We start from the raw sequence: 72,089 nt of genomic DNA on the forward strand, positions 1-72,089 counted from the left end.
GAGTTAGATTCATAAAAAAATACTTATTAATACAAGCAATTTTTACATATATCATAAAGCATAAGCACACTATATTACATATATTACACCACACGAATACAACTATCTTATTCCGACTCGCTTGTTTCTTCTTCTTTGGTTTTGGTTCGTTTTGCCAAGTTTCTAGGGATATATGATGTTCCCCTAATACGAGCCTTCGTTTTTCACATTGGTTTAGAAAAACCTGGTGGTTTAGAGGTTCCCGGGTCATTGTTACAACTTAAGGACTTCGTGGGTTGACCATACATATAAAGTTCATCGGGGTTGGTATTAGATTTCTCTATTTTTATACCCTTTCCCTTATTATTTTCTTTTGCCTTTTTAAATTCAGTTGGGGTAATTTCTATAACATCATTGGAATTCTCGTCGGAATCCGATTCATCGGAGAATTAGTAATCCTCCCAATATTTTGCTTCCTTGGCGGAAACACCATTGACCATAATTAACCTTGGTCGGTTGGTTGAGGATTTTCTTTTACTTAACCGTTTTATTATTTCCCCCACCGGTTCTATTTCTTCATCCGGTTCCGATTCTTCTTCCGGTTCCGATTCTTCTTCCGGTTCCGACCCTTCTTCCGGTTCCGACTCTTCTTCCGGTTCCTCTTCGGAAACTTGTGAATCAGTCCACGAATCATTCCAATTTACATTTGACTCTTCATTATTATTAGGTGAGTCAATGGGACTTGTTCTAGAGGTAGACATCTATCACATAATATCAAACGCGTTAAGTGATTAATATATCACATAATATTCACATGTTAAAAATATATAGTTTCCAACAAAATTTGTTAAGCAATCATTTTTCAAGTAAACACGGTCGAAGTCCAGACTCACTAATGCATCCTAACAAACTCGATAAGACACACTAATGCAAAATTCTGGTTCTCTAAGACCAACGCTCTGATACCAACTGAAATGTCCCGTTCTTATTGATTAAAAACGTTCCATATTAATTGATTTCGTTGCGAGGTTTTGACCTCTATATGAGACGTTTTTCAAAGACTGCATTCATTTTAAAACAAACCATAACCTTTATTTCATCAATAAAGGTTTAAAAAGCTTTATGTAGATTATCAAATAATGATAATCTAAAATATTCTGTTTACACACGACCATTACATAATGGTTTACAATACAAATATGTTACATCGAAATCAGTTTCTTGAATGCAGTTTTTACACAATATCATACAAATATGGACTCCAAATCTTGTCCTTATTTTAGTATGCAACAGCGGAAGCTCTTAATATTCACCTGAGAATAAACATGCTTTAAACGTCAACAAAAATGTTGGTGAGTTATAGGTTTAACCTATATATATCAAATCGTAACGATAGACCACAAGATTTCATATTTCAATACACATCCCATACATAGAGATAAAAATCGTTCATATGGTGAACACCTGGTAACCGACATTACCAAGATGCATATATAAGAATATCCCCATCATTCCGGGACACCCTTCGGATATGATATAAATTCCGAAGTACTAAAGCATCTGGTACTTTGGATGGGATTTGTTAGGCCCAATAGATCTATCTTTAGGATTCGCGTCAATTAGGGTGTCTGTTCCCTAATTCTTAGATTACCAGACTTAATAAAAAGGGGCATATTCGATTTCGATAATTCAACCATAGAATGTAGTTTCACGTACTTGTATCTATTTTGTAAATCATTTATAAAACCTGCATGTATTCTCATCCCAAAAATATTAGATTTTAAAAGTGGGACTATAACTCACTTTCACAGATTTTTACTTCGTCGGGAAGTAAGACTTGGCCACTGGTTGATTCACGAACCTATAACAATATATACATATATATCAAAGTATGTTCAAAATATATTTACAACATTTTTAATATATTTTGATGTTTTAAGTTTATTAAGTCAGCTGTCCTCGTTAGTAACCTACAACTAGTTGTCCACAGTTAGATGTACAGAAATAAATTGATAAATATTATCTTGAATCAATTCACGACCCAGTGTATACGTATCTCAGTATTGATCACAACTCAAACTATATATATTTTGGAATCAACCTCAACCCTGTATAGCTAACTCCAACATTCACATATAGAGTGTCTATAGTTGTTCCGAAATATATATAGATGTGTCGACATGATAGGTCGAAACATTGTATATGTGTCTATGGTATCTCAAGATTACATAATATACAATACAAGTTGATTAAGTTATGGTTGGAATAGATTTGTTACCAATTTTCACGTAGTTAAAATGAGAAAAATTATCCAATCTTGTTTTACCCATAACTTCTTCATTTTAAATCCGTTTTGAGTGAATCAAATTGCTATGGTTTCATATTGAACTCTATTTTATGAATCTAAACAGAAAAAGTATAGGTTTATAGTCGGAAAAATAAGTTACAAGTCGTTTTTGTAAAGGTAGTCATTTCAGTCGAAAGAACGACGTCTAGATGACCATTTTAGAAAACATACTTCCACTTTGAGTTTAACCATAATTTTTGGATATAGTTTCATGTTCATAATAAAAATCATTTTCTCATAATAACAACTTTTAAATCAAAGTTTATCATGGTTTTTAATTAACTAACCCAAAACATCCCGCGGTGTTACTACGACGGCGTAAATTCGATTTTACGGTGTTTTTCGTGTTTCCAGGTTTTAAATCATTAAGTTAGCATATCATATAGATATAGAACATGTGTTTAGTTGATTTTAAAAGTCAAGTTAGAAGGATTAACTTTTATTTGCGAACAAGTTTAGAATTAACTAAACTATGTTCTAGTGATTACAAGTTTAAACCTTCGAAAAAGATAGCTTTATATGTATGAATCGAATGATGTTATGAACATCATTACTACCTTAAGTTCCTTGGATAAACCTACTGGAAAAGTGAAAAATGGATCTAGCTTCAACGGATCCTTGGATGGCTCGAAGTTCTTGAAGCAGAATCATGACACGAAAACAAGTTCAAGTAAGATCATCACTTGAAATAAGATTGTTATAGTTATAGAAATTGAACCAAAGTTTGAATATGATTATTACCTTGTATTAGGATGATAACCTACTGTAAGAAACAAAGATTTCTTGAGGTTGGATGATCACCTTAGAAGATTGGAAGTGAGCTAGCAAACTTGAAAGTATTCTTGATTTTATGTAACTAGAACTTGTAGAATATATGAAGAACACTTAGAACTTGAAGATAGAACTTGAGAGAGATCAATTAGATGAAGAAAATTGAAGAATGAAAGTGTTTGTAGGTGTTTTTGGTCGTTGGTGTATGGATTAGATATAATGGATATGTAATTTTGTTTTCATGTAAATAAGTCATGAATGATTACTCATATTTTTGTAATTTTATGAGATATTTCATGCTAGTTGCCAAATGATGGTTCCCACATGTGTTAGGTGACTCACATGGGCTGCTAAGAGCTGATCATTGGAGTATATATACCAATAGTACATACATCTAAAAGCTGTGTATTGTACGAGTACGAATACGGGTGCATACGAGTAGATTGTTGATGAAACTGAACGAGGATGTAATTGTAAGAATTTTTGTTAAGTAGAAGTATTTTGATAAGTGTATTGAAGTCTTTCAAAAGTGTATAAATACATATTAAAACACTACATGTATATACATTTTAACTGAGTCGTTAAGTCATCGTTAGTCGTTACATGTAAATGTTGTTTTGAAACCTTAAGGTTAACGATCTTGTTAAATGTTGTTAACCCAATGTTTATAATATCAAATGAGATTTTAAATTATTATATTATCATGATATTATCATGTATGAATATCTCTTAATATGATATATATACATTAAATGTCTTTACAACGATAATCGTTACATATATGTCTCGTTTAAAAATTATTAAGTTAGTAGTCTTGTTTTTACATATGTAGTTCATTGTTAATATACTTAATGATATGTTTACTTATCATAATATCATGTTAACTATATATATATCCATATATATGTCATCATATAGTTTTTACAAGTTTTAACGTTCGTGAATCACCGGTCAACTTGGGTGGTCAATTGTCTATATGAAACATATTTCAATTAATCAAGTCTTAACAAGTTTGATTGCTTAACATGTTGGAAACATTTAATCATGTAAAAATCAATATGAATTAATATATATAAACATGGCAAAGTTCGGGTCACTACACCTAGCGCGTAAGCCCTGGCAGGAGTACGCCACTTTCAGCATAAATTTCAGATCACAAGTAACAGAACGTATCAACATCTGACACGTGTCCCCGAATAATCCGGTGGATCTGACACTATAAACAGACCCCTTGGATCGTCATTTTACACAGTTCAGACATTCTGAGAAATTTGAGAGCAAAGACTTCACCTCTCTCTCTCTAACACTTGCTCTTACTAGAAGTCATCCGGCTATCACTTTTACGCTCTACGGACGACAGATTGATTAAGCCACCCCACAAGTTTCTACATTTGTGAACCGAGTCTGCAGGGATTATTTTCCAAGAGCAAACATCAATCGACAACACTCGCCCACCTAAAGCTAGATTACTTCTAGTATTGTGTTGGCATACTAAGCCTTACCTCATCAGGAAATAGGTGTTAACAATTTTAAACAAGGATTGAGGGGTTGTTTGTGTGGTAACTGTCGGCCAATAAGAAAAGAAACAGGCAATAATCATTTCATTTCATCTTTATTAATAATCAATTGGGTATCAAATAAGTTGGGGTTTCTTTGTTGTAGGCTGTAAATAGAAAGAGGAAGTAACGGTAGCAGTAGTTCATAGAAACAGAAAAAAAAATATAAACAACATCGTGTTGGGACTAGTAAACGAGCAGAATAACAGTGGTTCTTGGGTTATTCAAACGGAAATATGGAAATGGGTTTGGTGTTTGTTCGATGGCTGTAGCAGATGGGTCACGAAGGTTACTCAAGGTGATGGTGTTTGGTTAATCATGATTAGAAAAGAAACAAAAGAAGTAAGCAAACGGGTTTGCAAGGTGATCGTGTGGTTTGGTTTTCGAAAGTTTACGATGGTAGTGTGTGGCTTGGTGGTGGTTTAAAAATCAAACAGAAACATACCTATGTGGAAACGAATTAAAGGTTGATGATGGGTTGTGCTTTATTCCTTTCGAACGGCTGCAACAGTAGCTGATAGTGGTTTAAGGTGGTTCCTACAAAGACAGAAAAGGAAGAGAATAGCTGGCTGTTGGGATGCGTCTGAATGAGAAACAGAAGAAACAGAAACAATTAGAAGTAGATAATAGGTGGTGGTGAGTCGTGGTATACCGTAGTAGTGTTGATTGAGTGGCGACTGCGGCAGTAGTTTTCTAAAGGGTTTCGATGGTTCTTGAGTGAGTTTAATCGATGCTATCATAGCTGTAATAGTGGTGACCCGATTGGTGTGGTGGTGTGTTGCAGAGAAGTACTAGTAACACAAGGGTGATCATGGGTGGGTTCGAATGGTGATTGGTACGAGTCGAATAAACAATAATGGTGTTTGGGTTTGTGTTGTTATCGAACAGAAACACACAAGTTTAGTAGTAGGTTACAGATAGTTGTAACAAGGAAACAGAAACTAACGATGCAATTTTGGTGGTGATTTAATCGAATATGGAGTGGGTTTTGAGAGTGGTAACAATGATGGCTATGGTTGTTCACGATGGTTAGTTCATGGTTGAAGTGGCGGTTGTAATTTTGATTGTGGTGTGACTGTGGTAGTTCATCAGAGAAGTGGTGAAGATAGTTGTGGGTTTCTTTGGTCACACAACCGCGAGAAGAAAGAAAGAAAAAAAAATTAACGACGGGTTTGGTGGCTCATGGTTGAGTAGTGATGAGACAAGGAAGAAGGGTGGTAACAGATGTGGTGTTTGTGAATTGATTTCTCTGCATAAATCTATATGCACATAACATGTATATGATGATATATAATGAGTACTAATAATTAACATATATATCAAGGAAAACGTGTAAGCACAGTAATCTAATCATAATATCATATTCGAATAGTGAAGCAGCCATACACTATACATTATTCTACCGACACTTTTCCCACGAAGTGCGATATCGTGTCTATTGCTAAACAGTTAATGTATAAAAGTGTTCCTAAAAATCCCAAATTTTTAGATTAAATATATTTAGTTATTTCACTCATTAACTGTTTGAAACCTGATCAAAAAGGTTCAATAATTATTTATTTTCTGTTCCAATTTATATGTACGGAGTACTAAAATTTAAACTAAAAAGATAAAAATATTTTTGAAAAATCTACAATCTTCGTAAACAATTTACAGTCCAACTTTTATTTCAATCCTTTATGAACATGTACAATATCTATATTAAAACTAACAAAACATCAACCAAGTGTTACCGACCTTTACCAATTAAGCTCGAAGTCAATTATTTTTAATATATTCTCTTTCTATACGCAAACAGTTTTAAATAGCAAGTTTAACTACATAAATAAATATATTATATATTTTTAACAATTACATTTAATATAATTTTATATATTTATAAGTAGTATACATATTTAAATTTATTTTTATAATAATAGTTTTCATTACATCGCATATTATTTTACATATTTATTTTCAACAATAAATTCATATATTAATTCAAATAATATTTCAAATTATATATATATATATATATATATATATATATATATATATATATATATATATATATATATATATATATATATATATATATATATATATATATATATATATCTATTTACAATTAGTTGTTCGTGAATCGTTGGGAACAGTCGAATGTCAATTGAATATATGAAACAGTTCAAAATTTTTGAAACTCAACATTACAGACTTTGCTTATCGTGTCAGAATTATGAAATCGTATCGTGAGTTTGGTTCAAAATTAGTCGAAATTTTTTCGGGTCACTACAGTACCTACCCGTTAAAGAAATTCCGTCCCGAAATTTGAGTGAGATCGTCATGGCTAACAATAAAAATGTTTTCATGACGAATATGAGTTAGAGTTTTATCATTATTGATTAATATAGATAAAACGATTCGATCATGTGAAGCGTACAAGTGAAGCTATCACAAAAGAGTGAAAAGTTTCGTCTTAACTTTTGACGTAGTCATGGTGGATTTTCGGAATTCAAGGAATTTAAGGAAATCTTCTAATCAGAAAGAAAATGTAATATCATGATTAATTAGTAAACTGTTGGAATCATGGTAAGGATAGAACTATCAAGAAAATAATCCCTTGATATGTTTAGAGGTTAAGTAGAATGAAAGAGTTATGTAACATGGCACATGATGAGGGTAAGATCTGTGAACCATCATCACGTTCCATTAGAAATTCAGCATGACTTACTGTAATATAGCCACGTTGGCCTGACCTCATTATATTATACTAACTCATGCTTCAATTCCCAACACTTCTCCAGAAACCATTCATAATTCAAACTCGAATTTTAAAGAAATTTAGAAACTAAAATAGTTTCCTTTATGACGTAACACGGATAGCACGAAGAGATAGATAATTTCGAACAAAGATATTTATGAAGGTATCTTCAGAAATATCTAAGATATTTATAACAAAAGATACGATGATATCTTAGAATTTAGAATTAAGATCAGAAGATGATGAAGAAATTCATCCGCAAGGATTTAGAGTAAGGAGCAAGGTATTCGCTAAAGATTTCATCAGCTTTTTCAAAACTCAAAAAACTTATTCATAGGCTAAAGCGCTTTTCAGAAATTTAGAATTGAAGTTTTGTAAATCCAGGAGATAGAATATATATATATATATATATATATATATATATATATATATATATATATATATATATATATATATATATATATATATATATATATATATATATATATATATATATATATATATATATAGATATATATATATATATATATATAATTGTTGTCGTAGAATCGCTGAGGAATTTGAGATTATCGATTGATGCCTCTCAGTACTCGGTATGGTTATTATCATTACAAGATGCCGATAAGTTCATGATAAGACTCCAATAGATAAATATAGTGATTTGTCGAAGAGATATAAACTAAGGAGCAACGAGGTTGCTGGTACATCTGCTGGTAATATGGTGAAATATAAAAGGTTCCCCGATAACAATGAAAGAGCACGCATATATATCAAGGTGTTAATAAGGTTGTTTCGAACAAAAAGTCGAAGTTGACTTGCTGGAGCTGTGACAAAATTGGCTAATTTGGAAAGAGATTGAAAAATTATTTTCGGTAATAATAACGCTAAAGGAATTAGCACAGCTACGCGTTAAACGTTTACTCAGTTTCCGAGAGTTTTCAGGTGCATAACTATACGCATCAGTCTTTTCTTCCGTAGATGAAGTGCGGTTGGTTCATCCTCTGGATTGAAGTGTTTTTAAGAATTATGAAAGGTTTGAATGCAGATTGTAATCGTCGAGATACAATTGAGGTTTAAGATGAAATCAAGTGGCAAACTTGAAGAAATATTTAGTTTCATATGTTATAATCAATATTTTAATTCATTTTAATTGTCCAATGTTATTAGTCCACAGTCGATAGTCCACAGTTAACAGTCCAATAATTCATATATAGTTTAATATATAATATTCGAATTAATTAATACGTATCGTGACCCGTGTACACGTCTCAGACTCGATCACAACTCAAAGTATATATATTATTGTAGAATCAACCTCAACCCTGTATAGCGAACTCTAGCATTACAGCATATAGAGTGTCTATGGTGATTCCCAATAATATATATAGATGCGTCTATATGATATGTCAAAACCTTGTATACGTCTCCCGATATTTAAAGTGCGTAAAATAAGTAACAGAAATTAAATGACGATAAATTAAATTGCGAGAATATAAATTACGATAAATAAATTGCGATAAATAAAATGTAATCAGTTAGCTAGGAACAGTTAGCTAGGAACAGTTAGCGTGGATTCTTAACAAATTTTCTCATAGTTAATTTGTTTGTTTCTAACAAATTTTATTTTTGTCCAATGTTTTCTTCATTATACCACTTGTTGGATTCTGATAAGTCAAAATCCAAATATAAAATTGAATGAAAATGGTTATTCTGCGATGAACGGATTCGTATCTTTGTAGATGTAAGTAGGATAGTAATTGAATGTTGAATCAGATTTGAAGAATGTACAGTGTAGCTTATTATTGTGAAATCTAAATATTTCTCGGGTATTACCTACCCGTTAAAATATTTTCACCATTACCAGTTTGTACAAAGGAATTTTTCAATTACATTCTTTACTAAAATATATATACATATACATTTTCTTCATGTGTAATCATGGATTTAATGAATTAATATGATATTAAACTCATTTGATTTACCGTTAGAACAAGAATATATAATCTCTAAAACATTAGAGATTACATAATCGCCATGTAGAACGAAGATAAATGATGTAGAACGATACGTAGTACGATGATTATACTCGAGGTACAGAATGAGATGTTGAGGCATGGATTGTTGATGGTACTGGTGCTGTTACTGATGGTACTGTTGGTGCTGGTGATGTTGTTGAATCTGGTAAACTTTGCACCATATTTTCCAAAGCTATAACTTGGGCGCGAAGCTCGTTGACTTCTGATATTACTCCAGGATGATTGTCGGTTCGGATTAGCGAATGAATAAGATCTAGAATCTGAGATAGTATATAATCGTGACGAGATACTCTGGAAATGAGGGTGAAAATGGTGTTTCGGATAGGTTCTCCGGTAAGTGCTTCAGGTTCATCGCCAAGAGGTGAATTTGGTTGATGGAAAGGATCGCCCTCTTCTCGTCTCCATTGATTAAGTCGATTACGAACCCATCCCTAACTCATCCAGAATTGATGATGGCTGATTGGTTGATTCATTTCGATCACACTGCTTTCAGAGCTCGAGTGGAATTCCATGTCGGAATAGATGTCGGAATAACTGTCGGAATAGCTATCGGAATATGAGGGACTCGAACTGGTTAAGGGATTCATCTCGTACGATCAGATGAAAGATTTTCGATATAAAATAGATTATAGGATGTAGATTAGTACCCTGCAATACACAATTTACATATGCATATATAATACTAAAATCCCATAAGTTACGGAAAAATCTACGGAAGCTGTCAGGAATGGTCTATAGTAACAGATACGTTAAGATATGAATTTTTTTTTTCTATACACTATCGATGCACTAAATGCAGTAAGACGTGTCTAGACTGAAGATGATAAGCAAGTGATTCCCTAAGAATGATAAGCAGGTAATTTTCGACACGAAATGATAAGCAAAACTTTTGACATGCAGACACGGTCGAAGTCCAGACTCACTAATGCATCCTAACAACTATCAGTTAGATACACTAATGCAAGACCTGGTTCGCTAAGACCACCGCTATGATATCACATATCATACCCCGTCCTAATCCATCTGGACGAAGTCACCAACATCTGGTCCCATTGCGATGATCGACTCCAAATGATGTCTTTTAAAATGAGCAAATGCACAGGGGATGATTTCTTTCATACCTGAGAATAAACATGCTTTCAAGTGTCAACCAAAAGGTTGGTGAGTTCATAGGTTTATCATAAAACAATAAAATTCATCATTTTGATAGACTACAAGATTTAAATCCTGCATGGTACAAATGGGCCCGAATTCTATACCCACCTGTAATGTACATGCGATATCTTTTAAATACAATACGCCTTTCTCATGTACGAAATTATCTTTCATAAATCTTAGTATCCGTACACATATCTTGTGCACAAGAATAACATACACATAACCTGTGTATAAAATTATTCTCTCGATACATAACATTCACTTTTCATTGCTTTCATAGCTTAGCTTCGTAACCGACCTTAACATATAATGCGCATAATAATATCCCCAAAACAGAACATCTCGTCTGTATAATAATCATATAAACTTCGAAGTACTAAACACTGAAATGTCCCGTTCTTATTGATTAAAAACGTTCCATATTAATTGATTTCGTTGCGAGGTTTTGACCTCTATATGAGACGTTTTTCAAAGACTGCATTCATTTTTAAAACAAACCATAACCTTTATTTCATAGATAAAGGTTTTAAAAAGCTTTACGTAGATTATCAAATAATGATAATCTAAAATATCCTGTTTACACACGACCATTACATAATGGTTTACAATACAAATATGTTACAACAAAATAAGTTTCTTGAATGCAGTTTTTACACAATATCATACAAGCATGGACTCCAAATCTCGTCCTTATTTAAGTATGCGACAGCGGAAGCTCTTAATAATCACCTGAGAATAAACATGCTTAAAACGTCAACAAAAATGTTGGTGAGTTATAGGTTTAACCTATATATATCAAATCATAATAATAGACCACAAGGTTTCATATTTCAATACACATCCCATACATAGAGATAAAAATCATTCATATGGTGAACACCTGGTAACCGACATTAACAAGATGCATATATAAGAATATCCCCATCATTCCGGGACACCCTTCGGATATGATATAAATTTCGAAGTACTAAAGCATCCGGTACTTTGGATGGGGTTTGTTAGGCCCAATAGATCTATCTTTAGGATTCGCGTCAATTAGGGTGTCTGTTCCCTAATTCTTAGATTACCAGACTTAATAAAAAGGGGCATATTCGATTTCGATAATTCAACCATAGAATGTAGTTTCACGTACTTGTGTCTATTTTGTAAATCATTTATAAAACCTGCATGTATTCTCATCCCAAAAATATTAGATTTTAAAAGTGGGACTATAACTCACTTTCACAGATTTTTACTTCGTCGGGAAGTAAGACTTGGCTACTGGTTGATTCACGAACCTATAACAATATATACATATATATCAAAGTATGTTCAAAATATATTTACAACACTTTTAATATATTTTGATGTTTTAAGTTTATTAAGTCAGATGTCCTCGTTAGTAACCTACAACTAGTTGTCCACAGTTAGATGTACAGAAATAAATCGATAAATATTATCTTGAATCAATCCACGACCCAGTGTATACGTATCTCAGTATTGATCACAACTCAAACTATATATATTTTGGAATCAACCTCAACCCTGTATAGCTAACTCCAACATTCACATATAGAGTGTCTATGGTTGTTCCGAAATATATATAGATGTGTCGACATGATAGGTCGAAACATTGTATACGTGTCTATGGTATCTCAAGATTACATAATATACAATACAAGTTGATTAAGTTATGGTTGGAATAGATTTGTTACCAATTTTCACGTAGCTAAAATGAGAAAAATTATCCAATCTTGTTTTACCCATAACTTCTTCATTTTAAATCCGTTTTGAGTGAATCAAATTGCTATGGTTTCATATTGAACTCTATTTTATGAATCTAAACAGAAAAAGTATAGGTTTATAGTCGGAAAAATAAGTTACAAGTCGTTTTTGTAAAGGTAGTCATTTCAGTCGAAAGAACGACGTCTAGATGACCATTTTAGAAAACATACTTCCACTTTGAGTTTAACCATAATTTTTGGATATAGTTTCATGTTCATAATAAAAATCATTTTCTCAGAATAACAACTTTTAAATCAAAGTTTATCATAGTTTTTAATTAACTAACCCAAAACAGCCCGCGGTGTTACTACGACGGCGTAAATCCGGTTTTACGGTGTTTTTCGTGTTTCCAGGTTTTAAATCATTAAGTTAGCATATCATATAGATATAGAACATGTGTTTAGTTGATTTTAAAAGTCAAGTTAGAAGGATTAACTTTTGTTTGCGAACAAGTTTAGAATTTACTAAACTATGTTCTAGTGATTACAAGTTTAAACCTTCGAATAAGATAGCTTTATATGTATGAATCGAATGATGTTATGAACATCATTACTACCTTAAGTTCCTTGGATAAACCTACTGGAAAAGAGAAAAATGGATCTAGCTTCAATGGATCCTTGGATGGCTCGAAGTTCTTGAAGCAGAATCATGACACGAAAACAAGTTCAAGTAAGATCATCACTTGAAATAAGATTGTTATAGTTATAGAAATTGAACCAAAGTTTGAATATGATTATTACCTTGTATTAGAATGATAACCTACTGTAAGAAACAAAGATTTCTTGAGGTTGGATGATCACCTTACAAGATTGGAAGTGAGCTAGCAAACTTGAAAGTATTCTTGATTTTATGAAACTAAAACTTTTGGAATTTATGAAGAACACTTAGAACTTGAAGATAGAACTTGAGAGAGATCAATTAGATGAAGAAAATTGAAGAATGAAAGTGTTTGTAGGTGTTTTTGGTCGTTGGTGTATGGATTAGATATAAAGGATATGTAATTTTGTTTTCATGTAAATAAGTCATGAATGATTACTCATATTTTTGTAATTTTATGAGATATTTCATGCTAGTTGCCAAATGATGGTTCCCACATGTGTTAGGTGACTCACATGGGCTGCTAAGAGCTGATCATTGGAGTGTATATACCAATAGTACATACATCTAAAAGCTGTGTATTGTACGAGTACGAATACGGGTGCATACGAGTAGAATTGTTGATGAAACTGAACGAGGATGTAATTGTAAGCATTTTTGTTAAGTAGAAGTATTTTGATAAGTGTATTGAAGTCTTTCAAAAGTGTATAAATACATATTAAAACACTACATGTATATACATTTTAACTGAGTCGTTAAATCATCGTTAGTCGTTACATGTAAGTGTTGTTTTGAAACCTTTAGGTTAACGATCTTGTTAAATGTTGTTAACCCAATGTTTATAATATCAAATGAGATTTTAAATTATTATATTATCATGATATTATCATGTATGAATATCTCTTAATATGATATATATACATTAAATGTCTTTACAACGATAATCGTTACATATATGTCTCGTTTAAAAATCATTAAGATAGTAGTCTTGTTTTTACATATGTAGTTCATTGTTAATATACTTAATGATATGTTTACTTATCATAGTATCATGTTAACTATATATATATATATATCCATATATATGTCATCATATAGTTTTTACAAGTTTTAACGTTCGTGAATCACCGGTCAACTTGGGTGGTCAATTGTCTATATGAAACATATTTCAATTAATCAAGTCTTAACAAGTTTGATTTCTTAACATGTTGGAAACATTTAATCATGTAAATATCAATCTCAATTAATATATATAAACCTGGAAAAGTTCGGGTCACTACAGTACCTACCCGTTAAATAAATTTCGTCCCGAAATTTTAAGCTGTTGAAGGTGTTGACGAATCTTCTGGAAATAGATGCGGGTATTTCTTCTTCATCTGATCTTCACGCTCCCAGGTGAACTCAGGTCCTCTACGAGCATTCCATCGAACCTTAACAATTGGTATCTTGTTTTGCTTAAGTCTTTTAACCTCACGATCCATTATTTCGACGGGTTCTTCGATGAATTGAAGTTTTTCGTTGATTTGGATTTCATCTAACGGAATAGTGACATCTTCTTTAGCAAAATATTTCTTCAAATTCGAGACGTGGAAAGTGTTATGTACAGCCGCGAGTTGTTGAGGTAACTCAAGTCGGTAAGCTACTGGTCCGACACGATCAATAATCTTGAATGGTCCAATATACCTTGGATTTAATTTCCCTCGTTTACTAAATCGAACAACGCCTTTCCAAGGTGCAACTTTAAGCATGACCATCTCTCCAATTTCAAATTCTATATCTTTTCTTTTAATGTCAGCGTAGCTCTTTTGTCGACTTTGGGCGGTTTTCAACCGTTGTTGAATTTGGATGATCTTCTCGGTAGTTTCTTGTATAATCTCCGGACCCGTAATCTGTCTATCCCCCACTTCACTCCAACAAATCGGAGACCTGCACTTTCTACCAAAAAGTGCTTCAAACGGCGCCATCTCAATGCTTGAATGGTAGCTGTTGTTGTAGGAAAATTCTGCTAACGGTAGATGTCGATCCCAACTGTTTCCGAAATCAATAACACATGCTCGTAGCATGTCTTCAAGCGTTTGTATCGTCCTTTCGCTCTGCCCATCAGTTTGTGGATGATAGGCAGTACTCATGTCTAGACGAGTTCCTAATGCTTGCTGTAATGTCTGCCAGAATCTTGAAATAAATCTGCCATCCCTATCAGAGATAATAGAGATTGGTATTCCATGTCTGGAGACGACTTCCTTCAAATACAGTCGTGCTAACTTCTCCATCTTGTCATCTTCTCTTATTGGCAGGAAGTATGCTGATTTGGTGAGACGATCAACTATTACCCAAATAGTATCAAAACCACTTGCAGTCCTTGGCAATTTAGTGATGAAATCCATGATAATGTTTTCCCATTTCCATTCCGGGATTTCGGGTTGTTGAAGTAGACCTGATGGTTTCTGAAGCTCAGTTTTGACCTTAGAACACGTCAAACATTCTCCTACGTATTTAGCAACATCGGCTTTCATACCCGGCCACCAAAAATATTTCCTGAGATCCTTGTACATCTTCCCCGTTCCAGGATGTATTGAGTATCTAGTTTTATGAGCTTCTCTAAGTACCATTTCTCTCATATCTCCAAATTTTGGTACCCAAATCCTTTCAGCCCTATACCGGGTTCCGTCTTCCCGAATATTAAGATGCTTCTCCGATCCTTTGGGTATTTCATCCTTTAAATTTTCCTCTTTTAAAACTCCTTGTTGCGCCTCCTTTATTTGAGTAGTAAGGTTATTATGAATCATTATATTCATAGATTTTACTCGAATGGGTTCTCTGTCCTTCCTGCTCAAGGCATCGGCTACCACATTTGCCTTCCCCGGGTGGTAACGAATCTCAAAGTCGTAATCATTCAACAATTCAATCCACCTACGCTGCCTCATATTCAGTTGTTTCTGATTAAATATGTGTTGAAGACTTTTGTGGTCGGTATATATAATACTTTTGACCCCATATAAGTAGTGCCTCCAAGTCTTTAATGCAAAAACAACCGCGCCTAATTCCAAATCATGCGTCGTATAATTTTGTTCGTGAATCTTCAATTGTCTAGACGCATAAGCAATCACCTTCGTTCGTTGCATTAATACACAACCGAGACCTTGCTTTGATGCGTCACAATAAATCACAAAATCATCATTCCCTTCAGGCAATGACAATATAGGTGCCGTAGTTAGCTTTTTCTTCAATAACTGAAACGCTTTCTCTTGTTCATCATTCCATTCAAATTTCTTCCCTTTATGCGTTAATGCAGTCAAGGGTTTTGCTATTCTGGAAAAGTCTTGGATGAACCTTCTGTAGTACCCAGCTAGTCCTAAAAACTGGCGTATGTGTTTCGGAGTTTTCGGGGTTTCCCACTTTTCAACAGTTTCTATCTTTGCCGGATCCACCTTAATACCTTCTTTGTTCACTATGTGACCGAGGAATTGAACTTCTTCCAACCAAAATGCACACTTTGAAAACTTAGCGTACAATTCTTCCTTCCTCAATACTTCTAACACCTTTCTCAAATGTTCACCGTGTTCTTAGTCATTCTTTGAGTAAATAAGTATGTCATCAATGAAAACAATGACAAACTTGTCAAGGTATGGTCCACACACTCGATTCATAAGGTCCATGAACACAGCTGGTGCATTAGTTAAACCAAACGGCATGACCATAAACTCGTAATGACCGTAACGTGTTCTGAAAGCAGTCTTTGGAATATCATCTTCTTTCACCCGCATTTGATGATACCCGGAACGTAAGTCAATCTTTGAATAAACAGACGAGCCTTGTAGTTGATCAAATAAGTCATCGATTCTCGGTAGTGGGTAGCGGTTCTTGATGGTAAGTTTGTTCAACTCTCGGTAGTCGATACACAACCTGAATGTACCATCTTTCTTCTTGACAAACAAAACTGGAGCTCCCCACGGTGATGTGCTTGGTCGAATGAAACCACGCTCTAAAAGTTCTTGTAATTGGCTTTGCAGTTCTTTCATCTCGCTGGGTGCGAGTCTGTAAGGAGCACGAGCTATTGGTGCAGCTCCTGGTACAAGATCTATTTGAAATTCAACGGATCGATGTGGGGGTAATCCCGGTAATTCTTTCAGAAATACATCGGGAAATTCTTTTACAATGGGAACATCATTGATGCTCTTTTCTTCAGTTTGTACTTTCTCGACGTGTGCTAGAACAGCATAGCAACCTTTTCTTATTAGTTTTTGTGCCTTCAAATTACTAATAAGATGTAGCTTCGTGTTGCCCTTTTCTCCGTACACCATTAAGGGTTTTCCTTTTTCTCGTATAATGTGAATTGCATTTTTGTAACAGACGATCTCTGCTTTCACTTCTTTCAACCAGTCCATACCGATTATCACATCAAAACTCCCTAACTCTACTGGTATCAAATCAATCTTAAATGTTTCGCTAACCAGTTTAATTTCTCGATTCCGACATATATTATCTGCTGAAATTAATTTACCATTTGCTAATTCGAGTAAAAATTTACTATCCAAAGGCGTCAATGGGCAACTTAATTTAGCACAAAAATCTCTACTCATATAGCTTCTATCCGCACCCGAATCAAATAAAACGTAAGCAGATTTATTGTCAATAAGAAACGTACCCGTAACAAGCTCCGGGTCTTCCTGTGCCTCTGCCGCATTAATATTGAAAACTCTTCCGCGGCCTTGTCCATTCGTGTTCTCCTGGTTCGGGCAATTTCTAATAATGTGGCCCGGTTTTCCACATTTATAACAAACTACATTGGCATAGCTTGCTCCGACACTACTTGCTCCGCCATTACTCGTTCCGACACCATTTGTTCCTTTCGTTCTATTAACCCCTGGTCCGTAGACCTCACACTTCGCCGCGCTATGACCATTTCTTTTACACTTGTTGCAAAATTTGGTGCAGAACCCCGAGTGATACTTTTCACACCTTTGGCATAGCTGCTTCTGATTGTTGTTGTTGTTGTTGCGGTTATTATTGTTGTTGGAATGATTGTTGTAGTTGCTGTTGTTGTTGTTGTTGTTGTTGTTGTTGTTGGGCCGTTTGTTGTAGTTGCGATTGATGTTGCGATTGTTGGGATAATTGTTGCGATTGCTGTTGTTGTTGTATTGGTGATTCTTATCACCATTTTCCTCCCACTTTCTTTTGACTTGCTTCACATTGGCCTCTTCAGCAGTATGTTCTTTAATTCTTTCTTCAATCTGGTTCACTAGTTTGTGAGCCATTCTACATGCATGTTGTATGGAGGCGGGCTCGTGTGAACTTATATCTTCTTGGATTCTTTCCGGTAATCCTTTCACAAACGCGTCGATCTTCTCTTCCTCATCTTCGAATGCTCCCGGACACAATAGGCACAATTCTGTGAATCGTCTTTCGTACGTGGTAATATCAAATCCTTGGGTTCGTAACCCTCTAAGTTCTGTCTTGAGCTTATTGACCTCGGTTCTGGGACGGTACTTCTCGTTCATCAAGTGCTTGAATGCTGACCACGGTAGTGCGTACGCATCGTCTTGTCCCACTTGCTCTAGATATGTATTCCACCATGTTAACGCAGAACCTGTGAAGGTATGCGTAGCGTACTTCACTTTGTCCTCTTCAGTACACTTACTTATGGCAAACACCGATTCGACCTTCTCGGTCCACCGTTTCAATCCGATCGGTCCTTCGGTTCCATCAAATTCCAAAGGTTTGCAGGCAGTGAATTCTTTGTAGGAGCATCCTACACGATTTCCTGTACTGCTAGATCCAAGGTTATTGTTGGTATGTAGCGCAGCCTGTACTGCGGCTATGTTTGAAGCAAGAAAGGCACGAAATTCCTCTTGGCTCATATTCAAGGTGTGTCGAGTAGTCGGTGCCATTTCCTTCAAAATAGTCAAATGAACAAGTTAATCATACAGAATATTAAGAGTAGTCAATAGTATTTCGTAGCATAATATGAACTCATTTATAAAAGCTTTTTCTTCATATTAGCGTTTTATAAGTTTAAATTCGGGTAGTACCTACCCGTTAAGTTCATACTTAGTAGCTAATATACAATTCAACTACTACAATTCTATATGAAAAACTGATTATAATAATATTTCGCGTTCAAACTTTTACACAATATTTTACAAACTTACAATACCGCTTATTTTACATATAGCATGAAATATAGCACACAATAAATTTGATACAAGATGGTTGTGAAGATAATTCTAGCTAGTACACAAGTCGTTCAGCAAAGGCAATAAAGACACGTAATTCATACGTCCAGAAACAAGTCATGCATTCTGGTTTTACTAGGATTACTTCCCATCCTTGGTCTTGTGGAACATAACCGTTATGGCCGTTGATAAGACAGCGTGTTGTAACGTCGTCAAAGGGACGAGGGTTACGTAATGTCCAACAGTCCCGTAACAATCTAAAAACCTCATTTCTTACCCCAATTACCGACTCCGTCACTTTTGGAAACGTTTTGTTTAATAGTTGTAGCCCGATGTTCTTGTTCTCACTTTGGTGAGAAGCGAACATTACTAATCCGTAAGCATAACATGCTTCTTTATGTTGCATGTTAGCCGCTTTTTCTAAATCACGAAGTCCAATATTCGGATATATTGAGTCAAAATAATTTCTTAACCCGTTGCGTAAAATAGCATTTGGGTTCCCCGCAATATATGCGTCAAAGTAAACACATCGTAACTTATGGGTTTCCCAATGTGATATCCCCCATCTTTCAAACGAAAGTCTCTTATAAACCAAGACATTCTTGGAACGTTCTTCGAATGTCTTACAAACTGATCTCGCCTTAAATAGTTGTGCCGAGGAATTCTTGCCGACTCTAGACAAGATTTCATCAATCATGTCTCCGGGTAGGTCTCTTAAAATATTGGGTTGTCTATCCATTTTGTGTTTTTAAACTGTAAAATAGACAAGAGTTAGATTCATAAAAAAAATACTTATTAATACAAATAATTTTTACATATATCATAAAGCATAAGAACACTATATTACATATATTACACCACACGAATACAACTATCTTATTCCGACTCGCTCGTTTCTTCTTCTTCGGTTTTGGTTCGTTTTGCCAAGTTTCTAGGGATATATGATGTTCCCCTAATACGAGTCGTCGTTGTCCACATTGGTTTAGAAAAACCTGGTGGTTTAGAGGTTCCCGGGTCATTGTTACAACTTAAGGACTTCGGGGGTTGACGATACATATAAAGTTCATCGGGGTTAGAATTAGATTTCTCTATTTTTATGCCCTTTCCCTTATTATTTTCTTTTGCCTTTTTAAATTCAGTTGGGGTAATTTCTATAACATCATCGGAATTCTCGTCGGAATCCGATTCATCGGAGAATTGGTAATCCTCCCAATATTTTGCTTCCTTGGTGGAAACACCATTGACCATAATTAACCTTGGTCGGTTGGTTGAGGATTCTCTTTTACTTAACCGTTTTATTATTTCCCCCACCGGTTCTATTTCTTCTTCCGGTTCCGATTCTTCTTCCGGTTCTGATTCTTCTTCCGGTTCCGACTCTTCTTCCGGTTCCTCTTCGGGAACTTGTGAATCAGTCCACGAATCATTCCAATTTAGATTTGACTCTTCATTATTATTAGGTGAGTCAATGGGACTTGTTCTAGAGGTAGACATCTATCACATAATATCAAACACGTTAAGAGATTAATATATCACATAATATTCATATGTTAAAAATATATAGTTTCCAACAAAAATGTTAAGCAATCATTTTTAAAGAAAATACGGTCGAAGTCCAGACTCACTAATGCATCCTAACAAACTCGATAAGACACACTAATACAAATTTTCTGGTTCTCTAAGACCAACGCTCGGATACCAACTGAAATGTCCCGTTCTTATTGATTAAAAACGTTCCATATTAATTGATTTCGTTGCGAGGTTTTGACCTCTATATGAGACATTTTTCAAAGACTGCATTCATTTTTAAAACAAACCATAACCTTTATTTCATAGATAAAGGTTTTAAAAAGCTTTACGTAGATTATCAAATAATGATAATCTAAAATATCCTGTTTACACACGACCATTACATAATGGTTTACAATACAAATATGTTACAACAAAATAAGTTTCTTGAATGCAGTTTTTACACAATATCATACAAGCATGGACTCCAAATCTCGTCCTTATTTAAGTATGCGACAGCGGAAGCTCTTAATAATCACCTGAGAATAAACATGCTTAAAACGTCAACAAAAATGTTGGTGAGTTATAGGTTTAACCTATATATATCAAATCATAATAATAGACCACAAGGTTTCATATTTCAATACACATCCCATACATAGAGATAAAAATCATTCATATGGTGAACACCTGGTAACCGACATTAACAAGATGCATATATAAGAATATCCCCATCATTCCGGGACACCCTTCGGATATGATATAAATTTCGAAGTACTAAAGCATCCGGTACTTTGGATGGGGTTTGTTAGGCCCAATAGATCTATCTTTAGGATTCGCGTCAATTAGGGTGTCTGTTCCCTAATTCTTAGATTACAAGACTTAATAAAAAGGGGCATATTCGATTTCGATAATTCAACCATAGAATGTAGTTTCACGTACTTGTGTCTATTTTGTAAATCATTTATAAAACCTGCATGTATTCTCATCCCAAAAATATTAGATTTTAAAAGTGGGACTATAACTCACTTTCACAGATTTTTACTTCGTCGGGAAGTAAGACTTGGCCACTGGTTGATTCACGAACCTATAACAATATATACATATATATCAAAGTATGTTCAAAATATATTTACAACACTTTTAATATATTTTGATGTTTTAAGTTTATTAAGTCAGCTGTCCTCGTTAGTAACCTACAACTAGTTGTCCACAGTTAGATGTACAGAAATAAATCGATAAATATTATCTTGAATCAATCCACGACCCAGTGTATACGTATCTCAGTATTGATCACAACTCAAACTATATATATTTTGGAATCAACCTCAACCCTGTATAGCTAACTCCAACATTCACATATAGAGTGTCTATGGTTGTTCCGAAATATATATAGATGTGTCGACATGATAGGTCGAAACATTGTATACGTGTCTATGGTATCTCAAGATTACATAATATACAATACAAGTTGATTAAGTTATGGTTGGAATAGATTTGTTACCAATTTTCACGTAGCTAAAATGAGAAAAATTATCCAATCTTGTTTTACCCATAACTTCTTCATTTTAAATCCGTTTTAAGTGAATCAAATTGCTATGGTTTCATATTGAACTCTATTTTATGAATCTAAACAGAAAAAGTATAGGTTTATAGTCGGAAAAATAAGTTACAAGTCGTTTTTGTAAAGGTAGTCATTTTAGTCGAAAGAACGACATCTAGATGACCATTTTAGAAAACATACTTCCACTTTGAGTTTAACCATAATTTTTGGATATAGTTTCATGTTCATAATAAAAATCATTTTCTCAGAATAACAACTTTTAAATCAAAGTTTATCATAGTTTTTAATTAACTAACCCAAAACAGCCCGCGGTGTTACTACGACGGCGTAAATCCGGTTTTACGGTGTTTTTCGTGTTTCCAGGTTTTAAATCATTAAGTTAGCATATCATATAGATATAGAACATGTGTTTAGTTGATTTTAAAAGTCAAGTTAGAAGGATTAACTTTTGTTTGCGAACAAGTTTAGAATTTACTAAACTATGTTCTAGTGATTACAAGTTTAAACCTTCGAATAAGATAGCTTTATATGTATGAATCGAATGATGTTATGAACATCATTACTACCTTAAGTTCCTTGGATAAACCTACTGGAAAAGATAAAAATGGATCTAGCTTCAATGGATCCTTGGATGGCTCGAAGTTCTTGAAGCAGAATCATGACACGAAAACAAGTTCAAGTAAGATCATCACTTGAAATAAGATTGTTATAGTTATAGAAATTGAACTAAAGTTTGAATATGATTATTACCTTGTATTAGAATGATAACCTACTGTAAGAAACAAAGATTTCTTGAGGTTGGATGATCACCTTACAAGATTGGAAGTGAGCTAGCAAACTTGAAAGTATTCTTGATTTTATGAAACTAGAACTTTTGGAATTTATGAAGAACACTTAGAACTTGAAGATAGAACTTGAGAGAGATCAATTAGATGAAGAAAATTGAAGAATGAAAGTGTTTGTAGGTGTTTTTGGTCGTTGGTGTATGGATTAGATATAAAGGATATGTAATTTTGTTTTCATGTAAATAAGTCATGAATGATTACTCATATTTTTGTAATTTTATGAGATATTTCATGCTAGTTGCCAAATGATGGTTCCCACATGTGTTAGGTGACTCACATGGGCTGCTAAGAGCTGATCATTGGAGTGTATATACCAATAGTACATACATCTAAAAGCTGTGTATTGTACGAGTACGAATACGGGTGCATACGAGTAGAATTGTTGATGAAACTGAACGAGGATGTAATTGTAAGCATTTTTGTTAAGTAGAAGTATTTTGATAAGTGTATTGAAGTCTTTCAAAAGTGTATAAATACATATTAAAACACTACATGTATATACATTTTAACTGAGTCGTTAAATCATCGTTAGTCGTTACATGTAAGTGTTGTTTTGAAACCTTTAGGTTAACGATCTTGTTAAATGTTGTTAACCCAATGTTTATAATATCAAATGAGATTTTAAATTATTATATTATCATGATATTATCATGTATGAATATCTCTTAATATGATATATATATATACATTAAATGTCTTTACAACGATAATCGTTACATATATGTCTCGTTTAAAAATCATTAAGTTAGTAGTCTTGTTTTTACATATGTAGTTCATTGTTAATATACTTAATGATATGTTTACTTATCATAGTATCATGTTAACTATATATATATATATCCATATATATGTCATCATATAGTTTTTACAAGTTTTAACGTTCGTGAATCACCGGTCAACTTGGGTGGTCAATTGTCTATATGAAACATATTTCAATTAATCAAGTCTTAACAAGTTTGATTTCTTAACATGTTGGAAACATTTAATCATGTAAATATCAATCTCAATTAATATATATAAACATGGAAAAGTTCGGGTCACTACAAACACCACGCCCACTAGCCCTTCCGTCTAGTGAACATTCTGGGTGGGGGTGTTAAACCCGATAGCTACCTTTAGGGTTCGCGTCAATTAGGCATGCACTAATTCTCAAAATTAGTGATGTTACCTAATTCTTAGGTTACCAAGCAATAATAATCAGGGGAAAAAATATTCATATCAATTGTGGCAATTATCACGTCCACATAATTCAATGGTGGCAATTATCACGTCCACATAATTCATTCGAGGAATGTTTTGCTTGTGTTTATCTCGTCAAACATTTATAAAAGCATTTCATTTATTCGCAGTTCAAAATGTATTCCAAAAGCATTTAATAAAGCAGATATAAAAGTAGCGCATGTATTCTCAATCACAAAAATGTAAAAAGTAAAAGGGAATCAAATGAACTAACCATACTGTATTTTGTAGTAAAAATACATATGAAGATATTTAACAACTGAACAATGCAGGGTTGGCCTCGGATTCACGAACCTATATCATTCATATATATATATATATATATATATATATATATATATATATATATATATATATATATATATATATATATATATATATATATATATATTAACACATATCACATTTAATCAACTAAGTTTATTTATTTATTTTTATATATAATGTATTAAGATTAATATCTTTATATATTACATTAATAATATATTATAAATATGATGTATAATTTAATTAAGGTTATAATAATATATTAGTTAATATATATTAAAGACATGTTAGTACGTAATATTAGTATACTTGTAATATATTTTTATAAAAAAATCATTTGCTTGTTAAAATAATAATTATAATTGTACTAAAATAATATTAGTAAAGATAAAGTAATAATAATAATTTGATTTAATAATGACAATAATAATAATATTGATAGTAATAATAACTATAAAAATGTTAATTTTACTACTAATGGTAATAATGATAATAATTTTAATAATAATAATAATAATAATAAAAATAATAAAAATTCTACCTCAAAGAAGAAGTAGCCCTTAAAAAATGCCCAAGTCCGGGTTTGATCCCGCGACGTCCCGCTAACCCAATACCCCTTTTAACCATTCCTCTAACCGTTTTATTTCTATTTTATAACCCAGACAAAAATATATAACCCGTTTTTATTTTCTTCTTCTTCTAAAACAAACCCATCTATCATATTAACGCCATCGTATATAATCTTCATCATCATCTAGTTTCGATATCTTCATCATAAAATAATCGCTAAATACGTTTTCATAACCACATAAAATCATGATAATACCATTATCTACATCCTCATACATCATAAACATCATTCCACCAAAGTATCATTTTATTTATTATTATTATATTATCATCTTCAACACAATCACAGTATTCATCCACCATAATTTTCATATATGTATCGGTTTCCAATTTCATTATTTTAGTCTTTTCGGCCCAATTAGAAACTTGTAGCCCAGCTGTAAAACACAAACCAGATCATGGCCCAACAACATAAAGAGCATACAGCCCTATCATGGTTTCGTTTCCTGTACACATCAACGACCTAATCAATTTTTTTTATAGCGTATATCATTATCATTCTTTTATCTAATCATCACGACATCATCATCTTATTATTATCTAGATTTAATCTAACACCATCTAACTATCATCATCATCGGTAATCATTTAACCCGTTCACTATCTCATCTTATTCATTTCTTCCTTCACTATCAATATACTCGTATACCCTAAGTTCTATACATCATTTTCTTCTCGTACAAGGACATGAGTAACAATCATGTTACCACTTTATACGGATCATTTAATGTCTACATTAAATTAATTGTGCAGCATAATAATCTAAAAGGAATGTTCACGATTCACGATCCAAATTGATTGTATCACAAAGGTATGCCAACTTGCATTATTTTAAACAAGGATTGTGGGGTTGTTTGTGTGGTAACTGTCGGCCAATAAGAAAAGAAACAGGAAATAATCATTTCATTTCATCTTTATTAATAATCAATTGGGTATCAAATAAGTTGGGGTTTCTTTGTTGTAGGCTGTAAATAGAAAGAGGAAGTAACGGCGGCAGTAGTTCATAGAAACAGAAGAAAAAAAAAATATAAACAACATGGTGTTGGGACTAGTAAACGAGCAGAATAACAGTGGTTCTTGGGTTATTCAAACGGAAATAAGGAAATGGGTTTGGTGTTGGTTCGATGGCTGTAGCAGATGGGTCACGAAGGTTACTCAAGGTGATGGTGTTTGGTTAATCATGATTAGAAAAGAAACAAAAGAAGTAAGCAAACGGGTTTGCAAGGTGATCGTGTGGTTTGGTTTTTGAAAGTTTACGATGGTAGTGTGTGGCTTGGTGGTGGTTTACGAATCAAACAAAAACATACCTATGTGGAAACGAATTGAAGGTTGATGATGGGTTGTGTTTTATTCCTTTCGAACGGCTGCAACAGTAGCTTATAGTGGTTTAAGGTGGTTCGTACAAAGACAGAAAAAGAAGAGAATAGCAGGCTGTTGGGATGCGTTTGAATCAGAAACAGAAGAAACAAAAACAATTAGAAGTAGATAATAGGTGGTGGTGAGTCGTGGTATACCGTAGTGGTGTTGATTGAGTGGCGACTGCAGCAGTAGTTTTCTAAAGGGTTTCGATGGTTCTTGAGTGAGTTTAATCGAATGCTATCATAGCTGTAATAGTGGTGACCCGTTTGGTGGTGGTGGTGTGTTGTAGAGAAGTACTAGTAACACAAGGGTGATCATGGGTGGGTTCGAATGGTGATGGGTACGGGTCGAATAAACAATAATGGTGTTTGGGTTTGTGTTGTTATCGAACAGAAACACACAAGTTTAGTAGTAGGTTACAGATGGTTGTAACAAGGAAACAGAAACTAACGATGCAATTTTGGTGGTGATTTAATCGAATATGGAGTGGGTTTTGAGAGTGGTAACGATGATGGCTATGGTTGTTCACGATGGTTAGTTCATGGTTGAAGTGGCGGTTGTAATTTTGATTGTGGTGTGACTGTGGTGGTTCATCAGAGAAGTGGTGAAGATAGTTGTGGGTTTCTTTGATCACACAACCGCGAGAAGAAAGAAAGAAAAAAAATTAACGACGGGTTTGGTGGCTCATGGTTAAGTAGTGATGAGACAAGGAAGAAGGGTGGTAACAGATGTGGTGTTTGTGAATTGATTTCTCTGCATAAATCTATATGCACATAACATGTATATGATGATATATAATGAGTACTAATAATTAACATATAAATCAAGGAAAACGTGTAAGCACAGTAATCTAATTATAATATCATATTCGAATAGTGAAGCAGCCATACACTATACATTATTCTACCGACATTTTTCCCATGAAGTGCTATATCGTGTCTATTGCTAAACAGTTAACGTATAAAAGTGTTCCTAAAAATCTCAAATTTTTAGATTAAATATATTTAATTATTTCGCTCATTAACTGTTTGAAACCTGATCAAAAAGGTTCAATAATTATTTATTTTCTGTTCCAATTTATATGTACGGAGTACTAAAATTTAAACTAAAAAGATAAAAATATTTTTGACAAATCTACAATCTTCGTAATCAATTTACAGTCCAACTTTTATTTCAATCCTTCATGAACATGTACAATATCTATATTAAAACTAACAAAACATCAACCAAGTGTTACCGACGTTTACCCGTTAAGCTCGAAGTCAATTATTTTTAATATATTCTCTTTCTATATGCAAACAGTTTTAAATAGCAAGTTTAACTACATAAATAAATATATTATATATTTTTAACAATTACATTTAATATAATTTTATATATTTATAAGTAGTATACATATTTAAATTTATTTTTATAATAATTGTTTTCATTACATCGCATATTATTTTACATATTTATTTTCAACAATAAATTCATATATTAATTCAAATAATATTTCAAATTATTATTATTATTATATATATACATATATATACATACATATATATACATATATATATATATACATATATATATATATATATACATATATATATATATATATATATATATATATATATATATATATATATATATATATATATATATATACATATATATCTATTTACAATTAGTTGTTCGTGAATCGTTGGGAACAGTCGAAGGTCAATTGAATATATGAAACAGTTCAAAATTTTTGAAACTCAACATTACACACTTTGCTTATCGTGTCAGAATTATGAAATCGTATCGTGAGTTTGGTTCAAAATTAGTCGAAATTTTTCCGGGTCACTACAGCTGTTACACCATCTCATGTTACCCCATCCGAGTTCAAGACACAACAAAATCTCCTGATGTCATTGATGACTAAGATTACTAATCTTGATAATCAAGTTGTTGAGGATAAGAAGGCGAGTGCTGATAAGATTGAGTTGTTGAATGAGGATAATGAGAAGTTGTGGAGACGTTTGAATCATCAGAAGGAGAAGATGGAGAAGATGAATAAACAGCTTGTGGAAGTTAAGAGTGAAAGTGAAGCTAAACTAAAAGCAATGGACGATAAGATCAAACAACTCACATCTGTGAAAACAAAGTTGATTACCGATGGAAAGGAACAAGTTGATTCTGATTTGGGAAGTGATGAAGAGCTTGATGCTGAAGCTGGAGGACCCTCTTTTGAATATCCGTTAGTCATACCTATTCGAAGTTTCAATGAATATGGTGAGGTGTTTACTGCTGAATATTATATGAATTATTCAAATATTTTTAATGATGCAGAAAAGGGGGATCTTCCACCAAGTGATTTTCAAGAGGAACAGCTTGCTGCTCTGGCATACGACGGTGATTATCATACAGAGGATGCAGTTGCAGTTGAAGCTGAAAACAAAGCTCCACAAGAAGAGCCAAGTGATGAAATCCCTCCCGAATCAATCCAAAACATCGATTTAAGTGATTTTGATAATTTGTTTAAAGATGAAAAGAGTCAAGGTTCTGTTGATAAGAAAGATGAGTTGAAAGAGAATGTGATTGTTGATTCCGAAGATGAACTTGAAACAGAATCGGCGAATGAGGAAGAAGAAGAACTTGAGATTGTGATACCTTCACTCAGGCCACACTCAAATCCATCACTCAATACTCTAAGTGATTTCTTTTATTTGAGTTGTGAGGAGAAAACAAAGAACTTAATTGAACTTGAAAAGGCGAAGAAGGTGTACAATCAAAAAGTGAAAGAAGTTGATAGTTTATTGGAGAGAAACGAGAGAATCCGATATCGGAAACTGCTCGATCAGAAAGAAAAGAATGAGATTAAAAAGAAGAAGAAGAAGAAGATCCGAGCCTAACAAGCCAAGGCCGAGGGATGGAATGAAATTAAGAAATGGTTTGAACGTGATAGGGTTAAGGTAGGTAGGAACGTTGAAGAAGACGAGAGTCGTCAAAGTTGGTGGAAACAGAACGTTGTGAACCCTGACCAGATCAGTAAGCCAGAACTCGAGCCGAAGTTTGTTAGTTTCCATGAAAAAGGAAAGAGAACCAATGCCAAGGGTAAGATTTTAAGCTGGGGTTACTTTAAGGGGATAGATAGTTTTGCTATCAAAAGGGAAGGTGGAGTAGACTACATGGCCAGACCTAGTAACTTCAAAACTCTACCTTACTTCGAGATAATACAACTTGCTAAGCTGAAGATGTTGAACTCTTAAGATAGTGATCTGTCAAAGTGGTTTAAGGCTAGAATTTAAAACAGGTAAGTGGGTATCTTCAAATCAACTGCTGCCAGGTTCTCCATGCATCCAACAAAGAAAAATTCAAAGGGTGAACCGGTGCGTGTTATCAAGTTCGGCCCAACAAAGTATATGAAACAGTCTCCCTTGATGCCCTTACCCAAGGATATCTGCAAAAACTTCAGATGGTGGTTCTTTGATGAGTTGTCGGAGGAAGCAGTGTTTCTTACTGCTGTTGAGAAAGAAGATGGGAATATTCAGTTTGACAATGTGAGAATTTTTGATCCAATGTGGTTGAGAAACTTGTCAAGATTTAATGTGAATGCTCTTCACCGCCATCATATAACCTTCATAGATGAGAAACGGGAGGAAGCAATGAGATATCAGTGTGTCATTGATGTCTACCATGCCTACCTTACCAAAGAAAGTGATGCTCAAAGCTCGAATCAAGTTTAATCCAACATTTGTCTGATGCTCAACGTTTGTTTATTTTGAGTTTGTATGTTTTACTATGTGTGAGCGAGAGAATTTGGGACTGTAATCTTGTTTAAACTGTTGGTACTTATGAACTTTTATGCTTTTATGGACGTTTACTTATTGTAATAAATGTGCTAGGTCCTAGAGGGAGTTGTTGGTGCATTTTGCATAAGTCCCTAGACATCTACCCCACGTCCATGGCAGGTACTTCGGTTTGTGGGTTACCATGATCACTCGTTGTTATCTTATCTATGTTTATATGCAATTACATGTACTGCAGAAACAAGATATGGAAGTTTGACTATCTTAGACTCAGTTAGACGCACGAGTGAATCCTCACTCGTACGGCTGACAGGCTCATATGCACGAGTGTGCTGAGCTGAGTCACAAACCTAATTTGTTGATAATTACACGAGTGAGTGATCAACCGTACGACTAAGTGTGTCCACTCATACGAGTGATGACTGACATGCGCGGTTGACTTACCAGCAGGGGTATATATTGTGTTTATGTTCTTCATTTTAGGTTAAGCCTTTCATTACACACAATCTCTCAGATCTGGTAACCTGTCCGATTCTCTCTCTGTGCTTCAAGCCTAAATCCATGTAAAAGGTGAATAATAGCTCTAGGTGTTGATCTAATCACACAATCATTGTTGTGGTTTGACTAAATCAATCCCAAAAAGCATTTTCATATTCACTAGAGGGTTTGATTCACTATTCCGCCTTTGTGTGAGTTAAATCTGTTGATTTCGAAGTTCCTAGTCATATTCCATAATCCCGAAGGAAGAACCACGGAGAAGGTCAGCTAGGCTCAAGAACAAATCAACATAAACTCAGAAGCTGCCCACTCAAACTCCCGTTCATGTACCTTATTCCGAAAGGCTATAGGAAGAATCGTCCAAGCTTAAAACCTACAAACTTGATGGTAGATTCTTGGACACCATGTCCAAAGTTCCCAATTAGAAAAGATACATCTGAAGACTTCTCTCTACAAAGAAGAGGATACCAGATTCCAACAAAATTCCACTGAGTGAAGAATGCTTGACATTACTCAGAAACTCTCTACACAAAAGCTAGGAGACACGGGTCGATTCATTTTTCCATGTTCAATCTACCAGTCTGGAACCATTCATGCGCCAGCAGATTTAGGAGCAAGTATCAACCTAATCCCCTACTCTCTCTACAAGAGATTAGATTTACGAGACTTATCACCAACTAAAATGACAATCAACTTGCCGATCGCACAATTCGATATCCTAAGGGCATAGTTGAGAACGTCTTGGTGAAAGTCGACAAATTCTTGTATCCTACGGATTTCGTAGTGATGGACATTAAGGAAGACCTACACACACCTATAGTGTTACGAAGACCTTTCATGAATACGGCTAGGACTGTCATTGATGTGTACAATCAAACCATGATCTTGCGATCACATAGGGAGAGTGTTACCTTCAAAATTGACCGACCTACCGATCATTCTGGACAGGCAGAGATGTTTGCTATTTCCACCACCAGCCAATGATATCGAAATGGGTATCGAATCACAGTATGCTGACGAACCAGAAATGGAAGAGGAGGATCCCAGCGAAGAAATAGAGGAAGAAAAAGAATCTGAGGAGGAAGAGGAAATGGGAGATGTAAAAGAAACTGCGATGATACCCTATCTAAGCGTGGAACATCACGAAGAATTAATGAGGCTAGAGACGGAGGATCACAGTTTAATTATTTGCTTCATGAAGAAAATTGATAAGGCAGAAATTAAAAATATAGAAATTGACCCTGCAAGTGTTGAAATGAAGAACCAGAATACTGAAGAAGCCCGTTCATCAGATGAATCCACAGAAGAATACTATACCGATGATGACGAGGAAGGGCAACACGAAGACATTATAGATGATTCATATTCTCTACCCGAATCAGATCAGGAGGAGCCAGACTCTTCTTCCGATCGGATTCCGGTCATATCTACTCGCACCAACATGATAACATTCATCAATGACACCGATGAATTTGAAGATATTCTCGAAGCCATCCGTAAATCAACAATTGATTTCACACTATGCTTAATAGAATGGATCATGGCTATCAAATACAAATACAACCTCTATCTACAGAGAAAATACGATAATGTTGAAATCTTAGAAGGGCGCATTCAAGACTTTATCAATACTCTTCACGATCATATCTATCACGAAGAAAGGCAACGAGAGCACGATTCAGTGGTTCACACTATTCTCGAGACAAGATTTTGTCGAGATCAGAAAATCATTTACACTAAGGTTTACAACGCTTTAGCTGGATCTGCACTTTCGTTCTCAACAAATCAACGAGCACTACTGACTCTCATCCGGAAGCATATGGATCTTTCCACCGGACGCCCGACTTATCACTCTGATTTACAAATGATCGAAGATATTCACAGCCTCTTCGCTCTCTTAGAAAGAGATAATTTCGAAAGCACAACAGAAAGGCTAGTGATTTATGTAACAATTGATTACCACGCTGATCTGATTATCAAAGAGTTGCAAGACGTAGTAGCACAAGAAGGGAGACGCAACAATCCATTTTTACACCTTGAACCTGACCAAGTCAACATTGCCACTTACGTTACGAAGCAGATAACACGTATCTTCCACGAATCCATGGATCCTAGTTTCACGTTCAAAGCGGGATGTCGGAAGATATACTCAAATATGGTGATATTAATGCTTGGGTCAGGGCTGCATTTCACTTCTTTTCAGCTTCGCCTCTTGACAAATTTGTGCAAAGCTACAGACTCCTACTGTGGAGAACACCGTTCAGAAGATTTTGAGATACTGAAGATACAATTTCTGACATTATTTGAAGACCTCCGAAATGAGCACCCTATCAGAGAGATAATCATCACCAGCACTGCCTCAATGATTGACGTTCATGGGTCAATCAGCAGAGCCGTGGATCATATTCTCATCGGATTTCAAGATTTGTCACGAGCAAAAACCACACACTACCTATCTTTTAGAAGATCTTCAAGAGAAGTACCAGATCTGCTACCACTTTTGGTCCGTCACTTTCTCAGGATTTATCCACCAAGACTCACATTCCCTCGAGAAGACCACGATTACAACTACTAGAGGAGAATGTCTGTTTTTTAGGCATCATTACGGTCGAGCCAACGACCTTAAATAAAAGCGCTTCTCGGGAGGCAACCCGTTCAATAAAGTAGAGTAGAAGAATAAAGGATGACAAATGAGCCGATCAATAAAGGACGTAAGTTCCAAGATTGCTAAAAAGACATGTCTTCATCCGCTAGGGGTACTCCTTTCTTTCCGTTACTAGCTCAAATTTCAATTATGCCACATCCTAGCGTATCACTAAGTGTGGGATTCCAACCCAAATAAGCACTAGACAAATATTCACAAATCTTTAACTATAACTACTAAATGTGAGATACACTAGGAACATTCGGGAAATGTTCGTCTAAGTGTGGGATGTTGGTATAATCTTTTTATGCTATATTTAATTAACCTATTACAAAGATTCCAAGCTCTTAAGCCAAATTTCAAATTTTTAACAAGAGAAAACCTTGACAAAAAAGTATTTCGAAAACCTAAAACGTTTGAAAATAAAACTAAGGCTTAAGTAAGAAATCTTGTTGGGACGAACCGAATCTCTAACAGAGCATTGCATGACTAGGCAGTATTGACTTAAATTGATTATAGTGAGGCACCCAAATAAGACCAGCATTCATCTTTAATGCTTCGCTATTTTCCGTTGAGAGTGCCGATGTCTGTACTCAGAATCAGAACTTGCTCTAGATCTGCATTTCCAATTGACGAAATGTGATCCGTGTATAATCAGAAGAGCTAGCCATTTGTCAAAATAAGCCTTCCACACCACCACCACTTCTACCACACCAACTCATCCACATCATCTTTACTATCACTCAAAAAATCCAGAAAATGAGATTCCTTTCGAAAACTCAATGTTATAAACCTCTCAAGTATCATGGCAAAGGTCTTGAAAAAAAATTTCGGCAGAAAGTTTCTCGAGATAAAATCTCCAAAAAAAAAAAAATTATGTATTTTCAAAGTTCTGGAAAAAGGAGCATAATTTATAAAGAGAAACGCCGAAGAAGAACTCGACCATAAACGCTTATCACTCCAAAGGAAAAAAGTTCAAGAGTGCTTCTAAAAAAGTATCAGCACTCCTATCTATCTTATGTTTTCCAAAATTCCGAATAAAAGTCTTTAAAAAGACTAGATTCTCACCCCCTTAAAACAACTTCAGAATTTCTTTCCATCATTCCAAATTGACAAATGACCTAGAAGCTATGGTTGATACCGTCTTCACATTTGTACAAGGATTTGAGTCTTTATCAAGCCTATGACAATAGGTGCAACATGACTGGCTATGAGTGAATTCATTTCTTAAATCTATAGGGAACCTTAAACACTTGTGTGATTTGAGTGACCTGTGAAAGCCAGCCTAAGTCATGTAACCTCCTCACATGCTTGCAGAGATAGTTTCAACCCTAACATAGATAACTCACCTTATTTTCGGTCTTATAATAAAAAGCATACCGCTTAGACTATTAAAAAGGAAACTACGAAAAGATATCTTAAAGTAAAAATGAGAAGTTTGCTTTAGGACAAGCAAAGTCTAAGTGTTGGATATTTCATTTCGCCTAAAAAGTCAGGTTTTTACCCCGGTAGTGAGGCCCAAAAAACAATAAAGTTTCAAGCTTTATCGCCAAAATGCCCACTTTGTTGGTTAAAATTGAAGATCTAGTGATTACGAAGACGTTGTAAAAAGAATCAAGAGAATCGGAGCTAAAACGAAGATTCTAGAGCAAAAACGGTGAAAGTAAAGAAACCAAGCTACGATCAAGGAAATCAAGTTACGATCCAGTGAATTCAGCAAACAAGGGAAGGCCAAACGGCTTGCCAAATGGCCTACCACTATGGAAAACGGTTTGCCACACGGCCCAAGCAAACGGTCATCAGAAATGGGCCACCTTGCAAACGGATTGCCAAATGGCCTGCCAAACGGCCTGCCAGCTGTTTGCAGGCAAAAATCAAGTCTATTTAAAGGGTCTTTGTCATCCATTTTTACACACACTTTAATTCACTTCTTTCTCTCTCTTTCTACAATATTAGTCATACTTTCAAGGTCTTCGACTCCGTGCGGGAAACCTAGTACCCGGAGAAGAACGCCGAATATTGTATTAGGAGTGGTCTGAGTTTGAACACTTTTGTATTCGGAACTCGTTTAATCTATTGGTACTTCTATCCTTTGTCTTTATATAATGTTTTTCATTATTATGCTTTGTGATATTATTGCCATGATTAGCGAGTAGTTATCTTTAGTGTATGCTATGATATAGTCAGTTATAATGCTAAAATAATGTTATGGTTTGCGTATGTTGTCGAGATGTTTTCTGATTATGCTTTAACTCAATCGCTTTTTCAACTAATACAACGTAGTTATCGGTTCTGTTATTGGGAAGTCGCGAACCCCGATTCAGAGTACACTATCTGTGTCACCCATTGGTAAGAGAAGTCTATCGGATACAACATAAGTTTGACTGAGGCACGCGGGTTGTATAAGTCCACCGAGCCTTGGATTCTGACTGAGGACTCTTTCGTAGTAAAACATCTGACTTGACCTCTGGTACATTATCGGTCCTAGACCATGCTAGTGTAGTCATCAACCATATAAACTTCGTACGTATACGCTGAAGCACAACGGTTGTTGTAAGCTGTGCCTCTGCTAAGTAAGGCCATGGAACCCGGTCAGTATTGATTAGTACACTGCACTATAACGCGGTCTCGAGCATTGCACCCCGCTTGAGGGATTCTTAGTTAATTAAGGAATTGTTTGTTTAAACACATAAAGGATTGGACCGATAGGATAACCGAACGTGTTCATGGAAGTCAAACCCGACTTGGCCATGGTGTTCTTTATGGTTGAACTCTTTTAAGGGCCTAACTATCTTTTAAACCCAATCATTAACGAAAGTATCAAAACACATCACGTCTCTCGGATATGGCAAACCCTGTATTCTATTATGCTTAAGAAATTTTAGACCTTTGTGGAATGTTAATACGTCACCCAACCGAGTCGCTCAATTGGATGACGGGTCTGAACGTGTATGCCTGTAGTCAGACTGCATGGGCGTCGGGGGTAAGGGATGTTGCTGTCTATTCAGAATCTTCAAGCCTAACGCATTACCCAGTGACATGTCTTCTGACAGAGGCATTTAGGACTAGTGTTATGACTACAAGGTCACTACCTATTCATGAGCTAGCATTCCATAATCTCGGCAAAGTAACTGATTAAATCATAGTATGCACTTGTCTTAGCCTTATCTGAATTACAAATTTTATCGCATTTACTTTACTTTATCTTATAAATTAGAAAACCCAAAATTATGTAACAAACCACTATTCCTTTACTTTAGGATTATCTTAAGCCTTACTTATAGGTTCGATTCTCCTGATATCTCAAAAATACGACTCTATGTCATACTTCCCTTACTCATAATAAGTAGTAGTATGATTTAGGCCACGCTAAATATAAATTTAAAACAATCGCTCTCTCTTGATAAGCCAATTCTGACGCCTTGCGACCTAATGACACCGCATAAACAAATCCGTCCATTTCGGCCATATCAGCATGCTCAACCTCACCATGAAAATGATTGTGGATGGTTAGAGCGCGGATCGAGAAACTCAAATCTTTAAATAAATATATATTTATAGCTTACTGATAACACTTCTTTCTATTTATCTAGAAAGGTTCAATTCAATGCCAAACCCTTCTAAAATGTCTATCAATAGTTTAGAATTAGATAATATTAGCAGCATTTATTGGACCTACCTGAATCACATCAGCATGCCACAAATTCTTAAGATCCATTAGATATTTGGTGTTCCCAAGTCAATCTAACTCACTTCTGGAGATGTATAGTGTAGAGAAAAATTTATCAATTGTGGCATTCGGTTTAAAAAAATATTAATCTTAAGTAACAAAAATTACAGACGAAGAACATAAGAAACGATATGTAAGTATCTGAAATCAAAATGAGAAACAAAGGATTTTCAGAAAATATGATCGAATTAAAAGTTACACTCATGAATAAAAATACACGGTTAGAAAATACAGTATTGAAAAAACTGCACAATAAATAAAGGAAAATAAACATACCTTCAGCCTCTACATACTTAGAGAAGCCCGAACCCAATGGAAAAATTCCTTCACAATAGAAGCTGGCCGGTCGCAAAACTGAATGCCTACGTATAACAGATGAGGAGGCATCTAAAATTGTAGATGCAACCTCAAACCAAAACAAATGAGGCAAAATATGCCCCAGATCACACCATTCAAACCAATGAAACATGCTCGTATAAAAAATTAGTATGTATCTATATACCTCCAACATATTAAAAATTGGATAATTCAGTTTATTATAATTACATCTAGATTATAAAGAAAAACATTTTTACAAAACCCACCCTACTTTTCACATAATTAACTACCTAATTATTAATTGAATGGTAGTGTGTTACAACATATCATGATTTAGTTTCCAAATAATCTTCTTGGGTTGAATTGTAGTTGTAACGTAAATTAAACTTGAACAAAAAAGTACATACCTTCATTTGTTTCATTCCAAAGGCATTGACTTTCCAAGTCTGCAAATCAAAATTAGTCATTCATCTTTGAAATCTTTTCATAACAAAAATCTGAGGTAGTTCAAAATCATTTTAATACACCATCCATTACAACTTTGAAACTGACTTTTACAGCTGAATTCTGCCTGAAACTTGACCAGTTTAAGATTATTGACTTTCTGCTTCTATAAAATTTTATAGAAGTGTACTTCCAGCTTACACAAAACATCATAGTACTTCAAAGTTTGTTTTAAAAACCATGTAAATAACTGTAATTAAGCAATATAAAGACACAAGATTCATGTATAAATTTTCAATTTATTGGCTACTTAGAGATTGTCATATAGCAGCACTAATGAACCAAACCACTATGATACAATTATAGTGATTCGACCTCCAGTTAAAAGTGGCAGAGCGGACTCAATAGCAACAACCATAGATACATAAACTTAACATATCGACAATATCGCCAAAATATATGAGTCCATCCTGAATAAGAATTAAAAAATAAAGAAACATGAACGACGTAAGATGAATATAAATATTAACACTAAAACACTCTGATATTACATAACCAATTTCAAATTATTCTCTAATGTACTTCCTGCTTAAATATAATAGAACAATTAACATTTCAAAAGCTTAAAGAATCGAATTTTTTTAACAAATTAAGAGAAAACCCACAATTTTGGTAACAAATATTGCTGTTTACAATGAATTTGAATTTTGGTTTCATACACAACTGGTTTTCGAAAACAGTTCTTGTTAGGTATTTTTTACATGATCATACCAAATTATTCATATTCATAACATGTGTACACTAAATAATTAAGAAATCAGAAGACCTTTAAGAAAACCTATTTACTGGAGTAAGCAATTAAAACTAAAATAAAGATTAATCAAAAAACATATTAACCTAATTATATCACAAATTTGATTATATGTATCGATATAACCTAATGATTGATTAAATATGAAACAACATTTTGAAATAAGTTGTGATTACCTGATTGCATAGATGTTAAGTTTAATTGAAAAACCGTAATCTTCACTATATCGTCTGATTTCGCTAAAGGATTTGACATTAATCTTCTTCAAATCTTTTGTTTATGTTGAATGATTCATCACCTATTTTCATAAACTATCGGTATTAACAATCAACACCTTAACTCCATCGAAATACCCCTCATCTACATTCAATCTTCATATCCACTATAGCATAATCCGGGGAGAAACTTAGGGTTTTTTTTAAACTTCAAATTCGTGAATGAAGAAGATTATGGGGAACCTCTATTTTTATTGTTTATTCCCGTACATGAGATGGCTATATGTGTGGTTGTGATTAAATTGATTGTAATGAATGGAGGGCTAAGATTTAACTTGAACTTTTTTGATGACATTTTTATTTTTGTGTTTCTTATAGAATACAGTGTAGATAGTGTAGATGTAGAAGTGTAGATGTAGATGTAGAAGTGTAGATTAGTATTAATGTTAATGTTAATGTTAATGTTAATGTTAATATTAGGGGGATGATTTTCACACACACTTTTTTGATATTCACATACCAATTTAACGTTAATTGTTGGTTTCTAGAGTGATTTAAGGATAGGTGGGCCAATCTAATTGACTATTGACTTAAACAATTGATGATAATTACTAATAATTAAAATTTATGTTAAGCTAAATTTATGATGCTACTTCAGATTAACTTCAATATACTTTTTTTTTTCTTTTATTCAACTCTATTACATACGATCGGGTAACACCATGAACATATTTATAAGAATAAATGTTTTCTTTTTTTTATTACTTTAAATTTAAATGTTTTTCTTTTGAAACCTTTCCCTTAACTCACTATACACTTTTAACTTTTACTAAAATTTACACCTTTATTATATATATTGCAAACATTAATATTCTTTTATATACATTGTAAGCTCTATATACAAAGTATAATACTTTTTTTTTGTAAATTATTATTCCATCTACCTTTTTAGATTGGCCTAACATGTTAAAATTAGTTTATTTACGCTATTCTAATTTGATTTGTATCAAATTAACTATTTGTTTCTATAAGTAGATGACTTTCTCTTGTAGATGATGGTCTTTCAATTAATGTCTTAGACATCACAAGTAAAAAAATAACAGTATGTAGGACGACGTCGCGTTAACGTCATGCAGACGTCATCATGGTATTGTTCATGAATATTGCATTATAATTATATTATATTATATTATAATTATAATTATATTATATTATAATTATATCAATAGAGTATATGATTTTACTATTTACCACTTTTTTTTACACTAAAAGGGTATTTTAGTAACTTCATCCCACCCTTAATAAGCCTTTTCTGCCCTCTTCAACGTCATTCTCCAGCACTCTCTAAACTCTTCACCCCCATTCTCCAGGTCTGTCATTCAATGCCATTCTCCATCTCATCTCAGCTTTCTCGCTCACATCTACACTATTATTCCTCCAGAGATGTGCCCTAAAATGTGATCGTCAAAGATTTCGATGCATGAGGTGACCGCTGCTACCGTCTCCTCCTCCACTGTCGCCGCTGCTGTTACCACTAATAATATTCACCGTCATCCGCCACACTTTCTTTCGGCTCCTGTTTTTGTGAAATTGATAAAGTAATATTTTTTTTCACTTTTATTTCGGGATTTATTGTTGGTTTTGATTTCAGGAACCTAAATCGTATTATTATTAGGGTTTTTCTTTGTTTAAAATATTAGAAAAAATTACATCAATGAAATTGGTATATCTATCTTCAAATTCACTAATTGTAGTGATTCTTTTGTTGTTGTTGTTGTTTACAGTTGATTTGTGACGAAAATGACCTCACCGTCACCATTTAGGCACGTAAGATCGCAGGTATAAATGTAACTAAGTGAAATTTATTGTGACTTGTTTTTTACGCTGTTTAGCTGTAGTTTCCATTAAAGATGGATTCTTGACATAAATTTATTGTATAAAAAGTGTTATATTGGCACTGCTGACAGCTTCAGGTGTTTAAAGATGTAAATTTTTTATGTATTGAATAATAAATATAATAAATAAAAATAATGTCATAACATTCTTTTAGTTGTTTTCAATATTCATGATTCTTTTAGCGTACACCACATTATGGTTATCTTGGGTAACTGTGTCTATATAGTGAACTGTCATAGCTCTCTGGCCTCCTATTCCAAGCTGTCATAGTGGTTACATTTGCCCCAGGCTACTAGTATAACTTATTTTTAGTGTTCTTTATCACAAAAATGCTTATTGGTAGAATTGATAGCGAGGTGTTATTTACGCTGAAGCATGTTTGTAGTTTTTTTTTTTTTGTATTCATCAAAGCAATTGTGTAACTCTGGGCAACATCTGATAACTTGACTTACTGATAAAAACGGTTACCGATGTTAGTGTGAAAACCCTTTTTCTTTTATTCAAGGTGTTGTTTTAGGATGAAGGATATTATAGTTTGTTGAGGTTCTAAATGTAAAGAAAAATAGAACATAGATTTCTCACGACGTTTCTAAATTCAAAAATATTCATCGTTTCTGCTGTTTCTTATAGTCGTTAGTGTTTCATCAATTGTGTTTTTGTTAGCGCTCTTCGTAAGTTGCTGTGGTTTTTGTTAAACGTTATTGTGTTTAGATTTTCAGGAGTGTGTTGCGCTTTGCTATTGTGGCTTACTTCTTTACCTGCCATTAACGACATTGTGCAGTAAGTTTATTTTTTGTAACCAACAATGATCATCTGTTATTTGTTTGATTGGTATGAGTTGTACCAACGTATTTGTTAAAACTCGAAATATGTCTGTTTATTTTGGTAGAGCTTATTTGATACACCATTAAAAATGTAAAATTTAGTCTAATATTTTTGACAACATACACAAATGGCCAAGATTATTGATATGATACATTAAATTGTGTTTGTTAATTTGTTTTGTTTGTTTCACTAATCTTAAACAAATGATGCATAACTTAGAACCATGGTTTCTAAACAGGTGAAGTATATGTTGTTTTGCCATTTCTGAATGTTATAGTGTATAAATTGATATATTGATGAATAGAACATGCTTTTTGATATGTACAGTTAATATTGGTGAAGCAGTGGGTGGTCTAAAAGCACTTTCTTCATCTGAGAAGACTGTAAGCCATCTCTATGAGAACTATTGTTACATTTTGATTTGTAACACAAATTACTTACTTATCGAAGGTTTGAATGTGTTTTTGGTTCCTGTGCTTTTTAGTTAATATTGTTAGTTTGTTTATTGTTGCTGATCAAACCAATATCATTTACTATGGGATAGATCTTGGATTTGAGTGCTTGATTTGTGGAAAAGAGTGAACCGAATGTTTTATCTCCAATAACTGTGCAAACTCCGATTTGAAATCTGGATTTCAAGGGCGTAAAAAAATCGATAGGATTAACCTTATTCAATCGGAATCGAATAAGTTAATATCTTAAAGGAAAGGTTAGCTCCGATATCGACCGGAATCTTTATCGGAGTTAGATTTGCAGCTGTAGAATGTTACAGTATGAAATTTGGGCAGAGTAACATTATTGCATCCAGTGTTGTGTAATGAATGATCTTGTTCTGGTATTTATAGGTGTTATGAGGGAATGATGACATGACACATGTCTCTTTCATGGTTATAACAAACTTCACTGATTTCAAGGGCTAACGCGGCACATGTCCCTTTTATTGGAGTAACAAACAGATCCTAACAAACTTTCCTAGATTCGTGGGCTGATGTGGCGTGCAGCCCGTCTGTGTGTTTGTTCCGGGATAGTGTGTTTGTTCTGGGACGGTATGCCTATTTCGGGACTTGACACATCTTGGAGAAATATGGCTTATTCCGAGATGTGTAATGAATCTGTCTATAGCGTGACGGATGAATGTCTCGCTTTTGTTTAGGCAAAAGAACTTTTCCTGATGTTTATTTCAAGTGCCTCTTCACGGTACTCTCTTGACCGGGCAAGAATGTAACCGGTTCATACACGTCCTTGTGAAGATTGTCAGGTGCCCGACGTACCTGGTTCGTTAGGCCCTTATGTGACCATATGGCTCATATCCACTTAATGCTTGTACCCGACTAGGTGGTGTCGGTAGTCTGTACACTTGTACGGTAGGATGGGTTTTATGCACACAAATAACCTTCTGGTCGGGTTACTCAAGTGGAGCCGGGAAAGTTTTTTGCCTGGGACCGATCACGTCGGTTATGTTCCATACGGAACTTTGTTAATAGTGTGTCGTTTTGATACAGGTCACTATGCATATCATCAAGTCCCCCCAGTTTGATGATGGTAGCCGGAAGGTTACCTTTATGAAACTCGAAAATGAACCCACGTTGCTGATTGGACGTGCATTAAATGCTTGGCAGTTTGAAAGGATTTTTTCTGCAGACACACCCCCTTTGGTGTTTTTTCCATTTTTCAACTTTTTAGAACGGTGTTCGTGGAACAGCTTTTTGCAATTTTAATCATTACTTTTAGAGATCCATCTTTTAATCTTGGCCGTTGGATCGATTTCTTTGAAACCTATAAATAGCCACCTTTCTCACTTTTTACAATTGTCGTATCTTCAAAAGCTTCTTCTTCTAAAAACCAACAGTTTTTCACGAAAAAGGTACCCTTTTTTCTCCTTTCTTCTTTTTACTTTTTCCTGTCAGTTTGTAATTTTTTATTTACGTATATATGGCGGACCAGTCTTCCACATCTACCAGAGTAGACATCGCTGAATCATCTTCTAGGCCCTTTGTAAATATCGACGATATAATGAGTCGAGTGTGCGATGAATACCTTGATGAATTAGTAAATAAGTACCCCTTTTTGACCAATTACGTCTTAAGACTTCCTGATGCCACCCATCGGGCATATAAGCCCCCATTGGTCATGGTTACGATGTACAGTGCAACCATCACGGTGGGAAACTTCCGGTTGCCCTATTCAGAATTTATGTATCAATTCTTTACACACTACAAGATAGCGCTTGCCCAGTTACATCCTCACACTTACTAGAAGTTGGTAAGGTGGGAGATGTATCTGAATTATTACCATATACTCCCAACAGTTTGCATATTTCAATATTGCTTTACCGTGTCGAGTTCTGAGATTGGTTGGTTCTCCATCAAGCGAAGGGGATTTTTTAATTTTACCGGTGACATGGATACGTATTTAAAGGAATGACGAGAGTCATTCTTTTTTGTTGGGTAATAAGAGTTGCCAAAATGATTTTTCGGTCTGTGTGAGTGGGCAAATAAGGTAAAGAAGGGAGCCAATAAGGTCCCAAAATTGAACGATGCCGAGAAGGCGTGCTTACTAGCCATTCAAAACTTTAGATTTCCCCAACGACCTTACCCGGAGGCCATGCTTGTACTGGGGGAGTGAGCCACCAATGGCCGAACGCAAGTGACAAACCTGTCATTCGTTATGGTGGAGAAGGTGGAGACTGATCTTTAGCCAATGCTTACTTGTTTGTTAGTTGTTCGTATACTAATCATGCTTGTTTGTTTGTATCAGTGATGGAGTTCAGTACTGCAATGGCGTTCGGCGATCTTGATGAAATTCAGTTTGATAGTATGCCGGTGAATTCGGAAGGTGAACTGGATATTCCTCCACAAGACCTGGAGCAGAATACCGGGGATGGGGACGGTTTGATCCTCCCTCCTTTGACTGTTACTAAAGAGCAGTCGGTCGTCATGAGGAAGATTAAGGAGCTTCCTATGCTGTGGTTGAAGAAGGCCAAAGGTAATTTACACGTTTCGTCATGCTTGTCTTACTTGTATTATGACATGTATTTTGTACTTAACTTTCGCATTTTTGCAGGAATTGCCGAGTCTTCTGTTGGTAGTGGGACTTCCATGATGGAGTCCATACAGTTAGATGGTGATGATGAGGAGGGTATCCAGTATACGCTAGAGAGTTTCGATGATGTCCATTTTAATGTCCCTATCGAGGACGGCATCATTCGGGCTTTCTCCCAGCTAGAAATTGAATATGATAGTTGTAGGAATGCCCTGGAGAAGGGATCCTCCTCCACTATTTTGCAAACTATTTCTGCCCTCTCTCATGATGAGGCAAAGGTTGCGCGTGCCCGAGCAATTGTGATGTTGAACCCCTTCTTTCTGGACAGCTTTGCCCGGGATAAGGAGGTGGGTAAAGCCCGGGATGCTGTTAAGGACCTGGAGATCCGATTGAAGGATGCCGAGGAGAAGCTTGCGCAGGTGGTGGCAGAGAAGGACAAAGAAATATCTTCCGCCACCCAGATGAAGGATGTTTCTTGGGCTGAGTGCAACCGCTTGCAGGCTGCCCTGCCTTCTTTGTTGAAGAAGGCCATTAATTCCAATACTGAGAAGGCGCCTTTTGATTTCTACTTGAAGAGCTTTGGGGTGGCAAATTTTACTCAGGCAGTGCGGTTGATGCAAAAGCATCATGTTGGAGGAGTAGTCCCCTTGCACCCGGATATTGCCGGGAAGGTGGTCCTGAGTGCCATGCAGGAGTTGCAGGCTGCCGAGAAGGCGTTGGCGGAAATTCGGTTTGGTAGTTTTGAGGAGCTTTGTGCCGCTGAGGGCACAACCGTGGAGCAACTATTGGATTTTCAGTTTTAGCTTATTTGTACTGCACTTTTGTTGCATATATTTTAACATATCCTGTAATGAAAACTTGTGTAACTAATGAAATTTCAGTTTCATTTTATTTCATCGCGTAATGGTTTTACTTTTAATCGAACTAGTTCGTGTCTTCATATGTAGGTCTAGACTACATTTGTATTAGTTTTGACGTGTACACTGTGCAGTCACAAATGTTTATGCCATCTACTCATTGGCCATTTATCAGTATAAACTTGTACCGACGAGGGCTAGACAATCACCTCTTAAGGGGGTACAAATAACTTGCATGGGACTTACGTAGATGTCGGAATCCGTCTGCCTCTAGATGGTTATTTTCATGTGGACAACGTTTTTAATAACATGAATTATTGTAAACATAAAAGCTTTTATTCATCTTAAAAAGAAAGACATACATAGTTTCTTATTTGAAAAGAAAAATATAAATATCAAGATAACCTTGGCTGAAGTGATCATTTTCAACCAGGGTGTCCATCTAAACTTCAGTGTGATGTCTAGCCACTTTTATTTCCCTTAGCCGGCATCTCATCTCGGTTGGAGCTTTCACAACTTTCTGGCCTGGAGCGTTTGAGTGTCGGGCTTAAGGGTTAGTATATTTTAATGTGAAATGAGAAATTTCTCTCCTCATTCTCATTGGTGAAACTGACCGGCACTGCATTGCCCTATTGCATAGTTAGTAGCGAGTTTGTTCCTGAGTAAGTGTGCCAGTAGCGTTCTGTAATTCAGCCTTTTAAGAACTGACACACGCACTTCTTCCAGGATGCGTGACGTTCCTTTTGTGTCAGTGTACTGCCTTGCTTGTGTGTTCTTTGCTTCTAAGAAGGGTTGTCGGTTAGAGTTGACTGCTGCCACACCTTGTCGGGTTGAAAATTTAATCAGACCGTGAGCGGTGGAAACTATTGCATCAAACTTCTTAAAAAACCTTCTTCCCAGTATCACATTCGTGGCGGTCATAGAGTTAATGACGTAAAAGTCAATGATTTGGCTGAGTAGGTAAGCCTGAGTGCCTACCATGACTATTGCCTTGAGTTTGTACATGGGTTGTTTAGTAGACCCCGTGAACCCGGAGATAATAGCCTTGGATTGTCGCATTTTTCTGCCGACATATTTTGGGAGTTGGGAGAGACAATGGGCGTATAGAACATCGACTTCACTTCCTGTGTCGGTATACATTTTCGTGACACAAAAACCATCTATTAGCCCATCTGTCACTACCGGTTCCTCCCGAGAGTCCCGTGCCGGTAGCTTTGGGAAAGTGATTGTGATGTCCACCTTGTAGTTTGCCTTCTCTCGCTTTTCCCATCTTCCTTTTGCCAGCTAAACATTTTATTTGGATCAACTTTCTTGAATTTTCGACCTTGTAGCAAATGATTGAGTTCACCCGCTTTGACTTTGGCAATGATGTCACGTATTAATGCTTTGCAATCAGTGTCATGGCCATTGTCTTCGTGGAATTCACAGTACTTGTCTGACTTTTGGCCATCCCTTTTTTCCATTGGTGTCAGACTGTCGATTAAAGACCCCTTATCATATGGCCTTCGGCTGCCCTTGTCATACTTGTGACTAACATGGCTTTTGTCGTGGTTGTTATGGCTTTGACGATGGCTGTCACTTCGACTGCCTCCGTCATGACGGTTTCAGCTTTCGCTTTGCCTTTCATCATCTTGTTTCTTCTCGTCTCGGTGATACTCGGCTTACCTTTCTCGCCCAGAATGCTGATACTGTCTTGCTACCATCACGGTGTTTGCAAAAGTGTTCGGTATGTTCCACCGGAGTTCAGCCACGAGTGACGGGAGTGCTTCTTTGTCCAGGCATGTTATGAACCCAGAAATCTGCTGCGTCTCCGGGAGTCCTGGGATTTTTTTTGCACTCCAGCATGTATCTTGTGATGAAGTTTTCGATTTTCTCTCCCCGGTACATTAATATTTCATGAGCATACAGGTGTGTGAGCGTGTGTCGGCAAAGATTTTGATATTGCATGAGCAACTTCTCCCGCAAGTCTGCGAAGCATGTGATGCCATTAGGTGGCAGCTTGGCGAACCATTCTCTGGCAGCAGACTGTAGGACAGTAGATGGCATGCCACCTCATCACTCTAATTTTGGGTTTTCATGGCGCCCTCAAAGATTTGCAAGAAATTATCCGGGTCGGTTGTGCCGCTGTAAACCCCCAAAGTGACCGTATGATGATGTTGTCAGGAATAATACAACCGTCAATTCTTTCACAAAGCTTTTGGCTAGTAGCCAATATCTCAACCGGTCGTTTTGCTTTGTTGCCAGTTATCAGAGCAAACAAGTTCTCTAGTGTGGTGCCTTGAACGGTAGGTTGCGATAGAGAATGTTTGTACGCTGGTGGTGCAGCCTGCAACAAGGAGCTCGGTAAGCCATGCGTTGGCGGCAGCCTTTGCAACATCGTCGCTTCCTGCACTGATGTTCATCAAGGAACTAGCCTGCAAGATGTCAGAGCTTTACAGCTGTTGTCTTCCTGCTAAATTGTCATCGTTGCCCAACATGGCCTTCAATTTCTCGATTACCTACTTTTCGACATCAGCTGAGATCATCTTGGTGATCATTTCGGTCTCTTCATGGGATGACCCTATTCCACTTGAACTGTCAGTTTTGGGACCGGAGATACTCAGATTCAATCTTCTGCCACCAGTTGGTGATTTCTCCCGCGTGTCCTCGTCACCGCCAGAACATTCATCTCGTCATCGGAGGTTTCGCCGGAGTGAATGTGAGCGATGGATTGTTTCTGGCGTTGTGAGGGTTCCACCGCTGGTGAGTTGTCTTTGTTCATAGTTGGTTGAACGACGTTAGACGTTCCTTTCTTGCTTTCCATTTCACTGCCTGGTTTCACTGGATTGTTCGTACCTTTAGGTGGCTCCCTTTGATCAAACAAATATCATTTACTATAGGATAGATCTTGGATTTGAGTGCTTGATTTGTTGAAAAAAGTGAACCGGATGTTGTATCTCCAATAACTGTGCAAACCACGATTTGAAATCTAGATTTCAAGGGCGTAAAAGATCGATAGGATTAACCCTATTCATTCAGAATTGAATAAGTTAATATCTTAAAGGAAATGTTAGCTCCGATATCGACCGAAATCTTTATTGGAGTTAGATTTGCAGCTGGAGAATGTTACTGTATGAAATTTGGGCAGAGTAACATTATTGCATCCAGTGTTGTGTAATGAATGATCTTGTTCGTGTATTTATAGGTGTTATGAGGGAATGATGACATGGCAGATGTCCCTTTCATGGTTATAACAAACTTCACTGCTTTAGAGGGCTGACGTGGCACCCGTCCCTGTCATAAGAGTAACAAAAAGATCCTAACAAACTTTCCTAGATTGTGGGTTGACGTGGCGTGCAGCCCGTCTGTGTATTTGTTTCGGGATAGTGTGTTTGTTCCGAGACGGTATGCCTGTTTCGGGACTTGACACATCTTGGAGAGATATGGCTTATTTCGAGAGAGTGTAATGAATCTGTCTATAGCGTGACGGATGAATGTCTCACTTTTCTTTAGGCAAAAGAACTTTGCCTGATATTTATTTCAAGTGCCTCTTCACGGTACTCTCTTGATCGGGCAAGATTGTAACCGGTTCATAGAAGTCCTTGTGAAGATTGTCGGGTTCCCGACGTACCTGGTTCGTTAGGCCCTTATATGACTGATCAAACCAAAATCGTCTGGTGTAGTTAGATTTCGGGTTTGAGTGCTTGATTTGAGAAAAAGAGTGAGTCGAATGTTTTAACTCCAATAACTGTGCAAACCCCGATTTGGAATCTGGATTCCAAGGGCGTAAAACCATCGATCGAATTAACCTTATTCGATCGGAATCAAATAAGTTAATATCTTAGAGTGAAGATTAGCTTCGACGATGATTGGAGCATTGATCGGAATAACGACTGGAGTAATGCTACCGTAGTTGATTTGGGCAGAGTAACCTTAATGCATCCAGTGTTATTTAACAAACGATCTTGTTTATGTATTTATAGATGTTAGGAGGGAATGATGACGTGGCACATGTCCCTTTCATGATTGTAACGAACTTTGAAAATCCCGAGGGATGATGGGGCACATATCCTTTTCATGGGAATAATCAAGCAGATCCTAACGAACTTTCCTAGATTCGTGGGCTGACGTGGCATGAAACTTACTTGAATGCTTGTACCGGGATGAGGCATCTGTTTCGGGATAGTGCACTTTCTCCGGGACGGCGTGCTTGTCCCGGGAGCGTATCGTTATGCCGAGTTGAAATTCCAAACCGAGAAGTTGTGACGGTACCAGCAGCATGTCGGTTCCGTCTAAGGTATCACAGAGCTCTCAGTCTAATCCAGGATGGACCATGTCGGGTAAGTTATCTTCACGGTTATAGTTGTCTTGGCTGGCTATACGATGCCGGTTACGTGTGTGTCATCCGGGCTCTCAATCTAGCCATTCGTCCGGCATGGTAAAGTTGCTGAGATGACGTCGGATGGATGTTGAGAAGGGTTCGTGTTCCGGGACAGACCATGTCGGGTAAGATCCTAGTCGAGATGCTTGCTTGTATTGAGACGAATCAGTATGTGTATCATTAAGTCCCCCCAGTTTGGGAATGCCAGCCGTAATGGCTGCGTTGTTAAACTTAAGAAATTGTGCCAAGCGCCTGAGTGGACGTGCATTAAATGCGTATGTCTCCTGAAAAGACGTTTTCTGCAACTGTGTCTTTTTTAATGACTATAAACATTTTCCAAGAGACAACTGTATGCCACTTTCATTATTGCTTCTTGCTTCCTTCGTGGCTATAAATAGCTGCGATTATCACCTGAGATTTTCACCTTTTGTACTTCCAACTATGCTACACCTATCTTTGACGCCGCTTCACTTTATAAATTCTCAGCTTTCAGAAATTGCCTTTCTTTGTTATGAATAACCCCTTTGCTTGGTTAATCATTGATGTTGTTGTTATTGTTGATGCCCAAAAGATGACGCTGCCATTGTTTGCTGAGGCATATTACTCACAATATTGGTAAGTGTCTGTGTTTCTCCTTTTCTTTTCTCTCTTCTTGTTCGCCCTTCTTACAGTCGTTTTGTTCTGTTTCAGGCTTCGGTGTGGATCTGAAGATTTGTTTTGAATCTTTGAATTTTTTCGAATGCATTCCGCCTTCAACTACGTATAGATTGGAAATTACTGAACGCCGATGGTCGTTCGATGTATCTCTTATCATCCCATTTGTCCCCGCGTTGTTGGATCTCCTAGACTCAAAGAATACTATTCATTTGCGCTCGGATAATTATGTGCTATGCACATCTCTTGCGAACGAACGTTGTTATTTGTGCTTCCGGTTGATTTCGAAACTCGAATTACGGCCTGTGGGGCTAACGGACATATGTTTTTCTTGCGAGCATCCTAATACCATCCGGGCCATGTTGATGATTGCTCGTTGAGAGCTTTTGATTTCTTTCAACATACGCGCCCAATTTTACTTTCTTTGAGGGGAAACTTAACGGATCATATACAAGGGTTTCCTTTTGTTTGCATAGGATTCGATGTTATTTTTGTGCTAAAACCATAGGTTGTTAGGGTTTTTCAGCTCTTATACATGTTGCTTTTGTGTTTAGTAATGAAATAAACTGTGTTTGTCTTCTGTCTTGAAATAAGCTTCTACACGGGATGACAAATATGCTGCTTTTATTTCTGTCGTTGTCTTTGTACTGACATACTTTGTTTCGTAATTTTTGTAACTGTAGTTGTGGAATCATCCGTGAATCCCCTTGACTTTCATTCGTGTGCTCAAAATGAAAACCCGTCATATTATGCTCATGCTTTCTATGTCGTCGGGTGATTCTTGTTAGTTTAATCTTGAAGATTTGGCCAAGGGCTAATTTGAATTTACCGGGAGGGACGAGTTTGTCTGACTGTTTTCCAAGTTCGATGTTAGCTATGATGTCGACAAAGATATCGTCTCTAAGGGGTATATCCCGGATACGTTGGGATCTATTTCTGCCCTTCCCGTTGATAAGGCGTGCGTTGCTCGGGTTCTAGCTCTTGCGGCCTGTACTACTTCTTTCCTGGTCGGTCTTAACCGGGAAAAGCATCCTGTCATGACCCAGGATTCTATGGCTCGGGATCTGTAAGTGAATTTGGAGGCTGCTTTTGGGGAGCCTGATCGGTTAAGGTCTGACCTCTCATCTTCCTAAAAAGGTGTGTGGTCTCGCCGTCTATGATGGGACCATTTGGTTCTTATTTGAAGTGTTTTTGTGCGGCCAGCGCGTCTGATACATTTCACCTTGTATGGAAGCATCATTTGGGATCCGACCTTGCTCTTAATCCAGAAACAGCGGATAAGGTAAAGGTGAATGCCTTGCAGGAGATTTCCACGACACAGGCAGCGATGAATAACATCCGATTAAATGATTCAAGAGTTTGTGTGCCGAAGAGAGTATGACGATCAACCAATTGTTAAAATATAAGTTCTAGGTTGTTTTGTTGGTCATTTGTATTGTATCCAAGGTATGTATCTCGGATACCGATTTTTGTTATGATTACGCCATTTTGGCTGTGTAACCATGTGGATATTTACGTGATTATCATACTTTCTTGTTGAACTAGTTCATTTCTTCGTATGTATGTCTATAATACATTTGTGTTAGATTTGGCGTGTACAACGTGCAGTCACGGGTGTTTATTCCATCTACTCACTGGCCGTTTATCAGTATAAACTTGTACCGACGAGGGCTAGACAATCACCTCTTAAGGTGGTACAAAATAACTTGCATGGGACTTATGTGGATGCCGGAATCCGTCTGCCGCTAGCCGGTTATTACCATGTGAATATCATTGTAAATAACAAAATGACTAAGTTATTGTAAACGGTAAAATTCTTTAATTCATTCCTTAAAAAGGAAAAACATACATAGATTCTTTATTAAAAAAGAAAAGACATAAACGTCAAGATAACCATGGGTTGAAGTGATCAATTTCAATCACGGTATCTATCTAAATCTCAGTTGTGTCACTTAGCCACTTTTGTTTCCTTCAATTGTTGTCTTGTCTCGGTTGGAGCTCTCTGTAGTGACCCGAACTTTTCCATGTTTATATATATATTAAATGAAATTGTTATTTACATGATTAAGTATTTCCAACATGTTAAACAATCAAACTTGTTAAGACTTGATTAATTGAAATAGGTTTCATATAGACAATTGACCACCCAAGTTGACCGGTGATTCACGAACGTTAAAACTTGTAAAAACTATATGATGACATATATATGGTTATATATATAGTTAACATGATATTATGATAAGTAAACATATCATTAAGTATATTAATAATGAACTACATATGTAAAAACAAGACTACTAACTTAATGATTTTTGAAACGAGACATATATGTAACGATTATCGTTGTAATGACATTTAATGTATATATATCATATTAAGAGATATTCGTACATCATAATATCATGATAATATAATAATTTAAAATCTAATTTGATATTATAAACATTGGGTTAACAACATTTAACAAGATCGTTAACCTAAAGGTTTCAAAACAACACTTACATGTAACGACTAACGATGACTTAACGACTCAGTTAAAATGTATATACATGTAGTGTTTTAATATGTATTCATACACTTTTGAAAGACTTCAAGAATACTTCTACTTAACAAAAATGCTTACAATTACATCCTCGTTCAGTTTCATCAACAATTCTACTCGTATGCACCCGTATTCGTACTCGTACAATACACAGCTTTTAGATGTATGTACTATTGGTATATACACTCCAATGATCAGCTCTTAGCAGCCCATGTGAGTCACCTAACATATGTGGGGACCATCATTTGGCAACTAGCATGAAATATCTCATAAAATTACAAAAATATGAGTAATCATTCATGACTTATTTACATGAAAACAAAATTACATATCCTTTATATCTAATCCATACACCAATGACCAAAAACACCTACAAACACTTTCATTCTTCAATTTTCTTCATCTAATTGATCTCTCTCAAGTTCTATCTTCAAGTTCTAAGTGTTCTTCATAAATTCTACAAGTTCTAGTTTAATAAAATCAAGAATACTTCCAAGTTTGCTAGCTTACTTCCAATCTTGTAGAGTGATCATCCAACCTCAAGAAATCTTTCTTATTTACAGTAATATATCTTTCTAATACAAGGTAATACTCATATTCAAACTTTGATTCAATTTCTATAACTATAACAATCTTATTTCGAGTGAAAATCTTACTTGAACTGTTTTCTTGTCATGATTCTGCTTCAAGAACTTTCAATCCATCCAAGGATCCTTTGAAGCTAGATCCATTTTTCTCATTTCCAGTAGCTTTATCCAGAAAACTTGAGGTAGTAATGATGTTCATAACATCATTCGATTCATACATATAAAGCTATCTTATTCGAAGGTTTAAACTTGTAATCACTAGAACATAGTTTAGTTAATTCTAAACTTGTTCGCAAACAAAAGTTAATCCTTCTAACTTGACTTTTAAAATCAACTAAACACATGTTCTATATCTATATGATATTCTAACTTAATGATTTAAAACCTGGAAACACGAAAAACACCGTAAAACCGGATTTACACCGTCGTAGTAACACCGCGGGCTGTTTTGGGTTAGTTAATTAAAAACTATGATAAACTTTGATTTAAAAGTTGTTCTTCTGGAAAAATGATTTTTCTTATGAACATGAAACTATATCCAAAAATCATGGTTAAACTCAAAGTGGAAGTATGTTTTTCAAAATGGTCATCAAGACGTCGTTCTTTCGACTGAAATGACTATCTCTTACAAAAATGACTTGTAACTTATATTTCCGACTATAAACCTATACTTTTTCTGTTTAGATTCATAAAATAGATTTCAATATGAAACCATAGCAATTTGATTCACTCAAAACGGATTTAAAACGAAGAAGTTATGGGTAAAAAAGATTGGATAATTTTTCTTGTTGCAGCTACGTGAAAATTGGTAACAAATCTATATTAATCATATCCTATCTAACTTATATTGTATTATACATGTATTCTAATATATTATGTAATCTTGGGATACCATAGACACGTATGCAAATGTTTTGACATATCATATCGACCCATGTGTATATATTATTTGGAACAACCATAGACACTCTATATGCAGTAATGTGGGAGTTAGCTATACAGGGTTAAGGTTGATTCCAAAAATATATATACTTTAAGTTGTGATCTAGCCTGATACGTGTATACACTGGGTCGTGGATTGATTCAAGATAATATATATCAATTTTTTTTCTGTACATCTAACTTTGGACAACTAGTTGTAGGTTACTAACGAGGACAGCTGACTTAATAAACTTAAAACATCAAAATGTATTAAAAGTGTTGTAAATATATTTTGAATATACTTTGATATATATGTACATATTTGTTATAGGTTCGTGAATCGACCAGTGGCCAAGTCTTACTTCCCGACAAAGTAAAAATCTGTGAAAGTGAGTTATAGTCCCACTTTTAAAATCTAATATTTTTGGGGTGCGAATACATGCAGGTTTTATAAATGATTTACAAAATAGACACAAGTGCGCGAAACTACATTCTATGGTTGAATTATCGAAATCGAATATGCCCCTTTTTATTAAGTCTGGTAATCTAAGAATTAGGGAACAGACAACCTAATTGACGTGAATCCTAAAGATAGATCTATTGGGCCCAACAAACCCCATCCAAAGTACCGGATGCTTTAGTACTTCGAAATTTATATTATATCCGAAGGGTGTCCCGGAATGATGGGGATATTCTTATATATGCATCTTGTTAATGTCGGTTACCAGGTGTTCTCCATATGAATGATTTTTATCTCTATGTATGGGATGTATATTGAAATATGAAATCTTGTGGTCTATTGTTACGATTTGATATATATAGGTTAAACCTATAACTCACCAACATTTTTGTTGACGTTTAAAGCATGTTTATTCTCAGGTGAATATTAAGAGCTTCTGCTATTGCATACTAAAATAAGGACAAGATTTGGAGTCCATGTTTGTATGATATTATGTAAAAACTGCATTCAAGAAACATATGTCGATGTAATATATTTCTATTGTAAACCATTATGTAATGGTCGTGTGTAAACAGTATATTTTAGATTATCATTATTTGATAATCTACGTAATGCTTTTGAAACCTTTATTGATAAAATAAAGGTTATGGTTGTTTTAAAAATGAATGCAGTCTTTGAAAAATGTCTCATATATAGGTCAAAACCTCGCAACGAAATCAATTAATATGGAACGTTTATAATCAATATGAACGGGACATTTCACTCTCACAGCTTTCAGTCCTGGAACGTTTGAGTGTCGGACTGAAGGGTTCAGCCTTTTCGTACACACTATTAGATGGTTTTTCCCTTCCCGGCCGGTGACGCCAGTCGGCAATAGCCTTCTCTTGATGATAACTGGGTTTTTACCACTGAAGTGTGTTGATGGGGAGAAAAAAGTTAGCCTTTTAAGAACAGAAACACGTTTTTTTTCCATGACATGTGGTGTCTCCCATGATTCGGCGCATTGCCTATCTCGAATGTAATTGTTCCCGGGGAAAGGGTGTCGGGTGGATTGAACCGTTACCACACCTCGCCGGGTTGGGAGTTTGAGTATACCATGAGCGGTAGAGGCTATTGCACCAAACTTCCCGAAGAACTGTCTTCCCAGTATCACATTCGTAGCAGTCACAGATTTGACAACATAAAAGTCGATTACTTCACTACGGAGGTAGGGTTGAATACCCACAGTGACCGTTGCCTTGAGTTTACCTATGGATTCTTCATTGGAACCCGTGAACCAGAAATGACAGCATTAGATTGTCTCATCTTTCTTCCGACAGACTTTGGGAGTTTTGAAAGGCAGTGGGCATATAGGACTTCAACTTCACTTCCCGTGTCGGTGTACATTTCGCTGACCGGGAACCCCTCTATCAGGCCGGTAATGACTACCGGTTCATCCCAAGAGTATTGTGGTGGTAGTTGTAAAGACCCGTCCTAATCCATAAGAACGAATACAATAACATTTGGTTACATCGCGAGGTACTTGACCTCTATATGATACATTTTTACAAACATTGCATTCGTTCTTAAAAGACAAACTTTCATTACATCGAAAGTTGACGGCATGCATACCATTTCATAATATATCCAACTATATTTGACTTAATAATAATCTTGATGAACTCAACGACTTGAATGCAACGTCTTTTGAAATATGTCATGAATGACTCCAAGTAATATCTCTAAAATGAGCAAATGCACAGCGGAAGATTTCTTTCGTACCTGAGAATAAACATGCTTTAAAGTGTCAACCAAAAGGTTAGTGAGTTCATTAGTTTATCATAATCATTCATTTGCATCATTTTAATAGACCACATAAATTTCATTTCCAGTTCTCATAAATATGCGTCCCATGCATAGAGACACAAATCATTCATATGGATTGAACACCTGGTAACCGACATTAACAAGATGCATATAAGAATATCCCCTATCATTCCGGGAAATCCTTTGGACATGATAAAACAACATCGAAGTACTAAAGCATCCGCTCCAACGAATGGGGTTCGTTAGGCCCAATAGATCTATCTTTAGGATTCGCGTCAATTAGGCGTGCACTAATTCTCAAAATTAGTGATGTTCCCTAATTCTTAGGTTACCAAGCAAAAAGGGGCATATTCGGCTTCGATCATTCAACCTTATAATGTAGTTTCGATTACTTGTGTCTATTTCGTAAAACATTTATAAAAATTGCGCATGTATTCTCAGCCCAAAAATATAAAGGGTAAAAAGGCAAATGAAACTCACCATATTGTATTTTGTAGTAAAAATACATATAACGTCATTGAACAAGTATAGGGTTGGCCTTGGATTCACGAACCTATATCATTTATATATATATATATATATATATATATATATATATATATATATATATATATATATATATATATATATATAAACACATATAATTGTAATCGAACAACTTTATATATTTTTCTTAGTGATATACTTATATTTAATAATTTATATGCTTCCTTAATAATTTAGTTAAATATATTTACTTTAGATAGATAAAACTACTAATATAGTTATGTTATATGTATTAATTGTAGTTTTATATAATTAATGTTTATTTGTGATAATATTAATAATAGGAATAATATTAATAATAATGACACTAATAATAAAAATGATAATACTAATAATAATGTTTATATTGATAATAAAAGTGATAATAATGAAATATATAAAATTTCTAATAATGATAGTAATAATAATAAAAATAAAAAGGTTGTATTATTTTTACAATAAAAATACTAATTTTTATAAAATTTATTAATACTAATAATACCTAATAATAATACTTGTTAATAATTATATTAATGTTAATAAAAGTAATAATAATAATAATATTAATAGTAGTATTGATAATAATAATATATTTATAGTAATGATAGTAATAATACTAGTAGTAAAAATGATAATAACAATGTGAAAAATAATAATATTAATGTTAAAAATAATAATAATAGTGATATTTTTAATGATAGTAAAATGATAATTTTTGTAAAAATAAATATACTGATAACAATATTATTAATGATAGTTATACTTATGTTAAAAATGATAATAATACTATTATTAATGATAATAATAATGTAAATTATAATACTAATGTTATTAATAATAATATCAATAATAATTGATAATAACAATTATAATAATAATAATAATAATAATAATAATAATAATAATAATAATAATAATAATAATAATAATAATAATAATAATAATAATAATAATACTTCTAGTAATAATACTAATAGTATTAATAATAATAATAATAATAAAAATAACAATTAGATAATGATATTTGTAATAAAAATAAGATTAATAATAATAATAATAATACTAATTATTATTATTATTATTATTATTATTATTATTATTATTATTATTATTATTATTATTATTATTATTATTATTATTATTATAATACCTAATAAAGGGGATCTGTGGGTCTTGTTGGCGGCTATAAACAGATCGAGAGGCAGAAGCAAAAAACGCAGGAAGGAAACACTTATCACGATGGTATCATTCATGTAATCTTTGGTTCAACAATTGATCAATTGATTAATCAATAATTATTGATAATTGGTAGGTCATCGGTGTATCATGAACACCAAACATCACGAATATCAGGTAATCGTGTAGTAGATAATCATCATCCATCTTCATCGTTTATCATCGCTGTCATCGTTTCCTAATCATCACCGTATCCACCATCATCGTTCGAGTATTATTCCACACGAATAACAGTTCACCAATATTAATCTTCATTGTATCAGGATCTTCATTTTATCATCCTTCATCGATTGATCAGGTAGTTGATTCATTAATTGTTCGAATAGGTAAATGATTCATTGATATTTTCTTAAATTAATCATCCAATTATATAAAATCTGTGTATTTTAACTGAATTGGAAACGAGGTGTAATAAAGGGTTTTCTTGAAGGGTTTAGTGATGGTTGATTATAGTTGATGAATTGCTTGTGTTTTTGATTGATAATTGTTGTAATCAAAAGTAATCTATTCGGATAACAGTTGAAGGGTTTGTGGTTGCTTAAACAGAACAGGGAATAGCAGTAGTAGCAGTCTAATGGTGTTATAGTTTGTTAAATTTTAACAGAAATGACAGTCAGCCTTGTTTTCGTAGTGGTTTTGATGGTGGGTTGAGCAGGAAAACAGAAATATAAATATAGCAGCAGTTATCAAATATTAAAAGTTCAAAGGTAATGGATTTTGATAGTTTTTGAAAGGTAATAATGATGTTTGTTTGTGATGGCAGCAGCAGCAGGACCAGAAGTAATAACAACAACAATATCATTATCTTGGTAATTACTAATTATTATCATCGTATTTTGACAAAATATATATATATATATATATATATATATATATATATATATATATATATATATATATATATATATATATATATATATATACAAACATGAAAAAAGAAACTGCAGTTGCAGGTATATAAATGGTGACCTGAGTGGCGGTTTACAATTGTTGAAACTGAAACAGGTCAAAAGCAGCTGCAACAACAAGATATGGTGATATGGGTTGTGATGGTAGTGGTTTTTTTTCTTGGGTGGTTCTCGTAATAGGCCTAGAACAATAGCAGGTAAATGATCATAGCTAAGTTTTTGGATTGAAACAGAAATATAATCTAGTAGTGGTAGTTGATAAAGTTACAGTTGATTTTGTTAATAGTTTGATGGAAGTGTTTGTAGGTTCCCTCATGGTTTGGTTTGGTTTTAATTGTAGGGTGGTAACAGGTGTTCTAAAGTGAGTGTTCATGCTTTGGTCGCCGGATGTTCAAGAGTGGAGGGTGGATGGTTGTTAATGGTTAAGACAGAATGTAAAGGTAGTGATAAGTTGGCATTAATGGTGATGGAAGTCTCGGTTGTGGTGGTCTTTCAAGATGGGCATATGGAGAATGAGAATGATATGTGTATCTATTCTATGTGCAAGCATTTGAATGTAATATATATATATATATATATATATATATATATATATATATATATATATATATATATATATATATATATATATATATATATATATATCTATATTCTAGTGTATATAAAAGAAGAAAATTAAAAAGTGGAAAAAGACTGCAAACAGAATTTGGATGGGTTAGTGATATAAAATTCGTGATTTGTACTACCTTCAGAGATAGAAACAAGATTATAATAGATTGATTGTAACCTAATAAAGTGATTTGTACTAGTTCATGCCTTTTATATAATTGAGTTACTATTAGTAATTAATATATTAATAATAATAATTATTATATTTATAATAACAAATAATAATGATATTAAGAATCATAAAAATGATAATAATATTATTATCAATGGTAATGATAATATTTTGTATTATTTTCTAATAATAATAATAATAACATTAATATAGCAAAATACTAATATTAATATTTATTTTAATAATATTACAACTACATTTCAATTTGTAAGTATATAGATATTAAATATTATTAATTATGTATATTTAATACTTATACTTATACAATTTAAACAAATACACATATTAAATGTTTAATATTTATACATGTTATATGTTTTAATATGCATACAATCACTAATTATGTATATTAATCATATATATATGTGTGTGTATATATATATATATATATATATATATATATATATATATATATATTTCAACTACTACATATTTAATTGTGTTTTAAGTTTTCTTTCATAATATCTAATCACATAATAGTTTATTAATCTATTTTTATTTATAATATAATTACTTACATGTATATAAACATTTCTATTTACGATTAAAGATTCGTGAATCGTCGAAAATAGTCAATGGGTGTTTGAATATATGAACGTAGTTCCAAAATTTTCGAGATTCACCATTATAGTCTTTGCTTCTGGTGTAGGAAACATATAAAGGTTAATTTTAAATTTGGTCAAAAATTTCCGGGTCGTCACAGTACCTACTCGTTAAAGAAATTTCGTCCCGAAATTTGAGTGAGGTCGTCATAGCTAACACTAAAAATGTTTTCATGACGAATATAAGTTGATAATTAGAGTTTTATCATTATTGAATAATATAGATAAAACAATTAGATTATTCGAAGAGTACGAATGAAGCTATCACAAAAGAGTGAAATGAATAAATACAGATTCGTCTTAAACAGTGACGTAGTCATGGTTGATTTCCGAAATTCAAGGGATTTAAAGAAAATCTTTGAAAATCTATAAGATCTGATTTTTTGGGATTTAAGGATATTATGATCCTCTTTGGTTAAATGCGATAATCTATTTTGATATCTATGTCGGTTATTTCACTATAAATCTATCCTCTTCATTTCCTTATTTTCACAGCTCACATCTTTTATTCTTTCTTTCTCAATTCAAACTTTGTTTTTCTCTTCTCGACTTTAAGTCAAGCGAATAATGGCCCAGAATTGGTAGATATGAAGTTTTGAATAAGCATGACTAATGTTATAAGAGAGAAATTGTAATAGTATGATCTTGATTGATTAAATTATCAGATTTCAAGAGAAAAGATAGGACTATCAATAAAATATGTTCTTGATATAGTTATAGATTAGATAGAATGTAAGAGTCGTGTAACATGGCACATGATGATTGTAACGCCCCGTACAAAACCATCGTGTACGGATCATCAACAACATGATCATCACAAGGTCAAACACGATATGCTGTTTGAAAATCGATTTGCATTCATTAAAAAGATAACGTTTTACAGAGATAACATGTCGTAAGACTTATTACAAACCATTGTTCCAAAATAACGTAAGTTTACGAATGCAAAACATAAGTTTCATAATTTGAGACATCTCTAGCAATGCAGCGGATAACTAGTACAGTAGGTCCATAACAGCAATTCAATAACAGCATGACAGCAAGTGTAACAGCGGAAGCAATAAACCTCTAGGCACCTGAGAAATACACGCTTAAAAAGTCAACACGAATGTTGGTGAGCTATAGTTTAAGTTGTAATAGTAACGTAAGATAGGCCACGAGATTTCAGTGCTGCAACAGCGTATCAAAACAGTATGATAAGTATATGCATAACCGTGGGCACCCGGTAACTAAACTTAACGTTTATAACCCCCCGAAAGTACACTTGGCGAGTGCATATGTTCACGAAGTATTAAACACCCGTTAAATGCTAGCGCGACTAGCCCGAGTGGGGATGTCAAACCCTATGGATCCATATCTAAGATTCGCGTTCACCGGTTCAAAAACCAATGACTAAACGTTACCGTGCTAAAGGGAATGTTTATGCCGTTATATAACCCACATACATACAAAGTTTAAGTACTCGTGCTTAGTATGTAAAACATAAAAAGCGCATGTATTCTCAGTCCCAAAAATAGTAAAAGTAGTAAAAAGGGATGCTATAACTCACAGTGATAAAAGCGGTAAAGTCGGTAATGAAAGTACGCAAGTAGTAAGTCGGTCCGAAAGGTCGTCAACCTAAATCAAAGGTTACTAGGTCAGTAGGTTGTCTTAATAAGTTCTAATAGTGCATAAAATAAGTTTAAGTGTCATCATCATCATCATTCATCATCATAAAATCTTAGTGAGTTTGACAAGAATAGAGATCGAAACAATAGGCTGAATTCGGTCAGCAGCTACGACCTCTACGTAAATCGAAAAGACGCATGGTCAGTGGCTATGGCTTTGTATATGAGTCCCCTAACAGCTGACCAATTTTCAGAACCTAACTCGTCTTCGTTTGACCGTGGAGACGGTTTAAGTGCGAGTAGGTCAGAAATTTCAGCACAACGTTAATAGGGTGTAGTGACTCTCGGAGGGCCATAAATCCTAAACCATAACTTGGATTAAGACGAGGCCTAAACGGAAAATCATATACTCGAACCGAACTAACTGAAAATAAACTTTCCAGTAGCCCAGGTGAAATGTCCCGTTCTTATTGATTAAAAACGTTCCATATTAATTGATTTCATTGCGAGGTTTTGACCTCTATATGAGACGTTTTTCAAAGACTGCATTCATTTTAAAACAAACCATAACCTTTATTTCATCCATAAAGGTTTAAAAAGTTTTACGTAGATTATCAAATAATGATAATCTAAAATATCCTGTTTACACACGACCATTACATAATGGTTTACAATACAAATATGTTACAACAAAATAAGTTTCTTGAATGCAGTTTTTACACAATATCATACAAGCATGGACTCCAAATCTCGTCCTTATTTAAGTATGCGACAGCGGAAGCTCTTAATAATCACCTGAGAATAAACATGCTTAAAACGTCAACAAAAATGTTGGTGAGTTATAGGTTTAACCTATATATATCAAATCGTAACAATAGACCACAAGATTTCATATTTCAATACACATCCCATACATAGAGATAAAAATCATTCATATGATGAACACCTGGTAACCGACATTAACAAGATGCATATATATAAGAATATCCCCATCATTCCGGGACACCCTTCGGATATGATATAAATTTCGAAGTACTAAAGCATCCGGTACTTTGGATGGGGTTTGTTAGGCCCAATAGATCTATCTTTAGGATTCGCGTCAATTAGGGTGTCTGTTCCCTAATTCTTAGATTACCAGACTTAATAAAAAGGGGCATATTCGATTTCGATAATTCAACCATAGAATGTAGTTTCACATACTTGTGTCTATTTTGTAAATCATTTATAAAACCTGCATGTATTCTCATCCCAAAAATATTAGATTTTAAAAGTGGGACTATAACTCACTTTCACAGATTTTTACTTCGTCGGGAAGTAAGACTTGGCCACTGGTTGATTCACGAACCTATAACAATATATACATATATATCAAAGTATGTTCAAAATATATTTACAACACTTTTAATATATTTTGATGTTTTAAGTTTATTAAGTCAGCTGTCCTCGTTAGTAACCTATAACTAGTTGTCCACAATTAGATATACAGAAATAAATCGATAAATATTATCTTGAATCAATCCACGACCCAGTGTATACGTATCTTAGTATTGATCACAACTCAAACTATATATATTTTGGAATCAACCTCAACCCTGTATAGCTAACTCCAACATTCACATATAGAGTGTCTATGGTTGTTCCGAAATATATATAGATGTGTCGACATGATAGGTCGAAACATTGTATACGTGTCTATGGTATCTCAAGATTACATAATATACAATACAAGTTGATTAAGTTATGGTTGGAATAGATTTGTTAACAATTTTCACGTAGCTAAAATGAGAAAAATTATCCAATCTTGTTTTACCCATAACTTCTTCATTTTAAATCCGTTTTGAGTGAATCAAATTGCTATGGTTTCATATTGAACTCTATTTTATGAACCTAAACAGAAAAAGTATAGGTTTATAGTCGGAAAAATAAGTTACAAGTCGTTTTTGTAAAGGTAGTCATTTCAGTCGAAAGAACGACGTCTAGATGACCATTTTAGAAAACATACTTCCACTTTGAGTTTAACCATAATTTTTGGATATAGTTTCATGTTCATAATAAAAATCATTTTCTCAGAATAACAACTTTTAAATCAAAGTTTATCATAGTTTTTAATTAACTAACCCAAAACAGCCCGCGGTGTTACTACGACGGCGTAAATCCGGTTTTACGGTGTTTTTCGTGTTTCCAGGTTTTAAATCATTAAGTTAGCATATCATATAAATATAGAACATGTGTTTAGTTTATTTTAAAAGTCAAGTTAGAAGGATTAACTTTTTTTTGCGAACAAGTTTAGAATTAACTAAACTATGTTCTAGTGATTACAAGTTTAAACCTTCGAATAAGATAGCTTTATATGTATGAATAGAATGATGTTATGAACATCATTACTACCTTAAGTTCCTTGGATAAACCTACTGGAAAAGAGAAAAATGGATCTAGCTTCAATGGATCCTTGGATGGCTCGAAGTTCTTGAAGCAGAATCATGACACGAAAACAAGTTCAAGTAAGATCATCACTTAAAATAAGATTGTTATAGTTATAGAAATTGAACCAAAGTTTGAATATGATTATTACCTTGTATTAGAATGATAACCTACTGTAAGAAACAAAGATTTCTTGAGGTTGGATGATCACATTACAAGATTGGAAGTGAGCTAGCAAACTTGAAAGTATTCTTGATTTTATGAAACTAGAACTTTTGGAATTTATGAAGAACACTTAGAACTTGAAGATAGAAATTGAGAGAGATCAATTAGATGAAGAAAATTGAAGAATGAAAGTGTTTGTAGGTGTTTTTGGTCGTTGGTGTATGGATTAGATATAAAGGATATGTTATTTTGTTTTCATGTAAATAAGTCATGAATGATTACTCATATTTTTGTAATTTTATGAGATATTTCATGCTAGTTGCCAAATGATGGTTCCCACATGTGTTAGGTGACTCACATGGGCTGCTAAGAGCTGATCATTGGAGTGTATATACCAATAGTACATACATCTAAAAGCTGTGTATTGTACGAGTACGAATACGGGTGCATACGAGTAGAATTGTTGATGAAACTGAACGAGGATGTAATTGTAAGCATTTTTGTTAAGTAGAAGTATTTTGATAAGTGTATTGAAGTCTTTCAAAAGTGTATAAATACATATTAAAACACTACATGTATATACATTTTAACTGAGTCGTTAAGTCATCGTTAGTCGTTACATGTAAGTGTTGTTTTGAAACTTTTAGGTTAACGATCTTGTTAAATGTTGTTAACCCAATGTTTATAATATCAAATGAGATTTTAAATTATTATATTATCATGATATTATCATGTATGAATATCTCTTAATATGATATATATACATTAAATGTCTTTACAACGATAATCGTTACATATATGTCTCGTTTAAAAATCATTAAGTTAGTAGTCTTGTTTTTACATATGTAGTTCATTGTTAATATACTTAATGATATGTTTACTTATCATAGTATCATGTTAACTATATATATATCCATATATATGTCATCATATAGTTTTTACAAGTTTTAACGTTCGTGAATCACCGGTCAACTTGGGTGGTCAATTGTCTATATGAAACATATTTCAATTAATCAAGTCTTAACAAGTTTGATTGCTTAACATGTTGGAAACATTTAATCATGTAAATATCAATCTCAATTAATATATATAAACATGGAAAAGTTCGGGTCACTACAGTACCTACCCGTTAAATAAATTTCGTCCCGAAATTTTATGCTGTTGAAGGTGTTGATGAATCTTCTGGAAATAGATGCGGGTATTTCTTCTTCATCTGATCTTCACGCTCCCAGGTGAACTCGGGTCCTCTACGAGCATTCCATCGAACCTTAACAATTGGTATCTTGTTTTGCTTAAGTCTTTTAACCTCACGATCCAGTATTTCGACGGGTTCTTCGATGAATTGAAGTTTTTCGTTGATTTGGATTTCATCTAACGGAATAGTGAGATCTTCTTTAGCAAAACATTTCTTCAAATTTGAGACGTGGAAAGTGTTATGTACAGCCGCGAGTTGTTGAGGTAACTCAAGTCGGTAAGCTACTGGTCCGACACGATCAATAATCTTGAATGGTCCAATATACCTCGGATTTAATTTCCCTCGTTTACCAAATCGAACAACGCCTTTCCAAGGTGCAACTTTAAGCATGACCATCTCTCCAATTTCAAATTCTATATCTTTTCTTTTAATGTCAGCGTAGCTCTTTTGTCGACTTTGGGCAGTTTTCAACCGTTGTTGAATTTGGATGATCTTCTCGGTAGTTTCTTGTATAATCTCCGGACCCGTAATCTGTCTATCCCCCACCCCACTCCAACAAATCGGAGACCTGCACTTTCTACCATAAAGTGCTTCAAACGGCGCCATCTCAATGCTTGAATGGTAGCTGTTGTTGTAGAAAAATTCTGCTAACGGTAGATGTCGATCCCAACTGTTTCCGAAATCAATAACACATGCTCGTAGCATGTCTTCAAGCGTTTGTATCGTCCTTTCGCTCTGACCATTAGTTTGTGGATGATAGGCAGTACTCATGTCTAGACGAGTTCCTAATGCTTGCTGTAATGTCTGCCAGAATCTTGAAATAAATCTGCCATCCCTATCAGAGATAATAGAGATTGGTATTCCATGTCTGGAGACGACTTCCTTCAAATATAGTCGTGCTAACTTCTCCATCTTGTCATCTTCTCTTATTGGCAGGAAGTGTGCTGATTTGGTGAGACGATCAACTATTACCCAAATAGTATCAAAACCACTTGCAGTCCTTGGCAATTTAGTGATGAAATCCATGGTAATGTTTTCCCATTTCCATTCTGGGATTTCGGGTTGTTGAAGTAGACCTGATGGTTTTTGATGCTCAGCTTTGACCTTAGAACACGTCAAACATTCTCCTACGTATTTAGCAACATCGGCTTTCATACCCGGCCACCAAAAATGTTTCTTGAGATCCTTGTACATCTTCCCCGTTCCAGGATGTATTGAGTATCTGGTTTTATGAGCTTCTCTAAGTACCATTTCTCTCATATCTCCAAATTTTGGTACCCAAATCCTTTCAGCCCTATACCGGGTTCCATCTTCCCGAATATTAAGATGCTTCTCCGATCCTTTGGGTATTTCATCCTTTAAATTTCCCTCTTTTAAAACTCCTTGTTGCGCCTCCTTTATTTGAGTAGTAAGGTTATTATGAATCATTATATTCATAGATTTTACTCGAATAGGTTCTCTGTCCTTCCTGCTCAAGGCATCGGCTACCACATTTGCCTTCCCCGGGTGGTAACGAATCTCAAAGTCGTAATCATTCAACAATTCAATCCACCTACGCTGCCTCATATTCAGTTGTTTCTGATTAAATATGTGTTGAAGACTTTTATGGTCGGTATATATAATACTTTTGACCCCATATAAGTAGTGCCTCCAAGTCTTTAATGCAAAAACAACCGCGCCTAATTCCAAATCATGCGTCGTATAATTTTGTTCGTGAATCTTCAATTGTCTAGACGCATAAGCAATCACCTTCGTTCGTTGCATTAATACACAACCGAGACCTTGCTTTGATGCATCACAATAAATCACAAAATCATCATTCCCTTCAGGCAATGACAATATAGGTGCCGTAGTTAGCTTTTTCTTCAATAACTGAAACGCTTTCTCTTGTTCATCATTCCATTCAAATTTCTTCCCTTTATGCGTTAATGCAGTCAAGGGTTTTGTTATTCTGGAAAAGTCTTGGATGAACCTTCTGTAGTAACCAGCTAGTCCTAAAAACTGGCGTATGTGTTTCGGAGTTTTCGGGGTTTCCCACTTTTCAACAGTTTCTATCTTTGCCGGATCCACCTTAATACCTTCTTTGTTCACTATGTGACCGAGGAATTGAACTTCTTCCAACCAAAATGCACACTTTGAAAACTTAGCGTACAATTCTTCCTTCCTCAATACTTCTAACACCTTTCTCAAATGTTCACCGTGTTCTTGGTCATTCTTTGAGTAAATAAGTATGTCATCAATGAAAACAATGACAAACTTGTCAAGGTATGGTCCACACACTCGGTTCATAAGGTCCATGAACACAGCTGGTGCATTAGTTAAACCAAACGGCATGACCATAAACTCGTAACGACCGTAACGTGTTCTGAAAGCAGTCTTTGGAATATCATCTTCTTTCACCCGCATTTGATGATACCCGGAACGTAAGTCAATCTTTGAATAAACAGGCGAGCCTTGTAGTTGATCAAATAAGTCGTCGATTCTTGGTAGTGGGTAGCGGTTCTTGATGGTAAGTTTGTTCAACTCTCGGTAGTCGATACACAACCTGAATGTACCATCTTTCTTCTTAACAAACAAAACAGGAGCTCCCCACGGTGATGTGCTTGGTCGAATGAAACCACGCTCTAAAAGTTCTTGTAATTGGCTTTGCAGTTCTTTCATCTCGCTGGGTGTGAGTCTGTAAGGAGCACGAGCTATTGGTGCAGCTCCTGGTACAAGATCTATTTGAAATTCAACGGATCGATGTGGGGGTAATCCCGGTAATTCTTTCGGAAATACATCGGGAAATTCTTTTGCAATGGGAACATCATTGATGCTCTTTTCTTCAGTTTGTACTTTCTCGACGTGTGCTAGAACAGCATAGCAACCTTTTCTTATTAGTTTTTGTGCCTTCAAATTACTAATAAGATGTAGCTTCGTGTTGCCCTTTTCTCCGTACACCATTAAGGGTTTTCCTTTTTCTCGTATAATGCGAATTGCATTTTTGTAACAAACGATCTCTGCTTTCACTTCTTTCAACCAGTCCATACCGATTATCACATCAAAACTCCCTAACTTTACTGGTATCAAATCAATCTTAAATGTTTCGCTAACCAGTTTAATTTCTCGGTTCCGACATATATTATCTGCTGAAATTAATTTACCATTTGCTAATTCGAGTAAAAATTTACTATCCAAAGGCGTCAATGGGCAACTTAATTTAGCACAAAAATCTCTACTCATATAGCTTCTATCCGCACCCGAATCAAATAAAACGTAAGCAGATTTATTGTCAATAAGAAACGTACCCGTAACAAGCTCCGGGTCTTCCTGTGCCTCTGCCGCATTAATATTGAAAACTCTTCCGCGGCCTTGTCCATTCGTGTTCTCCTGGTTCGGGCAATTTCTAATAATGTGGCCCGGTTTTCCACATTTATAACAAACTACATTGGCATAGCTTGCTCCGACACTACTTGCTCCGCCATTACTCGTTCTGACACCATTTGTTCCTTTCATTCTATTAACCCCTGGTCCGTAGACCTCACACTTCGCCGCGCTATGACCATTTCTTTTACACTTGTTGCAAAATTTAGTGCAGAACCCCGAGTGATACTTTTCACACCTTTGGCATAGCTGCTTCTGATTGTTGTTGTTGTTGCGGTTATTATTGTTGTTGGGATGATTGTTGTAGTTGCTGTTGTTGTTGTTGTTGTTGTTGTTGTTGTTGTTGGGCCGCTTGTTGTAGTTGCGATTGATGTTGCGATTGTTGGGATAATTGTTGCGATTGCTGTTGTTGTTGTATAGGTGATTCTTATCACCATTTTCCTCCCACTTTCTTTTGACTTGCTTCACATTGGCCTCTTCAGCAGTCTGTTCTTTAATTCTTTCTTCAATCTGGTTCACTAGTTTGTGAGCCATTCTACATGCCTGTTGTATGGAGGCGGGCTCGTGTGAACTTATATCTTCTTGGATTCTTTCCGGTAATCCTTTCACAAACGCGTCGATCTTCTCTTCCTCATCTTCGAACGCTCCCGGACACAATAGGCACAATTCTGTGAATCGTCTTTCGTACGTGGTAATATCAAATCCTTGGGTTCGTAACCCTCTAAGTTCTGTCTTGAGCTTATTGACCTCGGTTCTGGGATGGTACTTCTCGTTCATCAAGTGCTTGAATGCTGACCACGGTAGTGCGTACGCATCGTCTTGTCCCACTTGCTCTAGATAGGTATTCCACCATGTTAACGCAGAACCTGTGAAGGTATGCGTAGCGTACTTCACTTTGTCCTCTTCAGTACACTTACTTATGGCAAACACCGATTCGACCTTCTCGGTCCACCGTTTCAATCCGATCGGTCCTTCGGTTCCATCAAATTCCAAAGGTTTGCAGGCAGTGAATTCTTTGTAGGTGCATCCTACACGATTTCCTGTACTGCTAGATCCAAGGTTATTGTTGGTATGTAGCGCAGCCTGTACTGTGGCTATGTTTGAAGCTAGAAAAGTACGGAATTCCTCTTCATTCATATTCACTGTGTGTCGAGTATTCGGTGCCATTTCCTTCAAAATAGTCAAATGGAACAAGTTAATCATACAGAATATTAAGAGTAGTTAATAGTATTTCGTAGCATAATATGAACTCATTTATAAAAGCTTTTTCTTCATATTAGCGTTTTATAAGTTTAAATTCGGGTAGTTCCTACCCGTTAAGTTCATACTTAGTAGCTAATATACAATTCAACTACTACAATTCTATATGAAAAACTGATTATAATAATATTTCGCGTTCAAACTTTTATACAATATTTTACAAACTTACAATACCGCTTATTTTACATAAAGCATGAAATATAGCACACAATAACTTTGATACAAGATAGTTGTGAAGATAATTCTAGCTAGTACACAAGTCGTTCAGCAAAGGCAATAAAGACACGTAATTCATACGTCCAGAAACAAGTCATGCATTCTGGTTTTACTAGGACTACTTCCCATCCTTGGTCTTGTGCAACATAACCGTTATGGCTGTTGATAAGACAGCGTGTTGTAACGTCGTCAAAGGGACGAGGGTTACGTAATGTCCAACAGTCCCGTAACAATCTAAAAACCTCATTTCTTACCCCAATTACCGACTCCGTCACTTGTGGGAACGTTTTGTTTAATAGCTGTAGCCCGATGTTCTTTTTCTCACTTTGGTGAGAACCGAACATTACTAACCCATAAGCATAGCATGCTTCTTTATGTTGCATGTTAGCCGCTTTTTCTAAATCATGAAGTCCTATATTCGGATACATTGAGTCAAAATAATTTCTTAACCCGTTGCGTAAAATAGCATTTGAGTTCCCCGCAATATATGCATCAAAGTAAACACATCGTAACTTATGGGTTTCCCAATGTGATATCCCCCATCTTTCAAACGAAAGTCTCTTATAAACCAAGACATTCTTGGAACGTTCTTCGAATGTCTTACAAACTGATCTCGCCTTAAATAGTTGTGCCGAGGAATTCTGACCGACTCTAGACAAGATTTCATCAATCATGTCTCCGGGTAGGTCTCTTAAAATATTGGGTTGTCTATCCATTTTGTGTTTTTATACTGTAAAATAGACAAGAGTTAGATTCATAAAAAAAAAATACTTATTAATACAAGCAATTTTTACATATATCATAAAGCATAAGCACACTATATTACATATATT

This window comes from Rutidosis leptorrhynchoides, chromosome 11, assembly GCF_046630445.1.
Source record: "Rutidosis leptorrhynchoides isolate AG116_Rl617_1_P2 chromosome 11, CSIRO_AGI_Rlap_v1, whole genome shotgun sequence".
NCBI lineage: Eukaryota > Viridiplantae > Streptophyta > Magnoliopsida > Asterales > Asteraceae > Rutidosis > Rutidosis leptorrhynchoides.